This window comes from Nycticebus coucang, chromosome 5 (genome assembly GCF_027406575.1).
Source record: "Nycticebus coucang isolate mNycCou1 chromosome 5, mNycCou1.pri, whole genome shotgun sequence".
In the NCBI taxonomy this organism is placed as follows: domain Eukaryota; kingdom Metazoa; phylum Chordata; class Mammalia; order Primates; family Lorisidae; genus Nycticebus; species Nycticebus coucang.
In genome coordinates this window covers 55,236,066-55,300,904 of record NC_069784.1, presented here as the reverse complement: position 1 = coordinate 55,300,904, position 64,839 = coordinate 55,236,066, and the positions used below count along the sequence as shown (strand labels likewise).

At 48.1% G+C, this 64,839-nt stretch overlaps 3 protein-coding genes and 1 pseudogene across 4 annotated transcripts; 2 read left to right on the top strand and 2 right to left on the bottom strand.

Annotated features, from left to right (window-relative positions):
• Positions 1-21,050: 21,050 nt before the first annotated feature.
• On the bottom strand, positions 21,051-22,089 carry LOC128586273 (rRNA-processing protein FCF1 homolog). Its single transcript, XM_053591969.1, has one exon. The coding sequence runs from the start codon at positions 22,072-22,074 to the stop codon at positions 21,511-21,513; it is 564 nt and encodes a 187-aa protein (XP_053447944.1). The 5' UTR covers positions 22,075-22,089; the 3' UTR covers positions 21,051-21,510.
• Positions 22,090-32,655: 10,566 nt separating this feature from the next.
• On the top strand, positions 32,656-41,539 carry SELENBP1 (selenium binding protein 1). Its single transcript, XM_053591965.1, has 12 exons — positions 32,656-32,769; positions 35,843-35,899; positions 36,047-36,159; positions 36,407-36,592; positions 37,208-37,328; positions 38,970-39,152; positions 39,400-39,578; positions 39,980-40,058; positions 40,145-40,266; positions 40,508-40,600; positions 40,751-40,869; positions 41,145-41,539. Exons 1-12 carry the CDS (start codon positions 32,766-32,768, stop codon positions 41,305-41,307), a joined length of 1,419 nt encoding a protein of 472 aa, XP_053447940.1. The 5' UTR covers positions 32,656-32,765; the 3' UTR covers positions 41,308-41,539.
• A 3,454-nt stretch (positions 41,540-44,993) lies between these two features.
• LOC128586274 (SUZ domain-containing protein 1-like) lies at positions 44,994-48,922 on the bottom strand (annotated as a pseudogene). The gene has a single exon (XR_008380212.1). The product of XR_008380212.1 is annotated as an SUZ domain-containing protein 1-like (transcript).
• A 7,565-nt stretch (positions 48,923-56,487) lies between these two features.
• RFX5 (regulatory factor X5) lies at positions 56,488-62,900 on the top strand. Its single transcript, XM_053591964.1, has 11 exons — positions 56,488-56,782; positions 57,385-57,491; positions 57,649-57,777; positions 58,005-58,038; positions 58,466-58,548; positions 58,797-58,916; positions 59,111-59,230; positions 59,341-59,422; positions 59,691-59,892; positions 60,133-60,233; positions 60,391-62,900. The coding sequence occupies exons 3-11, from the start codon at positions 57,662-57,664 to the stop codon at positions 61,369-61,371; spliced, it is 1,839 nt and encodes a 612-aa protein (XP_053447939.1). The 5' UTR covers positions 56,488-56,782; positions 57,385-57,491; positions 57,649-57,661; the 3' UTR covers positions 61,372-62,900.
• Positions 62,901-64,839: the final 1,939 nt, after the last annotated feature.

Sequence of the window (64,839 nt, the reverse complement as noted above, 5' to 3'; positions counted from 1 at the left end):
GTTTAACAAGAATTGGAGAGCAGGAAGTAATTGAGGGAGTTTTAGTATCCAAAACTTTAGGATTTACTTGCTCTGGTGGAATGGGCGACAGGTCTTTGATGTCTTGGGAAAGGACGAGGCAGAGTGAGGCAGAAGGAGATGGGTCAGCATCTATTAATTTAAGATCAAAAGTGAGGGTGGTACCTAATTTGGAAAGTATGTCACGTTCCAGAGGGGAACTGAACAGGAAGACAGCACCAAAAAGAAATGTATAAATGAGAAATTGCCAATCATGCAGTGTAAAAAGGGAGTTTGATGTGGACGGTGGGAAAAACCATCTACCTCTACAATAGAGGTGGATGACAGGGAGGTGGGACTGCTGAACTCTTTAAGAACTGAGAAGCTACAGGGTTACCTTTGGCTCTGCAGAGGTGATCTTCGTCAGGCGAGAGAAGCCAGGGTCTGGTCAGTCTTCAGAACAGGCAAGCCCCAACAAGTCTGCTGTAGGTATCGCAGGTTGGCTGGCCCCATGTCCTCTCTGGGCCAAGGGGCAGTCAGCCTTCCAATGGCCCTTTCTTTTGCAGAGAGGGCATGACCCTGGTGGAGGTCTAGGACTGGGGCAACGTTGCACCCAGTGGCCTTGTTCACCGCATTTGTAGCATGGTTCAGGTGGTTGAGTCATGAAGTGGCCTTTGGCCCCTGATGACTTAGGCAGGTGAGGAATGATGGCCTCAGTGACACTGTTTGTAATGTTTTGAGCTAGCATTTGATAATTTCGGGTTTGAGATTTTGTTATTTTCCCTTCGGAAAACATCATCTCGCCCCATGTAAACCTTAAAGGCTGTGTCTAAGATCACGGCCTGGGGTGTCAGGGGTCCGTGCTCCAAGTGCTTTAGCTTAAGTATGATGTCGGGGTAACTCTGGTTAAGGAAATAAGTCATGAGAATGTTTTTCCCATCTATTATTTCAGAATCTAAGTTAGTATACTTAATAAAAGCCTCGGTAAGGCGTTGGAGGAAAGCTGAAGAGTTCTCAGACTATCTTGTATGACTTCCCATAATTTATCATAATTGATAGCCTTTTTGGCAGAAGCTCTAAGTCTGCAAAGAATGCAGGTAATAAAAATTTCTCTACTGGGTGGCGCCTGTGGCTCAGTGAGTAGGGCACCGGCCCCATATGCCGAGGGTGGCAGGTTCAAACCCAGCCCTGACCAAACTGCAACAAAAAAATAGCTGGGCGTTGTGGCGGGCGCCTGTAGTCCCAGCTACTTGGGAGGCTGAAGCAAGAGAATCGCGTAAGCCCAAGAGTTAGAGGTTGCTGTGAGCCGTGTGACGCCACGGCACTCTACCCGAGGGCGGTACAGTGAGACTCTGTCTCTACAAAAAAAAAAAAAAAATTTCTCTACTTTTTCTCCCAGCATTATCATTATAATTCCAATTTGGCTGGGAGTTAGGGACTGCCTTGTCACCTGTAGGATGCTTATTGTTTGACATATGAAATTGATCTGCTGCCTCTTTCGGCCTCTACCACACTCATTTGCACTCGTCAGAGGTTAGGGTGTTGGCTAAAATAACGAAAACATCATGCCAGGTAAGTTGATAGGACATAGTAATAAATTGAAACTCTTGAATAAAATGAGAAGGATTAGAAGTAAGGAACTTAGTCTAAACTTAAGGTGTGTGGGGTTAGTCATGGGGAAAGGAACATAAACAGAGACTACGCCATTGACTCCAGCTACCTCAGGGAGCAAGGCCAGGAAGTGCAGGGAGCTGAAGGTCTCTCTAATTCTGGAGACCAATGGGAGCAGGAGCGGGTGAGGGGACCGGAGGGAAGTGAAGGATGAGTAAGTAGATGTAGAAGAATTAGTTTGCAATTTGTCTGCATTGTTACACGGTGGCACTGTAGGACCATCATATGGAGCAGCTGGAGGAAGAAAGGGGTAAAGAGGTCCAGAAGTGTTTCTCGGAGCAGCCGGACTGAGAGACGACATGGAAGAACTCGGAGGGCTAGTTGGAGGGGAGGAGTTAGGAGACGAACTCAGATTGGTTGATGGGGAAGTAGGAGGGACAGAGGGTGGAGGCAACTGTGTGGTTGAGGGAGGAGCCGAATGTGGTGGGGCCTGAACAGGAACTACTCCAGTTTCCAACCGTGGCCACTTGCCTGCACAGTGGAGGTTCATCTGCTGGGTCGAATAGGTCTGGTTCAGGGCGATAGAGAGTAGAAGAGCCCTTTGCTACAAGAATTTTGGAATCACCTGAACATAAATTAGGCTTAGTTCTAAGATATGAGAAGTCCTGAATATAGGGGACCTCACTCCATTTGCCAAGGTGCTCACAATAGTTATACAAGTCTCGAATTAAAGAAAAATCAAATGAACCATAGCTTGGCCAGATACTCTGGTTGTCTAGCTTTGTCTAGTGCCAAACCTGGGTAGAGAGTTTAATTAATTTTTTTTGGGGGGGGGTTTAAATCTAATCCTAATTCTACCAGGTGACACAATAAGCACCCCAAGGGGGAGTTAGGTGGGACAGAATGGCCTGCACCCATGGTGATTCATCACAGGAATAAACCATGAGCAGAATCACACGAGGACCAGGACAAAGGGCAGACCATCTCTGCTGCTTTGTTGCTGGCCACGGGGACGAGAACACAGTCTAGCACAGTTGTCACTGTACCCCAGATCAGTGTCAGACCCTTGGGGCCAAAGAAAGCTTGAGATCTGGCACCAGGAATTTTTGTGCAAGGCGTGGAAGCCCTAGGCTAGGCCATGCAAGGTCAATGGGAATAGGGAACTCAAGCCTGGAGAAATGAGTGAATCACCAGGAACATAAGCAACCCAGCCCACAATTAGGGAAAACTCACTCCCGTAGGGGTACTCACCAAGTCTGGATGAGGCCGGTGTTGCGGGCTGGTTAGAGCATCTTGGCGGATGGACACAAGCTGATGTGGTGGTGAGCACCTGGCTGGGGAGAAGAGGACAGGGAGCCCCCAGGAGCTAAAACCCTGTGGGAGGAGTGGAAGCTACCCTTGGGAGCATTCCCTAATTAGATCTCACTTCTGACACCAGATGAAAGGGTGGCACTCAACCAGCAGAGATCTCACAGACCAAGGAAAGGTCTTTATTGGCAAGGGAGGGATGCTGCAGAGCAGCACCAAAGAGGAGAGAAAAGAAGAGGGAATCAAAAGAAGAGCGCACCCTTATATAAGTTTGGTTAGGGGAAGTCTTAGAATGGTGACGGGATGGTAGAATAGCAAATAAGGAGTTACTGCTCTGATGGGAAGAGCCATCAGGGGGAGGCCATAAGTTTGAATTGGGATAGGGAGATGAAGTAAGTTTTTCAGCTGGGAGATGTTTAGTAGGCAATTCCCTGTTATTTAGAGGGTAACTCCCTGTGCTTAGAAAGGAGCTGTAACTTTAAGAGTGAGACAGCTAATCTTGGTCTGTAGAAGGCAGGAAGGGGCTTTCTGGGGGAGGGGCTTTCTCTGTGGCAATTACCTAACAATAGTAAGACCCTATTTTTATAAATAAATAAATATATACATATATACATAAAAGATATAGAACTGGCTCGGCCTGTAGCTCAAGCAGCTAAGGCACCAGACATGTACACTGGAGCTGGCTGGTTAGAATCTAGCCTGGGCCTGCCAAACAACAATGACAACTACAACCAAAAAATAGCTGGGTGCTGTCACGGGCACCTGTAGTCCCAGCTACTTGGGAGGCTGAGGCAAGAGAATCACTTAAGCCCAGGAGTTAGAGGTTCTGTGAGCAAGGGCCCCTCAAGGTTGCCCTTTTATAACCACACCTACTCCGTTACCTCCTGCACATGCCCTTAAATCCTGACAACCACTATCTGTTCTTCATTTCTATAATTTTATCATTTCAAGAATGTTCTACAGATGGACTCCTACATAATATAACCCTTTGTGATTGGTTTTCTTCACTCAGCATGATTCTCTATTCATCCAAGTTGTTGGATGTCCTAATAACTCGTCTTTTTGCTTGAGTAATATACCATAGGGTGGATTACCATAGTTATTTAAATCATTCACACACTGAAGAACATCTGCGATTTTTCCTTTGGAGTGTTTAGCTGCTATGAATGAAGCTGGTATAAACATACCTGCACAGGGTTTTGTGTGTACCAGTCTTAGTTTCCCAACTGACCCTGAGGCTGTAGCTAGTATTTATGACTTACCTCTTTTACTTCTTATTCCTTTGCCTTAATAATAGCTAAAATTATGGGCAGCACCTGTGGCTCAGTGCGTAGGGCACCACCCCCATATACCGAGGGTGGCAGGTTCAAACCCAGCCCTGGCCAAACTGCAACCAAAAAATGGCCGGGCGTTGTGGCGGGCGCCTGTAGTCCCAGCTGCTGGGAAGGCTGAGGCAGGAGAATCGCGTGGGCCCAAGAGTTAAGAGGTTGCTGTGAGCCGTGTGACGCCACGGCACTCTACCCGAGGGCGGTACAGTGAGACTCTGTCTCTACAAAAAAAAAAAAAAAAAATAGCCGGGCATTGTTGCGGGCGCCTGTAGTCCCAGCTACTCAGGAGGCTGAGGCAGGAGAGTCGCTGAAGCCCAAGAACTAGAGGTTGCTGTGAGCTGTGACGCCACGGCACTCTCCTGAGGGCGATAAAGTGAGACTCTGTCTCTGCAAAAAAATAAATAAATTATAATAATAATAGCTAAAACTATAGTGTTTACAAATATTACGTGCCAGACTCTGTTCTAAGTTCTTTTCAAGTATTAGTCACTTAATTATTGAAATTGCTATATGAGATAGAAATTATTTTTTGTATTTTAGGATATCATAGGTGCACACACAATTTAGTTGCATAGTTTGCTTTTGTATATTTTAGGTCAAAGTTGTCTTCACCCAGAAAGGGTGCATTGTTCCAGCGAGGTGTGAATTTACCCATCCCTTCTTGCCCTTTCCACCTATTTGAATTCCATTGAATTTTATTTCCATAGGTGTACATAAGTTTTTGTTTGTTTGTTTGTTTTTGTAGAGACAGAGTCTCACTTTATCACCTCAGTAGAGTGCCGTGGCATCACACAGCTCACAGCAACCTCCAACTCCTGGGCTTAGGCAATTCTCTTGTCTCAGCCTCCCGAGTAGCTGGGACCACAGGCACCCGCCACAATGCCCGGCTATTTTCTTGTTGCAGTTTGGCCGGTCCCGTGTTTGAACCTGCCCCCTCGGTATATGGGACGCCCTACTCTCTGAGCCGCAGGTGCTGCCCTGTACGTAAATTGTGATCAACTATTTCCAATTTATTTTATTTTATTCTATTGAGACAGATTCTCAAGCTGTTACCCTGGATAGAGTGCTGTGGCATCATAGTTCACAGCAACCTCCAACTCTTGGGCTCAAGGGATCCTCTTGCCTCAGTTTTTCTATTTTTAGTAGAGACAGAGATCTTGCTTTTTGCTCAGGCTGGTCTCAAACCCGTGAGCTTAAGCTATCCACTTGCCTCAGCCTCCCAGAGTGCTAGGATTACATGCATGAGCCACTGTGCCTGGCACTAGTTCCAATTTAATGTTAAGTATGTGTGGTGTTTGTTTTTCCATTCTTGCCTTACTTCACTTAGGTGAATGGTCTCCAGTTCCTTCCAGATTATTACAAAAGATATTAAGTCACAGGTTTTTTGTGTGTGTTTGTTTGTTTTTTATTGTTGGGGATTCATTGAAGATATAAGAAGCTGGGTTACACTGATTGCATTTGTTAGATAAAGACCCCCTTGCCCCCAAAAGGTGTGTCACACACCAAGACCCAACCCCACCTCCTTCCCTCTCTCTGCTCTTCCTGTCCCCCACCCCTCCTGAACACTCCCCTTCCCTCGCCCCCCACTGGGTACTAGGTCACTAATTGTCCTCATATCAAAATTGAGTACATAGGATTCATGCTTCTCCATTCTTGTGATGCTTTACTAAAAATAATGTGATCCACTTCCATCCAGGTTAATACAAAGGCTGTAAAGTCTCCATCTTTTTTAATGGCTGAATAATCTTCCATGGTGTGCATATACCACAGCTTGTTAATCCATTCCTGGGTTAATGCATTCCATTTAGGCTGTTTCCACATTTTGGTGATTGTAAACTGAGCTGTGATAAACAGTCTAGTGCAAGTGTCCTTATGGTAGAAGGATTTTTTTCCTTCTGGGTAGATGCCCAGTAATGGGATTGCAGGATCAAATGGGAGGTCTAGCTTGAGTTCTTTGAGGATTCTCCATACTTCCTTCCAAAAAGGTTGTGTTAGTTTGCAGTCCCACCAGCAGTGTAAAAGTGTTCCTTTCTCTCCACATCCACGCCAGCATCTTCAGTTTTTTGTTTGTTTGTTTGTTTTTTGCAGTTTTTGGCCAGGACTGGGTTTGAACCTACCACCTCCAGTATATGGGGCCGGCACCCTACTCCTTTGACCCACAGGCGCTGCACCGCATCTGCAGTTTTGAGATTTTGTGAGGTGGGCCATTCTTGCTGAGGTTAGATGATATCTCAAGGTGTTTTTCTTTTTTCTTTTTGCCAGTTTTTGGCCGGGGCTGGGTTTGAACCTACCACCTCCGGCATATGGGGCAGCGCCCTACTCCTTTGAGCCACAGGCACCACTCATGGCTTGTGTTTTTAAATCCAATCAGCCAGTCTATGCCTCTTCAGTGGGGAATTCAAGCCATTAACATTTATTGATATAATTGATAAGTGTGGTAGTGTTCTATTCATCTTATTTTGTGAAAGTCCATTGCTTAATTTTATCTTCTGCATCACTGTGGAAGCTAGGTTCTGTCCTTTAATTTCTGGGTGCTTACTTTGCTGGTGATCCATTGTGATGGTCAGTGTGCAGAACAGGTTGAAGTATTTCCTGTAGAGCTGGTCTTGTTGTGGCAAATTTCCTCAATGTTTGCATATCAGTAAAAGATTTGATTTCTCTGTCAGTTTTTTTTTTTTTTTTTTTTTTTTAGAGACAGAGTTTCACTTTATGGCCCTTGGTAGAGTGCCATGGCATCATACAGCTCACAGCAACCTCCAACTCCTGGGCCCAAGCGATTCTCCTGCCTCAGCCTCCCGAGTAGCTGGGACTACAGGCGCCTGCCACAACGCCCGGCTATTTTTTGGTTGCAGTTCAGCCGGGGCCAGGTTTGAACCCGCCACCCTCGGTATATGGGGCCGGCGCCTTACCGACTGAGCCACAGGCGCCGCCCTTCTCTGTCAGTTTTAAAGCTTAGCTTCACAGGATATCTGGGCTAAAAATTGTTCTTTTTTAAGTAGATTAAAGGTAGATGACCATTGTCTTCTGGCTTGAAAAGTTTTTTTAGAGAAGTCTGTAGTCACCCTGATGGATTTGCCCCTGTAGGTCAATTGGCGCTTACTCCTGGCAGCTTGCAATATCTTTTCTTTTGTTGACTTTGGACAGGTTCATCACAATGTGTCTTGGAGAAGCTCAGTTAGAGTTGAGGCGACCTGGGGTCCGATATCCCTCTGAAAGGAGTGTGTCAGAATCTAGTTATATTTGGGAATTTTTCATTTATAATATTCTCTAGTGTGGCTTCCATTCCCCTGGGGCATTCTTCTTCCCCTTCTGGGATACATATAACTCGTATGTTTGAACGTTTCATAAAGTCTGATAATTCTGTCAGTGGACGTTCTGCTTTCTCTTCTTTTCTGCCTCTTTAACTATCTGAGTTATCTCAAGAACTTTATCCTCTACCTCTGGGATTCTTTCTTCTGCATGGTCTAATCTGTTGTTGATACTTTCTATTGCATCTTTTTTTTTTTTTTTTTTTGTGGTTTTGGCCGGGGCTGGGTTTGAACCCACCACCTCCAGCATATGGGACCGGCGCCCTACTCTTTGAGCCACAGGCGCCACCCCTTTCTATTGCATCTTTAAGATCCCTAGTTGACTGCCTTGATTCCTTTAGCTCTGCTATATCCTTTCTATATTCTTCATATCATTAATCTCTTATTTGATTCTGTTTTTGGATTTCCTTTTGGTTATTCTCCACTTTCTCAGCAATTTCCTTCATAGTTTTCATCATCTGTATTTTAAATTCCCTTTCTGTCATTTTTTTTTTGCAGTTTTTGGTCGGGGCTGGGTTTGAACCTGCCACCTCCAGTATTTGGGGCCAGCGCCCTACTCCTTTGAGCCACAAGGAGCCATCCCCTTTCTGTCATTTCTAACATTTCTGTATAGGTGGAATCCTCTGCAGTAGCTACCTCATGGTCCCTTGTGTGGGGGTTGCTCTGGACTGGTTTTCATGTTGCCAGGATTTTTCGAGTGTTTCCTTTATCTGTTATTGCCCTAATTTTCCTTGCACTTCCTCTTGCTCTTTATGTTACTGTGCCTCTGGCCTAAGGTTTCAATGAGTCCTTTTGGTACAGGACTAAAAGGAGGAGAAGATTGAAGAGCAAGAAGGGAAAAAAGATTTAAAAAAAAGAAAGAAAGAAAAAGAAAAAAGAGAAAGGAAGGCGGCACCTGTGGCTCAGTGGGTAGGGCACTGACCCCATATACCAAGGGTGACGGGTTTGAACCCAGCCCCAGTCAGCTAAAACAGCAGTGGCAACTGTAACAAAAATAGCTGGGTGTTGTGGCGGGCACCTGTAGTCCCAGGTACTCAGGAGGCTAAGGCAGGAGAATCGCCCTAGCCCAAGAGCTGGAGGTTGCTGTGAGCTGTGATGCCACAGCACCCTACTGAGGACAACAAAAAAAAAGAGAGAGAGAGAAAGGAGAAAGGGTGAGTAAAAGGGAATATTGACAAAAAGAAGAGAGGCACAGAAAGAGGGAGAAAGGAGTAATAAAGGTGTACAGTAGGGTACTTTGACCCAACCTTAAAATCCTCCAACCTCCAGGGGTGCTGGGTTGGGTGGTTCCCTTGAGGTCAGCACCTCTTTGCCAGCCTGTTCAGACACAGTACCCCACCTTCACCAAATAGAGAGGAAAGACAAAAATAATATAAATCAAACCAAACCAAACAAACAGAAAACCCTACAGGATAAAGTTGGGGGAAAAAACAAATAACAGGGGCAGAAACACTAACAAAAATGAAGTTATTATTATTAAAGAAGGCAATAATGGAAAATTATATTTAAAGTAGAAAAATGAAGAAAGAAAGAAAATAAAAATAGAAAAATCTAGGGGGAAAATGTTGAAATTAAAAAAAAAAAACCCAAACCAAAAACAAAAGCAGTATATATATCTTGCTGAATATTGTCTGGGCAGCAGGTGATCTTCTGGGGTCTGAGATGTTAATCACAATGCTGATACAGCTGTATGAGATGGAGACTGGAGGCCTCTGCTGACTTCTTTGCCCTCAAACTCTGAAGGGTTGAGATCCTGGATCTCTCTTCAGCCCCTTAAAAGATACTTTAAATCATTAACCTTGGCTAAGTAGAAGCTTTCCCAGAAAAAGCACTTGCCACTGGGATCTCTCCTGAAGTGGCTGCCCACTTATCCAGTGCACCAAAACAAACCACACTCTTATGCCCTTGAGGGCCAAGGCTCCAAGGCAGCCCTCCCACTGCCAGACACTGAAATCTCTGCTCTTCCCCTGTGTCTCAGTCCTGGCCTTTGGCGCTGCTCAGAATCACTAGATCACTTGCCCAAGGTCTCCCAGCCCGAGCCTCACTCTGCAACCCTGAGGGTAGAGCCTGCAGGGGCAGTTCTCCCACAGTGGCTGCACTCGTGGTCCACAGAGGAACAATGTTAGCTCCATTCCAGCCCAGTGGCTCAGTCCCGTGCCCTGGACACCACTTAAAGTCACCTGCACTCGTGCCCAAGTTCTCCCAAGGTAATTCAACCCAGTGCCCCAGTCCAAACAAACAAAACAACCCATAGGGAAAGCTTTTCCTGTCTGCAATCTCACTGCTGTTGTAGTTACAGCTATGGCAACCTCAGACCAATCGTACCACTTGCCAGTTCGCCACTGCTTTTGTCTTCCTCCTGCAGTCCAGAAGTCTCTCACTGTCTCCCTGTGTCCCCAGTGGGATGTTTCTGGGCAGAACCCACAAGCTAGAGATGCCTGGAGTCTTCTCTCCCCAATCTCACTCCTCCTGGTTGCAAAGAAGCTGTTACCTGCCACCAGCTTGCTCCACCCTTCTAGTCACAGTTTTTTTGTGGCTGAGTACTACTCCATAGTATGCATATACCACATTTTGTTAATCCATTCACGTAGTGAGGGGAACTTGGGTTGTTTCCACATTTCTGTGATTGTATGAGATGTAAATTATTATCATCCCCATTTTACAGATGTGCAGACTGAAGTAGAAAGAGGCACACAGCCAGCATGTGTTAGCAATCAGATTTAAAACCAGGTAGTCTGGTGTCTGAGCTCAGCCTCTTAAATAATATGTTGTACGGCCAGGATGAAAGATGGTCAAGGGTCTTTCCTTATGAAATAGCCTAAATCGGGCGGTGCCTTGTGGCTCAGTTGGTAAGGCGCTGGCCCCATATACCGAGGGTGGCGGGTTCAAACCCGGCACCGGCCAAACTGCAACCAAAAAATAGCCGGGCGTTGTGGCGGTTGCCTGTAGTCCCAGCTACTCGGGAGGCTGAGGCAAGAGAATCGCTTAAGCCCAGGAGTTGGAGGTTGCTGTGAGCTGTGTGAGGCCACGGCACTTTACCGAGGGCCATAAAGTGAGACTCTGTCTCTACAAAAAAAAAAAAAAGAAATAGCCTAAATCTTTACTCCTGGAGCACCTGAACTCTTAGTTATCTCACTTCAGCAGCTCTAATCTTCCATTAACTTTAACCATAGGTCATGGTGGTACGAAATAATCCAGGGATTTCTCTTCCCTAACCCGGTTGTTTAACAGCAACCCTACTTTCTGCAAAATCATCAAGTGGGCTCGGCGCCTGTAGCACAGCCGTTACAGTGTGAGCCACATACACCGAGGTGGCAGGTTCAAACCCAGCCTGGACCAGCTAAACAATGACAACTGCAAAAAAAAAAAAAAAAAGCAAGGCATTGTGGCAGGTGCCTGTAGTCCCAGCTACTTGGGAGGCTGAGGCAAGAGAATCACTTAAGTCCAGGAGTTTGAGGTTGCTGTGAGCTGTGACATCACAGCACTCTACCAAGGTGACACAATGAGACTCTGTCTCAAAAAAAAAAAAAAGAAAGAATCGTCAAGATGTCAGGATCAGTTGCTACAGCTAACATCTTATCCCCCTTTTCTGCCTGTTCACTTGTATTCTAAAGAGCCCACAATAGCCAGGCACCTGCCTCAGGTCGCCTCCTTTTTTGGGAAAGTGATCTCCTTGGGATACCAAATACCTAAACCATGAGAGCCCATAGTGAATGCACGGCAAGCAAAAACGTGAGTGCGTCATCAGGTGTGACAAGGGAGGCCCCGCTCCCACGTCTACCTCTCTGTCCCTGGGCTCTCATGTATTCTGGCTGAAAGAAGAATGATACCATAGGATGGCTGCTGGTTCAGAGCATAAACTGCCTTTTGGGACCAGCTCAGGTTTTGTCAAAACTGAGTCTTTTAAAAGGCCAGATGCTTCTGAAGGAGGAAGTGTATGGTAAGACCCTTGGTTCTATGGGCCTTCATGGAGTAGTTAAGAGCATGGACTCCAGGCTGGATGCAGTGGCTCAGGCCTGTGATCCCAGCACTCTGAAAGGGCGAGGAGGGTGGATTGCTTGAGCTCAGGTGTCCCAGACCAGACTGAGCAAGAGTGAGAATTAGTCTCTACTAAAAATAGAAAAATTAGGCAGGCATGGTGACACATGCCTGAAGTCCCAACACTTGGGAGGCTGAAGCAAGAGGATTGCTTGAACCCAGGGGTTTGGAGTTGCTGTGAGCTCTGATGCCACTGCACTCTATTTAGGGCACAGAGTAAGACTCTGTCTCAAAAAAAGAAAGAATGGGCTCTGGTCAAACTGTCTGAGTTTAAATAGAGGACTCAGTAATCCTAGCACTCTGGGAAGCCGAGGAGGGTGGATTGCCTGAGCTCACAGGTTCAAGATCAGCCTGAGCCAGAGTGAGACCCCACCTCTAAAAATCGCTAGGTGTTGTGGTGGGTGCCTGTAGTCCCAGCTACTCAGGAGCTGAGGCAGGAGAATTGCTTGAACCCAGGAATCCGAGGTTGGGTTGCTGTGAGCTATGATGCCACAGCACTCTACCAAGGGTGACAAAGTGAGCCTCTGTCTTTAAAAAAAAAAAAAAAAGGCTTGGCACCTGTGGCTCAAGCGGCTAAGGTGCCAGCCATATACACCTGAGCTGGTGGTTTCAAATCCAGCCTGGGCCCACCAAAAAACAATGACGGTTGCAACGAAAAAATAGCCAGGCATTGTGGCGGGTGCCTGTAGTCCCAGCTACTTGGGAGGTGGAGGCAGGAGAATCGCTTGAGTCTAGGAGTTGGAGGTTGCTGTGAGCCATGATGCCACAGCACTCTACCCAGGGTGACAGCTTGAGGCTCTGGCTCAAAAAAAAAAAAAAAAAAGATAAATAAATAGAGGACCCACCACTGATTTCCCACTTTGCCTTTCGGAAATTTATGAAACATTTCTGTGACTCAGTTTCCTTATCTGAAAAATGGTAATAATGATATGACAGTGTGAGGTTGCCGTGAACAGAAGCTGAGTCAGCACCGGCAGCACGTCACAGGCTGGGTGTTGGTGCCAGTCTTGCCCTGCACAGTGAGACCCTCAGAAGCTACCACAGTGTGTGAGCCACCCACGATGCCCACAGCCACCACGATGCTGGTGGTGGCAGAAGTCTGAAAGCAGAGAAAGTAAACCCAAACCTAAAACGATGAAATTGCCTTCTAAAGAGAATGCATGCCTGCGCCCTCTGTGTTGGAAGAGAGTTGATGTAAGCACCTCTTCACCAGGGCCTGGGCTGGTTCAGGAGCCTCCATGTACCAGGCGGACCTCCAGCAATTGCTCCAGCTGGGTCGGACTTGGAAAGGGGAGGTCCATGCTGTGAAGTGCTGTGAAGGCCACGCACAGCCTCTGCTCCTACCACTGCGGCTTTTTTCTTCACGGAATGTCTGGGGAGGAAACGGAATGGCATCCAAAGCACAGCTTACCTCGCCCCACGATCAGAAGCGGCCACAGGGTGGTCCTCAGGGTGAGAGGCCATACTAGACACAGACATTCTTGTATTCTGGCTTCTTCCTATGAGGCACTTTCACAGGCCTTCTCCCCAACCCCCTTTCCTCAGTCCTCAGATTTTGTTCTCTCCGAGTCTGTCCGCAGAGCCAAGGCATAGGCCATGCGCAGGAATCAGTGTGGATTCCGGGACTGTGTCTCCACCCAGGCAGCACAGCTAATGCAATGACACGTCCTGCTCAAAACGTTGCACACTGAAGGATCTTCCTTCCCCACTAATGTCGAAGGCCATCTTTCAGAAAGGCTTTATTATTATTATTATTATTATTATTTTGGCCCAGGCTGGTTTGAACCCGCCACCTCCCACATATGGGGCTGGCACCCTACTCCTTTGAGCTCTAGGAGCCACCCTCCTAATTTTTTTTTTTTTTTTTGAGACAGTCTCAAGCTGTTGCCCTGGGTAGAGTGCTGTAGCATCACAGCTCACAGCAACCTCCAACTCTTGGTCTTAAGTGATTCTCTTGCCTCAGCCTCCCGAGTAGCTGGGACTACAGGCGCCCGCCACAACGCCGGGCTATTTTGTTGTTGTTGTTGCAGTTCTCATTGTTGTTTTTTAGCTGGCCTGGTCCAGGTTCGAACCCACCAGCCTCGAAGTATGTGGCTAGCACCCTACTCACTGAGCTACGATGCCTCCAGTTATCTGCAATGTAATAATAAGACCTCTCAATTTCCAGAGTTGAAAGTACGTATCTTAGGGCGGCGCCTGTGGCTCAGTCGTAAGGCACCGGCCCCATATACCGAGGGTGACGGGTTCAAACCCAGCCCCGGCCAAACTGCAACAAAAAAATAGCTGGGCGTTGTGGCGGGCGCCTGTAGTCCCAGCTACTCGGGAGGCTGAGGCAAGAGAATCGCTTAAGCCCAGGAGTTGGAGGTTGCTGTGAGCTGTGTGAGGCCATGGCACTCTACCGAGGGCCATAAAGTGAAACTCTGTCTCTACCAAAAAAAAAAAAAAAAAAAGAAAGTACATATCTTAATTATAAAATTCTATGTTTTAAAACTTTTATCTTGGGCTTGGCGCCTGTGGGTCAAGTGGCTAAGGCGCCAGCCATATACACCTGAGCTGGTGGGTTCGAATCCAGCCCGGGCCACCAAACAACAAGGCTGGCTGCAACCAAAAACTAGCCAGGCGTTGTGGCGAGCGCCTGTAGTCCCAGTTACTTGGGAGGCAGAGGCAGAAGACTCACTTGAGCCCAGGAGTTGGAGGTTGCTGTGAGCTGTGATGCCATAGCACTCTACCCAGGGTGACAGCTTGAGGCTCTGTCTCAAAAAAAGAAAAAAACAAAAACAAAAAGTTTTATCTTGGCTCAGTGCCTGTAGCTCAGTGAGTAGGGTGCTGGCCACATACACTGAAGCTAGCGGGTTCAAGCCCTGCCCCTACCTGCTAAACAACAATGATAACTGCCTCCAAAAAATAGCCAGGCATGTGGTGGGCACCTGTAGTCCCAACTACTGGGGAGGCTGAAGCAAGAGAATTGCTTAAGCCCAGGAGTTTGAAGTTGCTGTGAGCTGTGACACCATAGCACTCTACCAAGGGCGACATAGTGAGACTCTGTCTCAAAAAAATTTTTTTTAATTTAAAAAAGAAAACTTTTATTTTAGGTTATGTTTTATATGTTTATCTACGTTTTAAAAAACATTATGCTTTATAACCTTTTTTCTTTTTTTTTTTGTATAGACAGAGTTTCACTTTATGGCCCTGGGTACAGTGCCATGGCATCACACAGTTCACAGCAACCTTCAACTCCTGAGCTTAAGCAATTCTCTTGCCTCAGCCTCCCGAGCAGCTGGGACTACAGGCGCCCGCCACAATGCTCGGCTATTTTTTTGTTGCAGTTCGGCCGGGGCTGGGTTTTAACCCGCCACCCTCGGTATATGGGGCCGGCGCCTTACCAACTGAGCCACAGGTGCCGCCCTATAACCTTTTTTCATTATGGTAAAAACACATAACATTAGGGCAGCACCTATGGCTCATTGAGTGGGGCCTCAACCCCATATACCGAGGGTGGTGGGTTTAAACCTGGCCCGGCCAAACTGCAACAAAAAATAGCCAGGCGTTGTGGCAGGCGCCTGTAGTCCCAGCTACGCGGGAGGCTGAGGCAAGAGAATCGCCTAAGCCCAAGAGCTGGAGGTTGCTGTGAGCTGTGATGCGACAGCACTCTACTGAGGGTGACAAAGTGAGACTCTGTCTCTACAAAAAAAACACATTACATTAAATTTACCATCTTAACCATTTTTAAGTATATGGCTCAATAGTGTTAAGTGTCTTCATGTTGTGAAATAGATCTCTAGAAATTCCTCAGAAGAGCCTTATTGCTGTGTTAACAAGAATAGTGTATGCTGCATTCTGGGTAAAATCTTTTCTAAGATTTTTACATATATATTGTCATTTAATTTTCAAAACAACCTTTGAGGATAGATATAGATTTTTTTTCAAGCATGAAACAAAGTTCATTGAGGAAGAGAAAGATAGGTTTACAGAGCAAGATATAAGTTTATAGAACAAGATAGGTTTGCCAGAAAGCGATGAGCCTCCCTTGTAACACACAACAAGTCAAAGGCCGACAGTAGATATTTTTCTCTTCCTTTTAGAGATGAGGAAATTGAGGTACAGAGAGATTACATAAATTGCCCAGATTCATACAGCTCCTGGTGGAACATGTGGTAACTGGTGGAACCGGAATTTAAACACTTACTTTCTGGTTCTAAAATTCTTACTGTTAATCTCTTAACAATAGGCCATTCTAGTTGGCAATGGTATGTAGGGGAGAGCCAGCCACCTGCAATCCAGGCTAGAATGTTTTTTCTTCTCGATCTTTCTTTTTCTTTTTCTTTTGTATTATTTTTTTTCTTTTTTTGAGACAGAGTCTCACTATGTCACCCTCAGTAGAGTGCTCTGGCATCACAGCTCACAGTGACCTCAAACTCTTGGACTAACGTGATTCCCTTGCCTCAGCCTTCCAAATAGCTGGGACTACAGGTGCCCCCCACAACACCGGCTAGTTTTTGGTTGCAGTTGTCATTATTGTTTAGCAGGCCCGGGCTGGGCTCAAACCTGCCAGCCTCAGTGTATGTGGCCAGAGCCCTACTCACTGAGCTACGAGCACTGAGCCTTTCTTTTTCTTTAAATTTCAGATTAATACGAGGGTATAACGATTAGATTACATTGCTTGTGTTTGTTATGTAAAGTCCAAGTTGTAGTCGTGCCCTTCACACAGGAGGTGTGCCGTCTACCCTTACATTGTGCCTGATAGGTGAGAGCACACGAATTCTCCTCCCTCCTCCCCCCTTCCTCTTTTGCCCTCCATCCAACTTGAATTCAATTTTTCTCTTAGGTGGGTATTTATCTGTCTACTAGCTTCCTATTAATATTGAGTACATTGGCTACTTGCCTTTCCATTCTTGTGTTACTTAGGAGAAGGTTCTCCAAGTCCATCCAGGTGAACACAAAAGCTGTAAAGCAGTGGTTCTCAACCTTCCTAATGCCCGATATATTTTCATTGTTACAAAGGGGTTGTGACCTACAGGTTGAGAACTGCTCTGTAAAGTCTCCATCATTTTTATTAACCATTCATAGGTTGATAGACCCTTGGGCTGTCTTCTCAATATCTTTCTTGTCAAGCCAGGGGATTTTGCAGCTTCGTTCACCTTCTGCAGCTTTGCTCAAAGGGATATTCTCAGGCTTATCCCACTTGTATGTGAAGATGAGGATCTCTGGGCTTGGTCCTAGGGTTGGCTAAATAGATCAGATAATCCCCGGTTCATGAGGAGGCTTGAGTCACAGGGCCACCTGGTATCCCATGGTCTCATGTTTGATTTCTGTTGAGATGCTGAAGTTCCCCAAAGGCAATTATGAAGAGAACTGTTACTTGCTGAAGTGGGCTGGACCTTAATCCTTTCTGGGCCATCCTGGGGTCTCTCCTTCTGGGTCTTGCCTGCCACAGCCTCATGGATCACCTATATTTTGCCAAGCACCATTGGATCTACTAAATCATAAGACCCCAGTGGCAGCTATAGTTGCAGCCAGAGAGCATTTCCTTGTCCTTGACCACTGAAAGCACACTGCCCTCAAGTTCCACGTACCACCCTGGCACCACCAGCCGCACTGACCCTGGGAGCTTCTGCAGCTTTGCTATCCACACACCTGCATGCCAACAGCACCAAAGCCTATTCCCCACCTGTGCACCAGCATTGCCAAAGCCTACTCCCCACGGTCCCTACTTCTTTGTGTCAAATCCTGGGTAGGCACACCTGGCTGGGTCCAAGACCAAGTCACCTACTTGCTCCTAGCTGCAAGGAGGCCTGTGAAGGCCTGGGAGGCAAGAGCTATACGTGCTCACCTCCCACCACACAATGCAACGCAAAAACAATATCTCAAGGGGCTACTGTGAAGGTTAAGTTACTTAATACCTTATAGGGTAAAGATTACAGGCACAGAGCCTGAAGCTGGCTGCCTGCATTCAAATCCTGGGCTCTGCTACTAACTAGCTGTGTGACTTCGAGGAAGTCACTTTCCCTTCTATCTTATAACTTCCTTATCTGTAAATTGGACATAATGAGAGTACTTACTTTATAAGGTTGTTGTAAATTCACAGGTTGTTGTAAACTTTATAGTAAGGCCAACATATGAAAAGCTTAGAGAATGGGCAGTGCCTGTGGCTCAAGGAGTAGGGCGCTGGTCCCATATGCCGGAGGTGGCGGGTTCAAACCCAGCCCCGGCCAAAAAAAACACACACACAAAAAAAAAAAGCTTAGAGAAGTTCCCAGAAGGCATATATATGAGGTGCATGCAATTCATTTCTCTTTCTTGGGCCCTAAGTGCTTAGAACAGGATCAAGGATATATTAGGTATTTAATAAATTACAGCTGTTGCTTTTACTTTTATTATTGCAGGCTAAGTATCCCAAAATATTTGGGACCAGAAGTGTTTAGATTTTGGATTATTTTGGATTTTGGAATATTTACATATACATAATGAGTTTATCTTGAGGCTGGGACCCAAGTCTAAACACAAAACTTATTTATGCATTTATGTTTTGTATACACCTTATTCATACAGGCTGACGGTAATGTTTATTTATTTATTTATTCATTTATTTTTTGAGACAGAGCCTCAAGCTATCATTCTGAGTAGAGTGCTATGGCATCACAGCTCACAGCAACCTCCAACTCCTGGGCTCAAGCGATCCTCCTGCCTCCCAAGTAGCTAGAACTACAGGCGCCTGCCACAATGCCTGGCTATTTTTTTTGTGGGGGGTTGCAGCTGTCATTGTTGTTTGGCGGGGCCAGGCTGGATTCGAACCCGCCAGCTCAGGTGTATATGTCTGGCACCTTAGCTGCTTGAGCTACAGGTGCCAAGCCGAGGCTGATGGTAATTTTATAGAACATTTTATTTATGGGCAGCGTTTGTGGCTCAGTGAGTAGGGTGCTGGCCCCATATACCAAGGGTGGCAGGTTCGAACTTGGCTCCAGCCAAACTGCAACAAAAAAATAGCCAGGTGTTGTGGTGGGCGCCTGTAGTCCCAACTACTTGGGAGGCTGAGGCAAGAGAATTGCCTAAGCCTAAGAGCTGGAGGTTGCTGTGAGCTGTGACACCATAGCACTCTACTAAGGGTGACAAAGGAGACTCTGTCTCTAAAAAAAAAAACAATCTTTTATTTATTTATTTATTTTTCATTTTTTTGTAGAGACAGAGTCTCACTTTACCACCCTCGGTAGAGTGCCATGATGTTACAGGATTCACAGCAACCTCCAGCTCTTGGGCTTCCGCGATTCTCCTGCCTCAGCCTCCCGAGCAGCTGGGACTACAGGCGCCCGCCACAACGCCCGGCTATTTTTTGGTTGCAGTTCAGCCGGGGCTGGGTTTGAACCCGTCACCCTTGGTATATGGGGCCAGCGCTCTACTCACTGAGCCACAGGTGCCACCCTATTTATTTATTTATTTATTTATTTTGTAGAGACAGAGTCTCACTGCGCTGCCCTTGGGTAGAGTGCCGTGGCGTCACACGGCTCACAGCAACCTCTAACTCTTGGGCTTACGCGATTCTCTTGCCTCAGCCTCCCGAGCAGCTGGGACTATAGGCGACCGCCACAACGCCCGGCTATTTTTTTTGTTTGTTGCAGTTTGGCCGGGGCCGGGTTTGAACCCGCCACCCTCGGCATATGGGGCCAGCGCCCTACTCACTGAGCCACAGGCACCGCCCCCTATTTATTTATTTTTAATATCAGCTTTATTTTAGCAGGCTCGGGCCAGGCTTGAACCTGTCAGCCTCTGGGTATGTGGCCAGCACCCTACCCACTGAGCTACAGGTGCTGCCCATTTTTATAGAATATTTTGAAATAATTTTGTGGCTGTTGGTGCTCATAGCTCAGTGGGTAGGGTGTTGACCACATACACTGAGGCTGGTGGGTTTGAACCTGGCCTGGGCATGCTAAATAGCGATAACACTGTAACAAAAAAAACAATAGCCAGGCATTGTGGCGGGTACTTGTAGTCCCAGCTACTTGGGAGGCTGAGGCAAGAGAATCGCTTAAGTCCAAGAGGTTGAGGTTGCTGTGAGCTGTGATGTCACAGCACTCTACCGAGGGTGACACGATGAGACCTAAATAAATAAAGAAATAATTTTGTGGCTGAAACAAAGTTTTGATTGCATTTGACTGTGACCCATCACATATGGTCAGGTTTGGAATTTTCCATTTGTGGTTATGTGTCTACACTCAAAAAGTTTCAGATTTTGGGGGTGGCGCCTGTGGCTCAGTGAGTAGGGCGCAAGCCCCATATACTGAGCGTGGCAGGTTCAAACCCAGCCCCAACCAAACTGCAACAACAAAAAAAAATAGTCGGGCACTGTGGCGGGCGCTTGTGGTCCCAGCTACTCAGGAGGCTGAGGCTGAGAATCGCCTAAGCCCAAGAGCTGGAGGTTGCTGTGAGCTGTGACGCCACAGCCCTCTACAGAGGGTGATAAAGTGAGACTCTGTCTCCAAAAAAAAAAAAAAAAAGAAAGAAAGAAAAAGTTTCAGATTTTGGAATACTTCGGATTTTGATTTTTGGAGTAGGGATGCTCAACTGGTACCTATTTTCTTGCCTACTTGTTCAGGTATTTATTTTCCTCTCTTTCTTTCTTTTTTTTTTTTTTTTTCCTTTTTCTGAGGCAGTGTCTCACTCTCTTGCCCAGGCCACAGTGCTGTGGCATGATACCTCACAGCACCCTCAAACTCTTCGGCTTAAGTGATCCTCCTGCTCAGACTCCCAAGTAGCTGGGACACAGTAACCCACCACAACGACCAGGTAGTTTTTTCTTTTCTTTTCTTTTTTTTTGCTGTTGTTGTTGTTTGTTTGAGACAGAGCAGCATCTAGTTGTCACCCTTGGTAGAGTGTCTTGGCATCACAGCTCACAGCAACCTCCAGCTCCTGGGCTTAAGCGATTCTCCTGCCTCAGCCTCCCAAGTAGCTGGGACTCCAGGCGCCCGCCACAACGCCCAGCTATTTTTTTGTTGCAGTTTGTCTGGGACTGGGTTTGAACCCATGACCCTTGGTATATGGGGCTATTTTTTTTTTTCTTTTTTTTGTAGAGACAGAGTCTCACTGTACCACCCTCGGGTAGAGTGCCGTGGCATCACACGGCTCACAGCAACCTCTAACTCTTGGGCTTACGTGATTCTGTTGCCTCAGCCTCCCAAGCAGCTGGGACTACAGGCGCCCGCCACAACGCCTGGCTATTTTTTGTTGCAGTTTGGCCGGGCCTGGGTTTGAACCCGCCACCCTCAGCATATGGGGCCGGCGCCCTACTCACTGAGCCACAGGCGCCGCCCTATGGGGCTATTTTTGAGTTGCAGTTGTCATTGTTATTGGCGGGCCAGGCTGGATAACCTGCCAGCTCTGGTGTATGTGGCCGGCGTTTTAGCCGCTTGAGCTACAGGCACCGAGCCAGTTTTTTCTATTTTTTTTTTTTTTTTTACAAAAAGACTCAACAATTTTATTTTTATTGTAAACCAACAATTCATAATTGTATAAACTTATGGAGTACACAGTGATGTTATAATCTATGAATACAATGGGGAATAAATAAATCAAAGTAGTCAATATATCCACCATCTCAAATACTTAACATTTTTGTGGTAAGAACATTTCAAATTTACTCTTAGCAATTTTGAAATGTATATTACTCTAATAGTAACTATAATTACTGCATTCTGCAACAGGACTCAAAAAAGAATAAAGCATTCTTCATAAGATTTTGCATCTTTGACCATCAATGAGATAAAATATCATTTTCAAAATAGCATCCAAACGTGAGTGTATTTACCCATATCATCCAGGGCATAATCAAGCAGGTGAACAGAGTAATAATTCATGGTATTTCATGTTTAACAAATTGTTAACAGAGAAAGTTGGTTGAAGAAAGGCATAGGAACATTGTCTTATAAGAATTAGAACCGAGGGGCTCCATAATCATCTGGCATCCGTTCAATATTGTATCTGTGGTTAGAAATATACATGATGGGAACTCCAGGGATTTTTCGGATTCTTCGTTTAAGGTCTCGGTCAACTGTGGCCACGATGTAACACTTGTGCTGAGTTACTCTCTGTACTAAGCAGTCATCTGCATAGGTTCCTTTGTGTGTGCATGGTAATCGTTCAAATCTTGGATCCTTGGCAATCTCAATTTCAGCCATTACACAGTCAGTTATACAAGGAATGCACTTGGCATACAGACAGTCCATCATTGACTGCACTAAGTCCAGTTTGGCTTTAATGGAAAAGTTGATAAAGTTGGTATCAACCAAGATGTGGTAAGGTGGGCCCAGCTGTGTATTATATTGGAAGAATAAGCAAGAAGGGTGCTGGGGGACTTCTCTTTCCTTTAATGTGCTGGGATCTTTCTTTTCTTTCTTTTTAGGTTTCAATCTGTCCTTTTCTTTAAGCCTCTGATCCCTGAGACTAAGCATTCGCTTCATGATCGCATACTTCCTTGTTTTCTTTTGCTTCCCCATGCTCACGCCACGCTCTTGTTTTCTAGTTTTTTCTATTTTTAATGGAGACAGGGTCTCACTCTTGCTCAGGCTGGTCTTGAACTCCTGAGATCAAGCTATCCTCCTGCCTTAGTCTCCCAGAGCGCTGGGATTACAGGCATGAGACACCTCGCCTGGCCTATTCAGGAATTCCTACAGGAAAGCATCCTAGAGGTGGAATTCCCAGGTAAAAGTATGCAGTGTAATTTTTCTTAGGTATTGACGAATTGCCTTTGTTAATAGGGCACCAACTGACACTCTCATTAGGTTAAATGAATATGCTCTGGGCGGCGCCTGTGGCTCAGTCGGTAAGGCGCCGGCCCCATATACCGAGGGTGGCGGGTTCAAACCCGGCCCCGGCCAAACTGCAACCGAGGGCCATAAAGTGAGACTCTGTCTCTACAAAAAAAATAAAAATAAATAAAAAAATAAAAATGAATATGTTCTTTTCCTCATCTACTCACCAGTGCTGGATTTTAACCTTTATAATTTTTGCCCATTAATATTATAGTATTCTTTCATCATTTCAATTTTTTTTTTATTGTTGAGGATTCATCGAGGCATCATTTCAATTTTTTATTTCTATTTTTTCTGAGACAGAGCCTCAAGCTGTCGCCCTGGGTAGAGTGTCATGGCATCATAGCTCACAGCAACCTCCAACTCTTGGGCTTAAGCAAGTTTCTTGCCTCAGCCTCCCAAGTAGCTGGGACTACAGGCACCCACCACAATGCCTGGCTATTTTTTGGTTGTAGTTGTCATTGTTTGGCAGGCCCGGGCTGGTTTCGAACCTGCCAGCTCCAGTGTATTGACTGGAGCCCTAGCTAATGAGTTACAGGCACCAAGCCGTCATTTCAATTTCTTATTTATTTATTTATTTATTTTCACTTTTTGGCCCAGGCTGGGTTTGAACCCGCCACCTCTGGCATATGGGGTTGACACCCTACTCCTTTGAGTTACAGGCACCACCCATTTCAATTTTTTTTTTTTTTGTAGAGACAGAGTCTCACTTTACCGCCTTCGGTAGAGTGCCATGATGTCGCAGGACTCACAGCAACCTCTAGCTCTTGGGCTTCCGCGATTCTCCTGCCTCAGCCTCCCGAGTAGCTGGGACTACAGGCGCCCGCCACAACGCCCGGCTATTTTTTTGTTGCAGTTTGGCCGGGGCCGGGTTTGAACCCCCCACCCTCAGTATATGGGGCCGGCGCCCTACCCACTGAGCCACAGGCGCCGCCCTTCTAAGCAGTCTTTTGAAAGGAATTCTGGGACTCTGTGTCCCACAAAGTGGTTTTAGCATCTCCACACTCAGATGTGAACCTGGGGAGATCAGAGAGGCAAGCAGCCCATTGGATATGGCAGGGTCGTGAGGCTCCTTCCCAGTCCCCCTCTTTATTCCATGTAGAACTGAGGACGAGATTCCCAAGGTCTGTAGACACCTACCTTTCTGGGACACTAGGAGTAGGATGCCCTACCTTCTTCCTAGCCAGAATCTAGGTGCTGAGGTAAGAAAGTCAAGGCCCTGGGCTCCTCAAAGAAAAGGATTTGTTTCTGCCTGTCTTGAGCCTTAATGACTGTGACTAAGGTGTATGACTACAAGAACCAAAGGTCCTTCCCAACCCTAAATAGAATGCCTTTTATTTTCCTTTGGATATTTTATTTAAAGTATTATAACATGTCCAAAATGGAAGGTTTATTAGGGGGTTTGATGGCTTAATTTTGCCATTGACTAAGACAAGCCTTGTCTTCTCAAGGCTCAAATGAGAGGACGCCAGCCAAGTCGGCCCCCGTAGGTGTGGGATTATTGCATAAAAGCTATTTTATTGCTCCCATCTCAGCTCTTGTGGAGCCAGGGTTGGCATAGAAGGAAAGCTGGAGAGAGGGGGTTGGTGATGGCAAATGTTACCTGTGTCCCTATAACCAAAATTGCTACCTCTTCTAGACTGAATAATTGGTTTTCAAACCCATTTCACTTTTTCTTCTTGTATGTTAGATGTGTAACAAGACACATAGTTTCTGTCTAGTCAGACTCTTATTCCCTCCCACCCTTTTTGTGACACAGGATCTTTCCCTGTCACCTGGACTAGAGTACAGTGGCATCATCATAGCTCATTGCAAATTCTAACTCCTGGACTCCAGTGATCCTCCTACCTTAGCCTCTCCACTGCCTGGGACGATAGGTGCCCACCACCACATATGGCTAATTTTTCTCTTCTTCTTTTTTTTTTTTTGGAGACAGTCTTACTACATCACCCTCAGTAGAGTGCCCTGGAGTCATAACTCACAGCAACCTCAAACTCTTGGGCTCAAGTGATTCTCCTGCCTCAGCCTCCCAAGTAGCTGGGACTACAGATGCCCACCACAGAGCCCAGCTATTTTTTTGGTTGCAGTTACTGTTGTTTAGCAGGCCTGGACCAGGCTCGAAATCCATCAGGTTTGGTGTTTGTGGCTGGTGCTCTACTCACTGAGCTAGGGGTGCCCAGTCAAATTTTTCTATTTTTAATAAAGACAAGATCTTACTATTGCTTAGACTAGTCTTGAACTCTTGGCCTCAAGGGATCCTTCTGTCTCAGCCTTCAGAGTGACAGGATTACAGATGTGAGCCACCGCACCTGGCTTTTTTTTTCCATTTTTTTTAAAGAGACACAGGATGTTTCCTGTGTTGCCCGGGCTGGACTCAATCTCCTAGGCTCAAGATATCCTCCTTCCTCAGCCTCCTGAGTAGCTGGGACTACAGGTGTGAGCCACACTTCCAGTGATCCATCTTCTCGTAATAGAAAATCAGTCTTTAGGGTACCTCCTTCTCTCACCTGTAGATTAAAAATATTTGGGTGGTGCCTATGACTCAGTGAGTAGGGAGCTGGCCCCATATACCAAGGGTGGTGGGTTCAAACACGGCCCCGGCCAAACAGCAACAAAAACCCCGGCAGGGTTGTGGTGGGCACCTGTGGTCCCAGCTACTGGGGAGGCTGAGGCAAGAGAATCACCTAAGCCCAAGAACTGGAGGTTGCTGTGAGCTGTGATGCAACGGCACTCTACCGAGGGCAACAAAGTGAGACTCTGTCTCTAAAAAAAAAAAAAATGATACTTAACAGATTTATCAAAAGATACAACAGAAAGGTATAGACCCTCTTTAGACCTTAATTCAAATAAACTGTAAAAGAAAAATTTATGAGATAATCAAGGAGGTTTGAACAGTAGTTCAATATTTGACACTAGTAAAAACATTAATTTATAATAATGATATTGGGGCTTCAAAGGAATTTTTATCTTGAAGAGATGTATACTAAAACATTAATGGGGGTGGCGCCTGTGGCTCAGTGAGTAGGGCGCTGGCCCCATATACCGAGGGTGGCGGTTTCAAACCCGGCCCCAGCCAAACTGCAACAAAAAAATAGCTGGGCGTGTTGTGGGGGGCACCTGTAATCCCAGCTACTCAGGAGGCTGAGGCAAGAGAATTGCCTAAGCCCAAAAGCTGGAGGTTGCTGTGAGCTGTGATGCCATGGCACTTTACCGAGGGTGACAAAGTGAGACTCTGTCTCTAAAAAAAAAAAAATTAATGTGATGTTTCAAAAAATTCTGGGTGTGCCCTGGAAGTGAGAACAATTTAACCTAAATATTGTATCCTCATATTAATTTGAATAAAGTTTAAAAAAATAAAAATCTGGGGTGGAGTAAGACTAAAAGGTATAGTTGAAACAAAATGAATTATGAGCTGGGTCTTTGTTTTTGTTTTTGAGACTGAGTCTCACTGTGTTGCCCTGGCTAGACATACTATGGTGTTGTCACAGCTCACAGCATCCTCAAACTCTTGGACTCAAGCAATCTCCCTGTCTCAGCCTCCCAAGTAGCTGGGACTACAGGCACCTGCCATGATACTCAGCTAGTTTTTCTATTTTTAGTAGAGATTGGTCTCATTCTTGCTTAGGCTGGTCTTGAACTCCTGAGCGCAGGCAGTCCATCCACCCTGGTCTCCCAGAGTGCTGGGATTACAGGAGTGAGTCACTGCACCCAGCCTATGAACTGAGTTTTGTTGAAGGTGGGTGACATGCCTGGGGGATCATCATATCATTCTTTCTACTTTTATATATTTTCAAATTTTCACTAATGGAGAAGGGGTTGTCTCTCTCACTTTCTCTGTACTCTTTTCTTCTCTTTCCTTAAGGGAGGCAAAATAGTCAAGAAGATTGTGGCTGCTTTTTAAATACCTCTTTCCTCCACTTCAGTGTCTCCCTGGCCAGCATTCAGCCCTTAGCTACTGCTCAGCCCTGCCCACTGTGGGCACAATTCTGACCAAAGTGAGTGGTGCTGTTCACATTCTGTGTTTGGGGGCAGTGCCTGTGGCTCAAAGGAGTAGGGCGCCAGCCCCATATGCCGGAGGTGGTAGGTTCAAACCCAGCCCCGGCCAAAAACAGCAAAAAAAAAAAAAAGCACATTCTGTGTTTGAGTTACTTCACTTAAGATAACAGCTCCCAGTTCCCTCCATATTGCTACAGTAGACATAATCACATTCTTTTTTTGGCTGGGTAGCATTCCATGGTATTATATTCTCACTTCTAAGTGGGACTAAATGATGTGTAGCTGTGGTCATGGAGAATGGAATAACATATGCCGGCCATTCTGAAGACTGAGAGGGTGGGAAGGTGAAGGATGAAAAATTACTTAATGAGGGTTTGGCGCCTGTAGCTCAGTGATTAGGGCACCAGCCACATACACCGAGGCTGGCGGGTTCGAACCCAGCCCGGGCCTGCGAAAACAAAAATGACAACTACAACCAAAAAATAGCCGAGCATTTTGGCAGATGTCTGTAGTCCCAGCTACTCAGGAGGCTGAGGCAAAAGAATTGCTTAAGCCCAAGAATTTGAGGTTGCTGTGAGCTGTGACACCAGAGCACTCTACTGAGGGCAACATAGTGGGACTCTATCTCAAAAAAAAAAAAAAAAAAACAAATACAAAAGTATATAACGCAAAATAAAATTGGAAAATTATCTCCCTCTTTGCATTGCCTCTCTCCAGAGGAAACCATGGTTAGTAGCTGGTTCACACCTCCCAGTCACTGCAGCACACGACGTCTCCATCCTTCCTCCACCTCCCTCATCAAGACCTTGCTGCTCAGTCGCGGAGACAGCTACTGCTTCATGCCTTGTCCCAGGACAAAGAAGGAGTCTCTTTGTCCTAGGACTTCCAAGAAACAAAACCCCACAGCTTTCCACATGCCTTCTGTTTCCCCTGCCTTCCTACTCCCTTTTCCCCACAAACCAAACCAAAACCTAACAGCCTGGAGTGACTGGAAGAGCTGCAAGCTCTGGAGCCCACAGGATCCAGGTGGATCCTCTGGCCCTTTCTGAGCATGATTTCTTCATAGGTAAGATGGGGGTGTATCACCTGCAAGGTTAAATGGGATGTTGCAAGTATGGTCCATAAATGGGTCATGACTCTCCTTTTTCCCTAATATCACTCCCTCTTACTGAACTTTAATTGCTTCCCTTTCATTTTGGCTTGGAAAACCAAGTTTCTTTTAATTTGATATTAAATTATTCTTAGAGATTCCAAGTTTGACATCTCCCCTCCCTTCTCTTTGCTAGATTAGCCTGTCTTTCCTCATTTCCCCATCACCCATCAGTGGTCTCAGGACCTGTTTGAAGAGGCCCAAAGTAACCTGGCTAAGCGTAGGGGAAAGGGAGCAGCAGAGCCTTTCCTCCCTGCTCCTGTGACCTGTGGCCCGGAATCCACTTCCTGTTTGTGGAGTCTGGGGCGAAAGTTCGAGGGAGGGAACAGCAGTTACATAATCATCTGACTTTCCAAATGTCAGCCCAGTAATCTATCCCCTGCATGTATCATGCTTTTCTGGGTTTGAAATAACAGACACGAGCAGCCACCTCACCCACCCCAGCCTTCCCTCGCAGCCTCCTGGGTGAGGGAGCCCAGCATGGTGGGCATGCCCTGCTCCAAGGTTAGCAGGCCCAGAGCTGGGTCCAACCACCTGCCCAGGACTCAGATAAGGGGCAGGAAGCTCTGATCTCCCCAGCCAGCATCCATTGCCGTGAAGCACTGCTTGGCCTCTAGCTGAAGAAGGGCAGGTCAGACAGAGGAGGGAGCCCTCATGCTCCTGAGAGGCAAAGCCAAGAGGGCTTAGAGATAATGATACTGATGGCCAGCAGTTCTCCACTACCTCTCACAGAAGCCCAAGTTCTGTCTGCCCAAAAGCAGCAAAGACACCATGTGGTACTTCTTTTTTTTTTTTTTTTGTAGAGACAGAGTCTCACCTTATTGCCCTCGGTAGAGTGCCGTGGCCTCACACAGCTCACAGCAACCTCCAAATCCTTGGGCTTAGGCGATTCTCTTGATTCAGCCTCTCAAGTAGCTGGGACTACACCATGTGGTACTTCTCTGTTTTCAGCCTGACCCCTTATCCTGGACCACCTCCATCTGCAGCCCAGACTGGGACATCTTTCCCCAGCAACCTTGCTAGCTGTTCAGCGAGAAAGTTACATGCAGAGGTTGGGGGTGCCATGGAGGAACCACAGAGACCAGTCAGGTTGGAGTACAGGGAAATGAGACAATTGTAGTTGACAATGACAGATTCTAGAACAAACAAAATAACAGGTTTTTTTGGAGTTAATGACTCAAGAAACTTTTTTTTTTTAAACAAGGTCTTAACTCTGTTGCCCAGGGTGGAGTGCAGCATCACCAGAGCTCACTGCAGCCTCAGTCTCCTGGATTCAAGTGGTCTTCCTGCTGACAGGCCCAGCCACAACACCCAAAAAATGTTTCTATTTTTTGTAGAGATGGGTCTTGCTCTTGCTCAGGCTGGTCTCAAACTCCTAGACTCAAGCAATCTTGCCTTGACAAACCACAGTGCTAGAATGACAGGGTGTGAGCCACTGCACTGGCTAAAGAACTTTTTTTTTTTTTGAGACAGAGTCTCACTTTGTTGCTCTCCGTAGAGTGCAGTGGCATCACAAGCTTACAGCAACATCAAACTCTTGGGCTCAAGGGATCCCCTTGCCTCAGCCTCCTGAGTAGCTGGGACTACAGGTGCCTGTCACAATGTCCAGCTATTTTTAGAGATGAGGTCTCTCTCTGGCTCAGGCTGGTCTCAAACCTGTGATCTCAGGCAATCCACCTGCCTTGGCCTCCCAGAGTGCTGGGATTACAGGCATGAGCCATTGAGCCTGGCCTAGGGCCATGAACTTTTGATAAAAGAGGAGAGTTTCTTTTTCTTTTGGTTCTTGGATGGTGGGCTTACTCGAGCCAAAAAAAAGCAGGAAAGCAGAAAGGAGATAAGAGATGGAGACCTCAGGAGAAGGAGGGCCAGGAAGGTGGAGGCAGGGAACAAGGAAGAAGGCTGTGGAGGCTCACTTTGATGCCTGGTGTGCTTATGGTGCAAAGGTGAGGATGGCAGACATAGGACAGAGCCAGGAGGGCTGAGTGATGCTGAGGATAAAAGAAGACCCCTGCCCTGGTGGCCACAGAAGGTCCTCCTTGATGAGCACGTGATCCCTCATGGACAGGAACTGGGAGGACAGACACCCACTTCACCAAAGCCCAGTACTGTTCCCCTTTCTTTCACTCGGGTCTGGATACCTGGTAACTTTTTCTACTGGCCATCTCAGGTCCCAAGTCCATCCTTTTTCCTGTCCAATAAAAACTTTATCCAGGGCGGCGCCTGTGGCTCAAGTGGTAGGGCGCCGGTCCCATATGCTGGAGGTGGTGGGTTCAAACCCAGCCCCAGCCAAAAAACAAAAAAAAACAAAACTTTATCCAAGGAGATGAAAATGGCTTCTGCGGACACAGTCAGGAGGTTCCTAGAAAAGTGTGTGGGGGGGGGTGTGTGGAGGGTGGGTTCTCTAGGCAAAAAGACAAATTTGAGGGCGGCGCCTGTGGCTCAAAGAGTAGGGCGCCGGTCCCATATGCCGGAGGTGGCGGGTTCAAACCCAGCCCCGGCCCAAAACCACAAAAAAAAAAAAAGGCAAATTTGAGGGGGACCCTTGAAACCAAAGAGGGGGACCCTTGTTTTCAAGATGGGGACAAATTTGGGTGCTCTCTCACTTGCCCAGCCCTTTAAATACTAGCTTCTCAGGATGAAGGCCATTCCAGGGAGAGTTAGCAGGGATCACACCCCAACCCTGCCTGGAATAACTTGCTTTAAGTTCTTCAGTAAGCACTTGGCATCTACCCGGGGCCATGGCATACCCCTGGGGGAGATTGCCTCAATTTTTCTATTTTTCGTGGAGTCGGGGTTTCACTTTTGCTTAGGCTGGTTTTGAACTTAGGAGCTCAAGCAATCCACCCACTTCGGCCTCCCAGAGTGCTAGGATTATAGGCGTGAGCCACCACACCTGGCCCTTGAACTTCTTTCAAAAGTAATCGCCTGTGGCTCAGTCGGTAAGGGACCGGCCCCATATGCCGAGGGTGGCGGGTTCAAACCCGGCCTCGGCTGAACTGCAACCAAAAAATAGCTGGGCGTTGTGGCAGGCGCCTGTAGTCCCAGCTACTCGGGAGGCTGAGGCAAGAGAATCGCTTAAGCCCAGGACTTGAAGGTTGCTGTGAGCTGTGTGATGCCATGGCACTCTACTGAGGGCCATAAAGTGAGACTCTGTCTCTACAAAAAAAAAAAAAAAAGTAATTTAATTACGCTTGGTGCCCATAGCTCAGTGGTTAGGGCACCGTCCACAAGCACTGGGGCTGGTGGATTCAAACCCAGCCCCAGACGGCTTAACAAACAAAAAAATAGCCGGGCGTTGTGGTGGGCACCTATAGTCCTAGCTACAAGGGAGGCTGAGGCAAGAGAATCACTTGAGCCGAAGAGTCTGAGATTGCTGTGAGCTGTGACGCCATGGCACTCTACCGAGGACGACATAATGAGACTCTGCCTCAAAAATAATAATAATAATAATAATTTAATGAATCCTCTTTAAAAATTTTCATGCGACACCTAAGATCCTCTCACAGCACACAAATAAAAAATCATTGTTCTAGCAGGCTCAGAAGCCCTGAGTAATCTTCAAAGCCTCTGGCTGGAGGACTCCCTCCTAGGTAGATGGAGACTCTGAGAGCTTTATGGCTGTCACAGGCTAGCACCAGGCCCTGCCATCCTAGGGGCTATGGAAGTATGAAGTGGAGATGAGGCTGAGGCACCCCGCCTGCACCTCACGAGTCCAGGGCAATGGGAATTAGAGGATCTGACTTCCCACTTCCTTCCACTTCAGCGCTCCAGGGGAATAAACAACTGTGGGAAAGTGGACCCTGGACACATTGTTTATCCCAGGCTCTGTCAGGCCAGCTATGGCAGGAAGACACAGGTGAGGAGTCCTTAATGAGGAGGACCGTGCCTTTTTGACCATGGATGTCCGTAATAAGACAGTCTTAGGGGAAAGCTGTGGAGATAGGAACAGATGAGCCCTGGGTGCCCTTAAGGGCCAAGAGACAGGTCCAGATACACAGCTGAGCATCCGAAGGCACAGAACATGGGCACACATGCTCACACAGACATCCTACACAGGCATAGGCCCACCTGGACGCCCCCACACGGATGCCCCCACACGGACACCCCCACACAGGCACAGGCCCACCTGGACGCCCCCACACGGACACCCCCACACAGGCACAGGCCCACCTGGATGCTCCCACACGGACACCCCACACACAGGCACAGGCCCACCTGGACGCCCCCACACGGACACCCCCACATAGGCACAGGCCCACCTGGATGCCCCCACACGGACACCCCCACACAGGCACAGGCCCACCTGGACGCTCCCACACGGAAACCCCCACACAGACACAGGCCCACCTGGACACCCCCACACAGGCACAGGCCCACCTGGACACCCCAACACGAACACCCCCACACAGGCACAGGCCCACCTGGACGCCCCCACACGGACACCCCCCACACAGGCCCAGGCCCACCTGGACACCCCCACACGACACAGGCCCACCTGGACGCTCCCACACGGACACCCCCACATAGGCACAGGCCCACCTGGACGCCCCCACACGGACACCCCCACACAGACACAGGCCCACCTGGACACCCCCACACAGGCACAGGCCCACCTGGACGCCCCAACACGAACACCCCCACACAGGCACAGGCCCACCTGGACGCCCCAACACGAACACCCCCACACAGGCACAGGCCCACCTGGATACCCCCACACAGACACAGGCCCACCTGGACGCCCCCACACAGACACCCCCACACATGCACACAGCCACCAGAACACCCCCACACATACTCACAGGCATTAGTGCCCTGGCAGGCATGCGCAAACACAGTTCCAGACACAGGCGTGCACACACAGGCACAGATGCACACTCATGGAGGCACACACATAGGTACACAGGAACACCCACATACCCAAATAATCTCAAACATACTCAGGCACCCACTGAAGAGCAGAGGCCTGCACACACACACACCCCATAACTCAAACACTGGCCGCCCAGGCCACTTGAGAGCTTCCTGGCCGGTTGCCCTGAGCCATTCACCCTGGGCTGCAGCCCAGCCCTCCCTTCGCCCCTTCCCTGCCCCAGGCCTGATTGGCTATGTAAACCCCTCCCTTTGCCCCTTCCCTGCACAGCGTTGGAACTCCAGCACAGCCTCTCATCGTCTCTGCCTGCTCTTCCTGCTCTTTGAAAACTCTCCGGACCAAAGCGTACCAGCAGGCAGCATGGGTAAGGAGGGGGCTTGCCAGCACCACCTACCCCTGACTTGGAGGGTCTTCCCTCCAGGAAAGAACATAAAACCTGGAGGGTCAGCTAGAGAAGGAGTGGTGGACTCTGGGTATTGTCCCCATCCTGCACTCTACCCCCTGCATTTCCTAGCTTAGCCAAAGTGACTGAGGAAGGAGGGTAGCGGGACTTCTGGGAAGGGTGGCCTTGTGCTCCCACCCAGCTCCATTCAGCAGGGGCTGGGGCCAGGGAGACCTTCTGCAGTGAGAAAATTAGGTGGAGGGGTTCTCAGAAGATGCCTCTATGTCCCTGGCCCGGCAGGTAGGAAAGAGATAACCCTGATTTCTCACGCCAAGGAGCAGGGAAGCCAAGCCTCAGGACCCAGTTACTCTCTAGCTAGTCCATATAACTGTTCTCTTTGGGAGGGAAATCAGGGACCTCCATTCTATCACCGGGGACCTGTTTCAGTGCCCTCGCCCCTCAAGCCCCTCTTCCTCCTACCCTTCTACTCACGAGCTCCTGGAGCTCGCTGCCAAGAGGAGTTTGAGCAGGCTGGGAAGGAGCCAGAGGAATGTTGAGGTTCCTGCCCCCTTGGGGCTGGCTTTTCCCTGGGCAGGCAGAATGCCCACCAGCCAGCCTGGCTTGGAAACCCTACTGAAGATGAGCACAGTGGTGTGCACTTATAGTCCTAGCCACTTGGAAGGCCGAGGAGGGAGAATCAATTGACCCCAGAAGTTTGTGACCAGCCTGGGCAACATAGCAAGACTCCCACATTCATCTCAAATCCAAAGAAGCTCAGGGACCTTGCTTGAGATGCTTAAGCCAGAGGGTATTTCTCAGAAAGAGGAATGATGCTCCCTGGGACCTGAGTGGCGTGGAGATGGAGTGTCTGACCCTAAGGAATGCTAGAGGTCCAGGGAGCTGGGGTGGGCAGATGCTGTGGAGCTCCTTCATGCTTTCGTTTCCCTCTCTCGGTCTCTTTTTGGCTGTGTAGTTAGCATTTATATCTCCATCTTGGTGTCTTGGAGATGTTTTGTTTTGTTTTGTTTTGTGAGACGAATCTCACTCTATCACCCTCGATAGAGTGCCGTAGTATCATAGCTCACAGCAACCTCAAACTCTTAGGCTCGAGTGATCCTCCTGCTTCAGCCTCCCGAGTAGCTGAGACTACAGGCGTCAGCCACAATGCTGGCTAGTTTTTCTATTTTCAGTAGAGAGGGGGGTGTCACTCTTGCTCAGCTGGTCTTGAATTCCTGTGCTTAGGCGATCTACCTACCTTGGCCTCCTAGAGTGCTGGGATTAAAGTGTGAACCACCGTGCCCAGCCACCACCCCCAGGCTATGTCTTGGAGTTTTTTAATCTCCTTTCCCCTTCTGTGTCCAGCAACCTCCTTCCTCACCCCCTGACATACTGTGTGGAGCCCTGACACAGCGAGGTTGTGTGCCAGAACAGGTCTGTTTAGTTCCTTTTCATTGGACTCTTGCCCTGCCTTCTCTTGGAGTGTCAAGCACAGCCTGGCATTCTTCCCTCCTTGGCCACAGTCCTGCCCATGTTTATATGACACTCACCTCTGTGAAAGCGGTTGGGAATACATTGTCTTATTTGCCCATATTTATGCAACCCTTCTCTTTCATGAAAGTACTTTCTGAATATGTCATCTTATTGAACCTTCATATCTACCTGGAGAAGTAGGTAGGATGTTATTATTACCCCCTTTTAGTAAATGCAGGAGAGAAAATGGACAAAGTGGGTGTCAAACCTAGAATTTGAAACCAGTTTTCCAGACTTTAAAATGCTGTGGTTGCCTCCCAGCTTCCTAAGTCCCTTGTATGCCATAGGTAGGGTCCCAGGCACCAGTGGAAGCTCCACTCTGGCTGCTCCTGGTTCTGGTTCTCCACTTGCAGCCCTGCCTGCTGTGAGGGCAGTGGTCAGACCAGCCACCTGGGACAAGCAGGAGGAGGTGCTCAGGCCTGTGTGCTCCACCCCAGGATTTCTTTCAGCCTGTGGCTCCCTCTGGGCTATTCTTTAGCCCTTCCCCCCAACAGGCCACAAACTTTGAAACTGGGATCCTGACGGCTGTGATGTCCTGGCCCTCCTCCACACCGCTGACTCTGGTCCTGTGGGTTAGTGTGACCTTTCTTGCCAAATTCAAGGGACAGGGAGGGCCGTCCCCCTGTCTCAGATGGGTGGGCCTCTGTGCTCTCCAGAGTTGAGCCAAACTCTTACCTTACAGATAAAGAAAGTCTGCACCGGCCACATACCCCGGGGCTGGCAGGTTTGAACCCGGCCCAACCCTGCTAAACAACGACAACTACAACAAAAAAAAATAGCTGGCATGTGGCGGGTGCCTATAGTCCCAGCTACTTGGGAAGCTGAGGCAAGAGAATCACTTAAGCCCAATAGTTTGAGGTTGCTGTGAGCTATGAACCCACAGCACTCTCTATGGTATAGTGAGACTCTGTCTCAAAAAGGAAGGAAGGAAAGACGGAAGGAAGGGAGAGAGGGAGGGAGGAAGGAAGAAAGGAAAGTTGGGCCCACCCAGAGGTAGGAACTGGCCTAAAGACATCCAGGTGGCCCTGACAGGTAGCCAGGAGTCAAGACCCAGAAGAGAGAAGTGCAGGAAGTGTCCCAGTCCCTGGTCTAGACAGTTGGGTGAGGGAGCTAGCACGCCCCACCCCACTGCCTGACAGCTGTTCCCCTGGAGCCTCTGGGGTTCACTGGGGTTCCACCAAGCCAGCACGACACTGTCTTGTTTCTGTCTTGTGAAAGTACACTGTGGTGTTCTTACTGTCCTCTTTTTACAAAGGATGCAGAAATTGAGGCTGGGGGGTTAGGTCGAGTACTTTGCCCAAGCACCGTGGCTGGTCCCTGGTCCAAGTCAGTGTCATAACCCCTGCCCCACCTGGCCTCGGGTGCACTTGTTCTCCTCCCACCCTCCCTTGGGCCCCACCAGACTGTCCCACAGGCCATGTCTCTCCACATCTTCCCTCCATACCCTCACATTCCTGTGGGGATGTAGGGAGGGACCTGCACCCTCCAGAATAGGGCCAGGCCAACTTGCCCATTGTTTCTGCAGCTACAAAATGTGGGAAGTGTGGACCCGGCTACCCTACTCCTCTGGAAGCCATGAAAGGTAATTGCTGAGGGTCTGAGAGCTGGCGCCCTCCTACTGAGTCCATGGCTGGTGGGGCTGGGGGTACCTCAGACCTGGCCTCCACCCTCTGGCACACACAGTGTTGCCCCCACCATTCTTTCCCACTGTTTGCTTTCCACCCTTTAGGACCCAGAGAGGAGATTGTCTACCTGCCTTGTATTTACCGAAACACGGGCACTGAGGCCCCAGATTACCTGGCCACTGTGGATGTTGACCCCAAGTCTCCCCAGTATTGCCAGGTGAGGCGAGACTTAGGCACCAGCTACCTTGAGACCCCTGTGGCCCCAGTCCTGGGTCTGCCTTTCCCTACCTCCATCCTCCTTGGCCCTCCCTGGATATGATGTGCTGGCTGTTGACTGCACTAGGGACAAGGTGAGTGCTGAATTCCACCCTGCTGCATTGCAAAACCAAATGAGTCTAGGGGTCACCTCTTCCAAAAGCATGGAGGTGTGGCCTGGATGAGCAGCACCCTGTCCCCTACCCTAGGTCATCCACCGGCTGCCCATGCCCAACCTGAAGGACGAGCTGCATCATTCAGGGTGGAACACGTGCAGCAGCTGCTTCGGTGACAGCACCAAGTCTCGCTCCAAGCTGGTGCTGCCGGGCCTCATCTCCTCTCGAGTCTACATTGTAGATGTGGGCTCCGAGCCCCGGGCACCAAAGCTGCATAAGGCATGTCCTCTGCCCTTCAGTCTTTGGCAGCCTACAGGCAGGAGCCAGCCCTGAACCAGCAGCCTCCAACCTTGCACAGAATCTTGTTCAGCAGCAGGGAGAGAAGTCAGACCTCAGGGGAGAGTCGCCTAGGCTTACTGGGTTGTCACCATCTAGCACCAAGGGCCAGGCACCAGAGAAGAGGGAGGAGGCTTCCTGTTTTACTCTGGGAGAGGGAGGGAGCCCTTTTCCCTCACCCAGTCATGAGCTCAGGACTGCTCTTTGGCAGGAGTCTGCAGTCCTTCCTCTGAGCACTTTGTTTAGAACCCTCTGGCCCTGCACTCACTGCTAGCATCCCCAGCCCAGGAAGAGCTTATGGTCTCATCAGGCAGTGAGTGCCAGGATAGACAGGGAAGGAGTCAGTGCTTTCTGCCTGGGGAATTATTAACAATCTCTGGCTTTCTCTTGGTGCTCTGCAGAAGTTATCAGACTGAATATTTGCCACATTCTCATAGGGAAAGTTGTGTTCATGTTTTCAAGGAAAAGAGGGCAGGTTTGGCAGATAGAAGTAGGGTAGTATGGGAGTGAAGATTCCCATCCCTGCAAGATTCTGACATCATTCCCCACCCTCCCCAGGTCATTGAGCCCAAGGACATCCATGCCAAGTGTGAGCTCGCCTATCTGCACACCAGCCACTGCCTGGCCAGCGGGGAGGTGATGATTAGCTCCCTGGGAGACCCCCAGGGCAATGGCAAAGGTGCTCACAGGCTGTGTGTGCCCCATAGACACTTGCACAGCTATGAAATGTGGGAGGAGCAAATCACAAACTGGGGGCAGAACGGAATGACCCCCCAAGAAAACAAATGAGCTGGATCCTGCCCAATGTTTAAAAGTTAGCAAGTAACTTCAGTTGTATTGATTATTTCTATGGAGATGAGCCTTGACTGTTTAATTCAGTTAAAAGTTATAGTCAGGGGCGGCGCCTGTGGCTCAGTTGGTGGGGTGCCGGCCCCATATACTGAGGGTGGCGGGTTCAAACCCGGCCCCGGCTGAACTGCAACCAAAAAATGGCTGGGCGTTGTGGCGGGCGCCTGTAGTCCCAGCTGCTTGGGAGGCTGAGGCAAGAGAATCGCTTAAGCCCAGGAGCTGGAGGTTGCTATGAGCTGTGTGATGCCATGGCACTCTACCAAGGGCCATAAAGTGAGACTCTGTCTCTACAAAAAAAAAAAGTTATTGTCAGAACAGCCTGCTATGGGGAATGTGAGCACAGATTAAATGATCAGAGCCAACATTTATGAAATGTCCATTGTGTGCTAGTACAATCCATGTTTTGCACATAAGAAAGTTGGGGCACAGATTGGTTAAGTAACTTACTCAAGGTCACACAGCTAATAAGTCACAGAGCTGGAATTAGAACCCAGCAATCTGGCCCCAGAATCTCCGTCCTATCCACCACTTGGTGCGGCCTTTCTCAGAGCCTCATGTGTCTCATCAGAACCCGCCCACCAAGGGCTTGCTACCATTTAAGGTCAGCTAGCTCATTGTCGCACTAGACTGCATTAGATTGCCTTATCCAGGAGATGGGAAGAGGGTGATATCCTAGATTTAGGAATAGCCAGGAGTAGATATCTGGTTGTATTTGTAAGGATGTAGTAAGTTGCCATACTAAGCAAGGCAGCAACATATTGGGCATTGTGTTGAGTTACAAATAAATACACGTTGACTGTTTCATTAAAAAGAAAAAAAACACCAGCCTGAGCAAGAGTGAGACCTGGTGTCTAAAAATAGCCGGGCATTGTGGCAGGCGCCTGTAGTCCCAGCTACTTGGGAGGCTGAGGCAAGAGAATCGCTTAAGCCAAAGAGTTTGAGGTTGTTGTGAGCTTGTGATTCCATGACACTCTACAGAGGGTGACATAGTGAGACTCTGTCTCAAAAACAAACAAATAAACAATAACTAAAAACAAAACGTGGTGAGGGGCGGCACCTATGGCTCAAAGGAGTAGGTAGGGTGCTGGCCCCATATGCCGGAGGTGTTGGGTTCAAACCCAGCCCTGGCCAAAAAAAAAAAAAGACATGGTGAGCAGAATGGGGCTTAGACTGTGGGAAATCTCCAAAAGTGAGAGGTGGGGTAAGGGTGCTGAGAACCAGATCTCTTGGCTCAAGGTAAGAAAAATGTCCCCTGTGGTCTGGGAGAGGGATGAGGTTGGTGGGTACTAGAGTAAAAGCCCCGCCTCCCACCTGGCCCCCTGGGTGGGACCCTTTGGACACTTGAGCTGGCAAACCCAGTGTGGGGAGGGGCAGGCAATAGCCAAGAGGCTTATGGATGTTCCTGGGGTGGGGCTGGGTGGGGATGTGTCTCTGGTGCCTCTACCTGTCCCCTACTTCCTTTTCTGCTCAGGGGGTTTTGTGCTGCTGGATGGGGAGACATTTGAAGTGAAGGGGACATGGGAGCGGCCTGGGGGTGCTGCTCCGCTGGGCTACGACTACTGGTACCAGCCTCGACACAATGTCATGGTCAGCACCGAGTGGGCAGCCCCCAGTGTCTTACGAGATGGCTTCAACCCCGCTGATGTGGAGGCGGGTGAGAATCCCCCACGCACAGGCAGGAACCTTGGGCCCATACCCTCTGCTTGCTGCTCTAAAACCCACTCCAAACCAGCCCCTCACTTTCCCATGTGGCCCAGACTGTCAGTGTGATGGCCAGGATGTGCTGCACACCCAGACTTGCCCCAGCGTCTCTGACCCGTTTCTCAACCTCCTATCCCAGCTGCTGCCCCTGTCCTCCTGCCCTGATCCTGAGCCCATCCTCCGGCTTCACCCCATCCCAGGGCTGTATGGGAGCCACTTACATGTGTGGGACTGGCAGCGCCATGAGATCGTGCAGACCTTGCCTCTGAAGGATGGGCTCATTCCCCTGGAGGTCCGCTTCCTGCACAACCCCGATGCTGCCCAGGGGTTTGTGGGCTGTGCCCTCAGCTCCACTGTCCAGCGCTTCTACAAGAATGAGGTGACATGTGTCCTCTGTGCCTCTGCTCCCACCAGTCGTGTCAGCAGCCTGTCTCTGCTTCCATAACAGTGTTCCCAGGCTCCACCAGGCCAGGCTTCTCCAGCAACAAAAAGCAAGGACACACACTCTGCCTCTCCTTTCAGTGCCAGGCCAGTTTCCACTTGCACCCTAACTGGTCAATGTCTATTTGTTCATTGAAAAACTAAAGAGCTGCTTTCCCTGTTGGCCACTGCACTGTGTGGGGTGCAGCGGGGGAGCAGACACCATCCCTGCCTTAAGGGGCTTGCACAGAGTTAGACCCTAGTGGCAAGAAGACCCTATTTGACCTCCAGCTCCCAACTCTGAGAATTTCACCTCTCTGTCTCCTGTCTTTGCCCTCCACCCACCTCCCCCCAATTTAGGGAGGTACTTGGTCAGTGGAGAAGGTGATCCAGGTGCCCCCCAAAAAAGTGAAGGGCTGGATGTTGCCTGAGATGCCCGGTGAGTACCTAGGGACTCAGGGGTTGATTCCCGGCCTGAGAAACAAGTCCTTAAAGGCTCTGAACTCACACGTCCCACTCCTCAAGGCCTGATCACTGACATCCTGCTGTCCCTGGATGACCGCTTCCTCTACTTCAGCAACTGGCTGCATGGGGACCTGCGGCAGTATGATGTGTTGGACCCACAGAGCCCTCGCCTCACTGGACAGGTGGGCACAGAACTAGGGGAGGAAGGAAAGAGAAGAGTCTGGGAGTGGAATGGAGGGTATGAATGAGGTGGGGGATGATAGAGGAGGTTCAGGAAAAACAAAAATAAGGGCAGAGGATGGTGCAGGCCCAGGATCATGGGCCCATGGGTAGGCACAGGGAAGGTGTCAGAATGGAGGGAAGGACCCCAGGAAACTGCTCTGATTTCCACACTGTCTCTATCCTCTGCACCTCCCCACCCAGATCTTCCTTGGGGGCAGCATTGTCAAGGGAGGCCCTGTGCAAGTGCTGGAGGACCAGGAACTAAAGTCCCAGCCAGAACCCCTGGTGGTCAAGGTAAGGGCCTTGCCTCTACTCCTAGGACCCCTCAGACCCTTGCTTAAGGACTAAGCGGGCAGCATCTGCACATACTCTGGGGGTTGGGATTGTTCCTGGGCTCCTAGGATCTGTGTGTCACCCTGGGGTCTGACCCCTGGTTTTCTCAAGGGGAAACAGGTGGCTGGAGGCCCTCAGATGATCCAGCTCAGCCTAGACGGGAAGCGTCTCTATGTCACCACTTCACTATACAGCGCCTGGGACAAACAGTTCTACCCTAATCTCATCAGGTGAGAGGTGGCTGTGTGGGCTCACTTTCCCAGGCCTGCTATCCCAGAGGGGTCACCCTCAGGGGCCCCATCTGCACCTCACCTGACAGACAGCCCCTTCATATCCTGTTCCTTCCATGGGAACCCACCTCGTACTCTAATAAATCTTGAGAGACCTTTCCCTTAGCCCAGTGGTTCTCAACCTTCCTAAAGCTGAGAACCATTAATACAGTCCACAGGGGTCGCAACCCACAGCTTGAGATCCGCTGCCTTAGCCCCTTATCCTTTCCCACCAGGGAAGGCTCTGTGATGCTGCAAATCGATGTAGACACAGTAAAGGGAGGGCTGAAGCTGAACCCCAACTTCTTGGTGGACTTTGGGAAGGAGCCCCTCGGCCCAGCGTTGGCCCATGAGCTCCGTTACCCTGGAGGCGACTGCAGCTCTGACATCTGGATCTGAAGTCCACTCAAGAACCAGACTCCACAGTCAGAGTCCTCACTTCCACAGGGACCCGGCTTCACACTACTCTTTCTTGGCCCTTGACCCTTGGCAGCTTGTCCCACCATGGCCACTGAGTCTATGGAAATATACTGAGCAGCATCTTCATGTGCTCACCACAGCTGCTTCTTGCTCCTTAAGCTGTTTTTACATGAGCTCTTGGAAGCACCAAGGAATAAACAGGTGAAACCACTCTTCAGACTGCCTTGTCTCTGGGGGCGTGGGGCCCATAGTTCTGCTCTTGTGTGTGAAAGGTTGAAGAGGACACTGGGGATGTCGTGACAACCAGTTCACCCGAGTGATTCCAACATGATCCTCATGATGCCAGAATCTCACTGGCATAAACAGACAAAACCTGAAGATTCTAGGGTAATTGTCATAAGGAGACATGGAAGGGAGACTGTAAAGCAGTGTTTTTAAACTTTTTTTTAATCCATGTTTTCTTTCTTTCTTTTTTTTTTCTTTTTTAATTGAGACAGGGTCTCGCTATGTTGCCTAGGCTAGTCTCCAACTCCTAGGCTCAAGAGATCCTCCTGCTGATCAGGTATGGTGGCTCACACTTATAATTCCAGCACTTGAGAGGCTGAGGCAGGTGGATCACCTGAGCTCAGGAGTTCAAGAGCAGCTTAAGCAAGAGTGAGACCCCCGTCTCTAAAAATAACCAGGCATGGATGGTGCCTGTGGCTCAAAGGAGTAGGGCACCGGCCCCATATGCTGGAGGTGGCAGGTTCAAACCCAGCCCTGGACAAAAACTGTAAAAAAAAAAAAAAATAGCTGGGCGTTGTGGCAAGTGCCTGTAGTCCCAGCTACTCAGCAGACTGAGGCCAGAAGATCATTTGAGCCCAAGAGTTTAAGGTTGCTCTGAGCTATGACACAACATCACTCTACTGAGGGTAACAAAGTGAGACTCTGTCTCCAAAAAAAAAAAAATTAATTTTGTTGTGTATATTTAAGATATACATTATATTACTATAGTGAAGCAAATGAACACATACATCATCTCATATAGTTACTCATCTTTTTTTTTTGTGGCAAGAGCAGCTAAAATCTATGGGAAAACTTCGAACATACAGGAAGAGAAGGAAGAATATAATAACCCCCACATACACATACACATCCTTCTGTTTTAACAATTATCAATATCCAATCTTGTTTTATCTGTAGCTCCCTTACTCTCCAGCAAGCCCCAATGCCATTATTACACCTACAAAATAAAATTTTTTTTCTTAATATTCCCACACATTCAGTCAGTATTTAAATTTCTCCAATTTTCCTAAAAATATATATTTTCCCATTGACATGTTCAAGTCAGGATCAACAAAGGCTACAAATTGCATTACATTTCTTAATTCTTTTTGTTGTTGTTGCTGTTGTTGAGACAGAGTCTGACTACGTTGCCCTTGGTAGAGTGCCGTGGCTTGGTCACAGCTCACAGCAACCTCAAACTCTTGGGCTCAAGCGATTCTCTTGCCTCAGCCTCCCAAGTAGCTGGGACTACAGACACCCTATGCCCGGCTATTTTTTTGTTGTAGTTGTCATTGTTGTTTAGCAGGCCGGGCTGGGTTCGAACCCACCAGCCCCGGTGTATGTGGCCGGCGCCCTAACCACTGAGCTACAGTTGCTGAGCCCACCCTGCTTTTTTTTTTTTTTTTTTTTTTTTGCAGTTTTGGCCGGGGCTGGACTCAAACCTGCCACCCTTGGCATATGGGACCAGCGCCCTACTCCCTGAGCCACAGGTGCCACCCAAATACATTTTTTTTTTTTTTCAGTTTGGCCAGGGCCAGGTTCGAACCTGCCACGCTCGGAATATGGGGCCTCGGCATATGGGGCCCACTGAGCCACAAGTGCTGCCCTACGCCACCCTGCTATTTTTAGAGACATGGTCTCGCTCTTGCTGAGGCTGGTGTTTAAACTGTGGGCTCAGGCAATCCACCTGCTTCAGCTTCCCACAGTGCTAGGATTATAGGCGTGAGCCACCACGCCCAGCTTTATAGTATTTTTAAACTTGTTCTTTGGTTCCTTATATTTCTTTTTTCTTTCTTTTTTTTTTGAGACAAAGTCTCACTTGGTGGCCCAGGCGAGAGTGCCATGGCAACATCATACCTCCCAGAAACCTCAAACTCTTGGGCTCAAGTGATCCTCTTGTCTCACCCTCCCCCGTAGTTGGGACTACAGGCATCAGCCACAACGCCCAGCTAGTTTTTCTATTTTGAGTAGAGATGGGTCTCCCTCTTGCTCAGGCTGGTCTCAAACTCATGAGCTCAAGAATCTGCCTGCTTCAACCTCCCAAAGTGCTAAGATTACAGGCATGAGCCACTGTGCCTGACCCCTTATATTTCCTTTAAATTGATGTGAGATCTAGAGATTTGATAAGATTCATTTTGATTTTTTTTTTTTTTTTTTGAGATAAGGTCTCACTTTGTCACCTGGGCTGGAGTGCTGAGGTGTCATAAATCAGAGCAACCTCAAACTCTTGGGCTCAAGAGATTCCCTGCCTCAGCCTCTGAAGTAGCTGAGATTCAGGACAATTTTTCTTATTTTCTTTTCCTTTTCCTTTTTTTTTTTTTTTTTGAGACAGAGTCTCACCTTATCACCCTTGGCAGAGTGCTGTGGCATCACAGCTCAGAGCAACCTCCAGCTCCTGGGCTTAAGCGATTCTCCTGCCTCAGCCTCCCAAGCAGCTAGGATCACAGGTGCCTGCCAGAACAGCCTGCTATTTTTTTGTTGTGTTGTTAAAGTTTGGCCGGGGCAGAGTTCCCACCCGACACCCTCAGTATATGGTGCCAGCGCCCTACCCACTGAGCCACAGGCACCCCTCCCCTCCCCTCCCCTCCCCTCCCCTCCCTTCCCCTCCTCTCCCCTTGCCTGCCCTTCCCTTCCCTTCCCCTTCCCCTCCCCTCCTCTTTCCTTTTCTTTTCTTTTCTTTCTTTCTTTCTTTCGAGTTTTACTTTGTGACCTTGGGTAGACTGCTGTCGTGTCACAGCTCACAACAATCTCAAATTCCTGGGCTCAAGCTATTCACTTGCCTCAGCCTCCTGAGTAGCTGGGACTATAGGCACCCGCCTCAACACTCAGCTTTTTTTTTTTTTTTGTAGAACAGAGTCTCACTGTACCGCCCTGGGGTAGAGTGCCATGATGTCACACAGCTCACAGCAACCTCTAACTCTTGGGCTTACGCGATTCTCTTGCCTCAGCCTCCCAAGCAGCTGGGACTATGGGCACCTGCCACAATGCCCGGCTATTTTTTTGTTGCACTTTGGCCGGGGCTGGGTTTGAACCCGCCACCTTCAGCACATGGGGCCGGTGCCCTACTCACTGAGCCACAGGCGCGGCCAACACTCGGCTATTTTTTAGAGATGGGGTCTCCCACTTCCTCAGGCTGGTCTTGAACCCATAACTCAGGCAATCCACTCACTTCGGTGCCCCAGAGTGCTAGGATTACAGGCGTGAGCCACCACACCAGGCCCTAATGTTTAATGTTTGTTTGTTTATTTATTTATTTATTTATTTTGAGACAGAGCCTCAAGCTGTCACCCTGGGTAGAGTGCCATGGCATTATAGCTCATAGCAACCCCCAACTCCTGGGCTCAAGTGATTCTCTTGCCTCTGCCTCCCAAGTAGCTGTGGCTATTTTTTTTTTTCTTTTCCCAATTTTATTCAAAATGGTCTGCTCCCAAGGTACTGATTTCACACAGGAAATGTACCAAGTAAAGTTACTGAGCTGGGGCCATCAACAGAGATGGAGCACCACAGACAGTTAAGAGTTCAAGCCTTGCTGGAGTGGGAGGATCTAGCTACCTTCTGACCACTTAAGGAAGAAGGCTCAGAGTCCTGAAGCCAGACTCGCCCCTGATCTTCCTGTGCTGACAGCAAAATACTGAACAATCTCACATCCTTTACTTCTAAATCCAGGAGTGCAGTGATAATCCCTGTTTTCTTCTAGAATTAGCAAGCCTGGCTGGTAGGGAACCACCCTGAGGGGTATGGGAAGGGGAAGTCTGTACACTTTCCCTATGTCCCAAAATACTAGAGGTGGGGTTGGCACCCTCCCCAGGCTCTCTGAGCCTACAGAGCCAGCCCCGTCTCCAGGCAAGGCCAAGATGTCCTGGGACTTAGCTGGGGGAGGGAGGTATAGGCATGGGGTGCTCATCTGTCCTGGGGGCTACAGAGCCCTGCCCCTTTTCTGGGCGGCAGTAGGAATATAGAAGCTAAATTCATCAAAATCCTATTGGTTAATGTTTCTAGTGAATGTCCTAAAAACACTTTTAAGTAGACTACCAAACTACCTTTTCTCAATTAAAAATTCATTAAACTGCTAAAACCCCTCCCATGCGCTTTTTCTTGCAAATCAGATATTTGTATAAACAAACAAAAATAGGAAAAAAAGAAAAAAAGAAAGGATATTTTCAAATGGAACTTACTTTTTAAGTGATGAAGACATGCACTTGGGGGTGGGTAGGCAGGAGTTCTCATTTGTGTTTTGAAATCCCAAATTAATGAGCATGATAAACTGTTATTGCTGGCACTAGCTTTACCCCAAGTGGCCAAGTGGCACTGCCTGACTCTCTACTCTGAGTCCTTGGTGGGTCTCCCCAACCCTCCCCTAACCCCCACCCTTTCCCTTTCCATTGACTTGGGACAGCCCTTGTCGACATGCCAATCACAGTGGGAAGAGGGAGGAAGGGGGGAGGTCACAGTGCATGGGGTTCAAGGGGGATCACAGTGGGCGGAGCAAGGGGGAATCACAGTGCAAGTAAGTCAGGTCGTTCCCTCTGCTCAAGTCCAGCTGTCTGCCACGGCAGTGCAACCCGTGGCGGACGACCCAGGAGGCGGTGATGGTGGCAGCGGCAGCATCCTTTCTTGCCTGCATTTATCTGCGCTGTTTGAAGCCTTGTGACCCATCAGGACCCAAAGGCTGTCTGATCACATTATTGGGCTGCCTGCTGTCTTCAGGTTGGGAGATCCTGGTTGGCCTGTCAAGGATGGGTTTCTCCTGCTCCTCCTCGGGGCTGGCACTGCCCAGGATCCGCTTCTGGGCCTCGGCGTACTCCTCCTCCCGCTGCGCTAGGGACTTGACTGGAAGGGCTGGCCTGCTGGTGGAGTTGGGGCTGCTGACCACACCGTTGCTGGTGGGCCTCTTGAGGATGAGGATGTGTGGAGGGGGCCCCCTGGGAAGGCTATCGTTCTGAATCACAACGGGCACTTTGGGAGGAGATTTGGATTTCCCCGCTGTCTGCCGCCTCCTCCCAGCTCTCAGCGACCTCCTCATCTTCCATCTTACTCGCCACTTTCCCTCCTCCCCAACCCCCTCCCCGCGCCTGCCAGCTGTGGCTATTTTTTTGGTTGCAGCCCTCATTGTTGTTTGGCAGGCCTGGGCTGGATTTGAACCCGTGTATGTGGCTGGTGCCTTAGCCACTTGAGCCACAGGCGCGGAGCCTTTTTTTTTTTTTTTTAAGAGACAGGGTCTTGCTGTTGCTCAGGTTGTTCATTCTGATTTTGTGACAAAATCAAGACCAGCCTGAGGAAGTGGGAGACCCCATCTCATAGGTGGCATTGTGTATTTCCTGTTGGATCACACTAGGAAGCACAGAATGTATGGCCGTCTCTCCTTTTGTGTTGAAAAGATTGATTAGTGGGTTAAATTTCTGTCAGTCTAATCTATCTATTGCCAAGTTCTCTTAGTCTAATTTATAGATTTTTTTTAACAGAGGGGTAATTTATTTATTTAGCATTATTATTATTTGTGTGTGTGTGTGTGGTTTTTGGCTGGGGCTGGGTTTGAACCCGCCACCTCCGGCATATGGGACCCGCGCCCTACCTCTTTGAGCCACAGGCATCGCCCCTCTTTGTCTCATTTAATGATTTTTGCAGCCACTGATCATAGTTTAAATTCATTTGTTGATTCATTATAGGTTACAAATTGGTACTATTCCAATTTTATCATTCTTTCTGAATTTACTGCCTGGAATTCTATACGGTTTTATTCAACTATTTTATTATCCTGAGGCAAATTCCTAAGGAAAAGCAAGATAAATACTTGACTCTCTTCTTTTATTTTCCAGTATTCAGAATAATGAGATGGTATCCTAGCATCTTCCAAACATGACTGGTGAGGGTTTTATGTGTGTGTTATCACAAACGTTCAGACTTCAATATGTTTGGTGTATTTTAATCCATTTCAATTACTGCTCCTTTTGTTACTCAAATTGTTCCATCTTTGGCCAAAGGATGCTCCTTCAACTTGACACTATATTACTTTTTATTTTGAGGTAATTGTATATTCATATACAGTTACAAGAAATAATACAGACAAATCTCATGTGCCCTCCACCCAGTTCCCCCTAGTGGTGCATCTTGCTTAACCACAGCACAACAGCACCAGGAGATTGACATTGATAAGGTCCACCAATTCTATAATCCTGTCATTTCTAGAATGTTATGTAAATGAAATCATAGTATATGTAATCCTTTGAGACTGGCTTTTTCTTTTCTTTTTTTTTTTTTGAGACAGAGTCTTACTTTGTCATCCTCAGTAGAGTGCTGTGACGTCATAGCTCACAGCAACCGCAAACTCTTGGGCTCAAGCGATTCTCTTGCCTCAGCCTCCCCAGTAGCTGGAACTACAGGCGACCACCACAACACTCAGCTATTTTTTTAGAGATGAGGGCTCACTCTGGCTCAGGCTGGTCTCGAACCTGTGAGTTCAGACAATCCAGCCTCCTCGGCCTCCCAAGTGCTAGGATTATAGGCGTGAGCCACCACGCCCGGCCTCTGAGACTGGCTTTTTTCATTCGGCATAATTCCCTTGAGATCCATCCAAATTGTGCGTACCAATGACTATTGCCCATTCCTTTTTTTGCTGAGCAGTATTCTATGGTGTGGACATATCCACCGTTTGTTTAATCACTCACCCACTGAAGGACATTTGGGCTGCTTCCAATTTTTGGCTATTTCCAGGAAAGCTTCTATGAACAACTATGTGCAGATTTTTATGTGATGATACATTTTCAGTTGTCCAGGATAGAAGACCAAGATTGTAACTGTATAAAGAACTACCAAACTGGGCGGCTCCTGTGGCTCAGTCGGTAGGGCGCCAGCCCCATATACCGAGGGTGGCGGGTTCAAACCCGGCCCCGGCCAAACTGCAACCAAAAAATAGCCGGGCGTGTGGCAGGTGCCTGTAGTCCAGCTGCTCGGGAGGCTGAGGCAGGAGAATCGCTTAAGCCCAGGAGTTGGAGGTTGCTGTGAGCTGTGTGAGTCCACGGCACTCTACCGAGGGCCATAAAGTGAGACTCTGTCTCTACAAAAAAAATAAAAATAAAATTAAAATAAAAAAAAAAGAACTACCAAACTATTTTCCACAGTGACTGTTCCATTTTACATTCACCAGCAATCTAGGAATAATCCTGTTTCTATGCATTCTCGCCATCTCATGTTGTCACTGTTTCTTATTTTAGTCATTTTGATAGGTGTGTAGTGATATCACATTATGGTTTTAACATGCATTTCCCTTCTGGCTAATAACGTTGCCCATCTTTTCATGTGTTTATTTACCTTTATATAAACTCTTTGATAAAATGCCTGTTTGTGTCCTTTGCCCTTTTTCTTTTTTCTTCTTTCTTTCTTTTTTTTTTTTTTTGAGACAGAGTCTTACTATGTCACCCTCGGTAGAGTGCTGTGGCATCACAGCTCACAGCAACCTCCAACTCTTGGGCTTAAGTGATTCTCTTGCCTCAGCTTCCTGAGCAGGTGGGACTACAAACACCCACCACAATGCCCAGCTATTTATTTTTTGGTTGCAGTTGTCATTGTTATTCAGCAGGCCCAGGCAGGGCTCTAACCCTTTAGCTTTGGTATATGTGGCTGGTGCCCTTACTTACTGAGCTATAGACTCTGAGCCCAAAATTAATTTTTTAAGAAATAATTTTTTTTTTTTTGAGACAAAGTCTCACTTTGTCACCCTTGGTAGATAGAGTGCCCTGGCGTCATAGTTCACAGCAACCTCAACTCTTGGGCTTAAAAGATTCTCTTGAGTTCAAGATAAGCCTGAGCAAAATTGAGACCCTGTCTCTACTAGAAAAACCAGCTGGGTGTTGTGGCAAGCACCCTAGTCCCAGCTACTTAGGAAGCTGAGGCAAGGGGATCATTTGAGCCCAAGAGTTTGAGTTGCTGTGAGCTAGGATGTCACAGCACTCTACCCCGGGCATAGAGTGAGACTCTATCTCAAAGAATTAAAAAAAAAAGAATGGAAAAGCGGCGCCTGTGGCCCAGTCGGTAAGGCGCCGGCCCCACATACCGAGGGTGGCGGGTTCAAACCCGGCCCCGGCTGAACTGCAACCAAAAAATAGCTGGGCATGGTGGCGGGCTCCTGTCGTCCCAGCTACTCGGGAGGCTGAGAATCGCTTAAGCCCAGGAGTTGGAAGTTGCTGTGAGCTGTGTGATGCCACGGCACTCTACCCGAAGGGCATCAAGTGACACTCTGTCTCTACAAAAAAAAAAAGAAGAAGAAGAAGAAAAACATCATTTTAACACAAGAACATTTGTACTAGATTATTTATCACAGCTCAATTTACAATTACCAAAATGTAGAAACAACCCAAGTGTCCATCAACACATGAATGGATTAACAAGCTATGGTATATGTATGTCATGGAATACTATTCAGCCATAAAAAGATGGAGACCTTACATCTTTTATATTAACCTGGATAGAGTTGGAGAACATTCTCTTTAGTAAAGTATCACAAGAATGGAAAAGCAAGTATCCAATGTACTCAATACTAATATGAAGCCAGTAGATGAACTAATAATACACACCACACAAGAGAAAAACTCAATTCAATTCAAGCTGGAGGGAGGCAGGAGGAGATTGGTGATCTCCCACCTAATGGACACAATGTAAGGGTATATGGCACACCTCTTGGGTGCAGGACCAAACTACAATAGGGACCTTACCTGTACCCTCTGTACCCTCATATTAATCTGAAATAAAAATAAAATTAAAAAATTAATTAATTCAAAAACAGTTACCTGTGGGCCAGATTATACTCCCACGGCAGTGGATGAGAGCTCCCATTGATCTGTAACCATGCCAAGCCTCCATATTGCCAGTCTTTTTTTTTTTTTTGAACAAAATCTGTTCACAGTTACAAATTGAACTCCTTGTTCTACTGTTTCCCCCTTCTCACTACTGCACTTGACTAGTCTAAAAAAAAAATAATAATAATTAAAATAAGGGCGGCGCATGTGGCTCAGTCGGTAAGGCGCCGGCCCCATATGCCGAGGGTGGCGGGTTCAAACCCGGCCCCGGCCAAACTGCATAAACCAAAAAATAGCCGGGCGTTGTGGCGGACGCCTGTAGTCCCAGCTACTTGGGAGGCTGAGGCAAGAGAATTGCTTAAGCCCAGGAGTTGGAGGTTGCTGTGAGCTGTGTGAGGCCACGGCACTCTACTGAGGGCCATAAAGTGAGACTCTGTCTCCACAAAAAAAACAAAAATAATTAAAATAAATTTTTTTAAAGAGTGGTGCCTGTGGCTCAGTGGGTAGGGCGCCGGCCCCAAATACTGAGGGCGGCGGTTTCAAGCCCAGCCCCGGCCAAACTGCAACAAAAAAAATAGCCGGGCGTTGTGGCGGGTGCCTGTAGTCCCAGCTTCTCAGGAGGTTGAGGCAAGAGAATTGCCTAAGCCCAGGAGTTGGAGATTGCTGTGAGCTGTGTGACGCCACGGTACTCTACTGAGGGTGACAAAGTGAGACTCTGTCTCTAAAAATAAAAAAATTAGAAAAAAAGAAGGTGGGAATCCCACCTCATGAAGAAAGAAAGAAAAAAAAGAAAAGAGTCTCACTATGTCGCCCTCAGTAGAGTGCCATGGCATCCCAAAGAATCCATACATATTAGTTTGGAATTCCACCAACAGCTCACAGCAACCTCAAACTCTTGAGCTTAAGTGATTCTCTTGCCTCAGCCTCCCAAGTAGCTGGGACTACAGGTACCCACCACAAGGTCTGGCTGTTTTTTTGTTGCAGTTGTCATTATTGTTTACCTGGCCCAGTCTGGGTTCGAACACACCAGCTTCTGTGTATGTGGCTGGCACCCTCGCCACTGAGCTATAAGCGCTGAGCCAAATCTTTTTTTTTTTTTTTTTGTTGAGACAGGGTCCCACCCTATGCCCCTGAGCAGAGTGCAGTGGGCGTGGTAGCTCACCACAACCTCAGACTCGGGCTGCGGGCACCCTGCTGCCTGAGCCTCCGGAAGCCGCTGGGATTACAGGCGATCGCCGCGGCGCCCGGCTGGGTTTTTCCATTTTTTTCACGAGTCGGGGTCTCACTGTCGCTCAGGCGAGTCGCGAACTCCTGAGCTCAAGCGATTCTCCCTCCTCAGCCTCCCACAGTGCTGGGATTACAGGCTTGAGCCAACGCGCCCGGCTTTTTTTTTTTTTTTTTTTTAACAGAGTCTTGCTCTGTCACCCCAGCTGGAGTATAGTGGCACTGTTATAGCTCTGGTCTCACACAATCATCCTGCCTCCACCTCCTGAGTAGCTGGGACTGCAGGTGGCCCCACAAAGCCCGGTTGTATAAATAGGGTCTCACTTGCTCAGGCTGATCTCCTGACCTCAGGGATCCTCCTGCCTACACTTCCCAGAGTGGTAGGATAGAAGTATGAGCCACTGGGCCTGGCCCTTTATTTTTTTTTTTACCTTTTTAATTATTGTTATTATTATTTTGAGACAGCATCTCACTCTGTCATGCTGGGTAGAGTACCAAAGTACCACAGTGTCAGAGCTCACAGTGACCTGAAACACCTAGGCTCAAGCGATCCTCTTGCTTCAGGCTCTGGAGTAACTGGGACTACAGGCACCTGCCACAGTGCTCAGCTAGTTTTTCTATCTCCCAGGGTGCTAAGATTATAGGCATGAGCCGCCACCCCTTTTAATTTTTTATTTGTAGGAGATATTTATAAATTCCAGATAATAATTCTTTATCAGTTGTCTTGAAAATATCTTCTCCCAATTTGTAGCTTTGTCTTTGCATTCCTTTTCTATTCGTTTTTAAGGTAAACTAAAGTTTTTAGTATTAATGTTTCTGAATTGATCAATATTTTCCCCAATAATTTTTTTTTTTTTTTTTTGTAGTTTTGGCCAGGGCTGGGTTTGAACCCCCCCACCTCCAGCATATGGGATCAGTGCCCTACTCCTTTGAGCCACAGGCGCCACCCTATTTTCCTTAATAATTAGCATTTTTGTGTTTAGTTAAGAATTTTACTCCCAATGTTAGTGGGCAATGTATAATAGTGCCTAAGAGCAAATTCTTTTTTTTTTTTTGAGACAGAGTCTCACTATGTTGCCCTCTGTAGAGGGCTATAGCATCACAGCTCACAGCAACCTCAAACACTTGGGCTTAAGCAATTCTCTTGCCTCAGCCTCCCAAGTAGCTGGGACTACAGGCACCTGCCACAACACCCAGCTATTTTTTTTGTTGCAGTTGTCATTGTTGTTTAGCAGGCCCAGGCTGGGTTCAAATCCACCAGCATGGGTATATGTGGCCAGCACCCTAACCACTGTGCTACAGACACTGACTTAAGAGCAAATTCTGAACGCAAACAGCCTAGGTTCAGATCCTGGTTCTATCTCCTGCTAATTGTGTAACCTTGAGCAAATTATTAACTTTTGAATTCTTCAGTCTTCTCATCTGCAAAATGTGGATAATCATAGCATTTATCTGATAGAGTTGTATGAGATAAATAGGTAACATATGTGAGATTCTTAGAAGAAGCCTGCAGCATATATTACGCACTATGTAAATATCTGCTGTTGCTTATCAGACAATTGTCAGTATTTCTCAATAACATACCTTCTCTTAAGGTAGGGCCAGGGCCATACCTTATTCAGCTTTATATCCCCAGCTCTTAGCACATTGCCTAATAGTTCCCTGTTTTCCCCCATCTCTAGCCCTTCACCCCATTCAAATTCACCTTCTACAGTGTTGTCACAATTACCTATCTCTCCTACATAGCTATGATGCTTTTTCTCCCCTTACCAAAAGTTCCCATTATTTCCTGCTACCTGCACTTTTTAAAGCCAGCATACCTGGGTACAGAGGCTTACACCTGTAATTCCTAGCACTCTGAGAGCCCAAGGTGGGTAGATTGCTTGAGCTTAGGAGTTGGAGGCCAGCCTGAGCAAGAGTGAGACCCTGTCTCTACTAAAAATAGAAAAATTGGCTTGGTGCCTGTAGCTCAGCAGCTAGGGTGCCGGCCACATACACCAGAGCTGGTGGGTTTGAACCCAGCCCAGGCCCGCCAAACAACAATGACAACTACAACCAAAAAATAGCCAGGTGTTGTGGTGGGCGTCTGTAGTCCCAGCTACTTGGGAGGCCAGGGCAAGAGAATTGCTTAAGCCCAAGAGCTTGAGGTTGTTGTGAGCTGTGATGTCACGGCTCTGTAATCAGAGTGACATAGTGAGACTCTTGTTTAAAAAAATAAATAAATAGGGCCGCGCCTGTGGCTCAGTGAGTAGGGTGCCGGCCCCATATACCGAGGGTGGCGGTTCAAATCCTGCCCCGGCCAAACTGCAACAAAAAAATAGCTGGGGACGGTGCCTGTGGCTCAGTCGGTAAGGCGCCGGCCCCATATACCAAGGGTGGCGGGTTCAAACCCGGCCCCGGCCAAACTGCAACCAAAAAATAGCCAGGCGTTGTGGCGGGCACCTGTAGCAAACCCGGCTTGGGAGGCTGAGGCAGGAGAATCGCTTAAGCCCAGGAGTTGGAGGTTGCTGTGAGCTGTGTGAGGCCACGGCACTCTACCGAGGGCCATAAAGTGAGACTCTGTCTCTACAAAAAAAAAAAAATAGCTGGGCACTGTGGTGGGCGCCTGTAGTGCCAGCTACTCGGGAGGCTGAGGCAAGAGAATCGCCCAAGCCCAAAAGCTGGAGGTAGCTGTGAACTGTGATGCCACGGCACTCTACCGAGGGCAACATAGTGAGACTCTGTCTCAAAACAAATAAAAAATAAATAAATAAACAAAAACAGAAAAATTGATCTGGTGTGGAGGTGAATGCCTGTAGTCCCAGCTCCTTGGGAGCCTCAGGAAAGAGCTTGCCTCGCCTAGGAGTTTAAGGTTGCTATAACCTGTGACCATACAGCACTGTAGCCTGGGCAACAGAGGAAAACTCCGTCTCAAAAAACAAACAAACAAACAAAGCCAGTATAATCACCCAAAACTCTATTTCCCATCAAAGTTCTCTAGAATTTCCTTTATACCAAATGATGGCATTTGGGTATCTATCCACCAATCTATACCCATGAGCATCTCCAACTATGTACCCATGCAGTCCAGGGCAGTACTCAAGAGAATGGGCTCTGAAGGCAGACGGCCTACCTTAGGCCGTGATTCCAGCACTTTCTACAGATGTGACTATAGATTAGTCCCTTCACCTCTCCAAATCTGTTTCCTCATCTGTAAAATGGAGACAGTCATTGTACCTATCCCAGAGAGTTGCTGTGAGCATTACATTAAGTGTTTAACATTTGATATTGAGAGAGGATACCCCAGAAGGTTGAGGTCTAGGAGAACAGGTCTTCTCAAGGAGACCACAAGGATACACCTGCAGGGTCCTCTCCATGGTGACTCAGCTCTTGGGAATTTGTAAACTTAACTTCCTGGAACTTTGAAATTTCCAAGTTCTGAGCGGTGCCTGTGGCTCAGTGAGTAGGGCGCCGGCCCCATATGCCGAGGGTGGCAGGTTCAAATCCAGCCCCAGCCAAACTGCAACAAAAAAATAGCCGGGCATTGTGGCGGGCACCTGTAGTCCCAGCTGCTTGGGAGGCTGAGGCAAGAGAATTGCGAAAGCCCAGGACTTAGAGGTTGCTGTGAGCTGTGTGACGCCACAGCACTCTACCTGAGGGCTGTACGGTGAGACTCTCTCTCTACAAAAAAAAAAAAAAAAGAAATTTCCAAGTTCTGTGAAATCCTATAGTTCTGTAGGGGCTGGAATAGCATCTCCTGGTTGAATCAAACTGGCCAATGAGAAGGGTAGCTGTGGGGTGCAACTTTTAGACTGTGGAGAAAAAGGGAAAGACCAAGCCAGTCCAAGAGCACGTTCTCTGCCGTAAGCCCCCAGCTAGTGAATAAAGCCCTTCCTCTTATAAATGTGGTATTTGGGTGCTCTTTCTCTCCCTTGGGCCTCATCTTCCTGCAACAATATGATGTCTGACACACAATAAATGCGGAGTAAATTTTAGCTATTAGGAAACCTCTTTGCCAATATAGTTACATTCCCTAAATTCCACCATCCACTGGTTCCCCCCGTGCTCACAGAAGCCAGTAGGGAATGGAGGAGAAAAATGGAAAATGGGCGCCATAAGGCGGCCCTGCCGTCTTCTTCACAAAAGCGCTTGATGTTGAACCTGGAGGACATACTGAAAGACAGGACAGCAAATACAGTTTCGCACATGTGTTGTGCAAAACAAAACGCAACCATTAAAGAATCTGTCAACTTATAGTCCATTTCCACTTTTCTAAAACTGGATGCAAAACTCGTCCTGTATGTGCATTTTTCCGTGGCAGAAGGTCTATATTACTTTGATCTGATTCATGACCTAAAAATCAGATGATTCAGAACCCATGCCCTGTTCAGTTATGTTCTCTGAGGGTAAAAATTTCCCGTGGGCATCCAGCACCCCGTGTGGGAGTTGGTCAAAATTCCAGTGTCCTCTGAGTGGAGAACCAGGGTGGGTGAAAATGCATCCCCAACCCTTCTGAAGAAAAGTACACACAGGAAACCAAGGAACACTAAGAGGGGGGAAATGCATGTTTAGCTTAAAGTGGTGCGATTGTTAGGTTTTGAGGCCTCCAGTAAGGATAAACGAAAGCCCCGTGACTGCAGGTTTGTCCCCTGTGTGTTTGCACATTGTATTGCCTGTGGTTGGAGCTTCCAGCGAACTTCCGTCACTACAAAATGTAATTTTCTGGTTATTTTATCATGCATTGATTCTTTTCTTCCGGCAGCTCTGAAGACAAAACAGAAACACAAAGGACAGGGCAAAGGAAAAGAAAGCTTCAAAGGGGCCGAGCGCCTGGTTTTTCGTCCTGCGGTCCCTTTAAGAGAAGAATCTCTTGGGACCTGCAGTCCTAACCGACCCCTGTTTTAACTGAAACCTAACCCGGACTTCCCCCTCTTGACTCAAATAAGAACAATTTTGGATTTTCCCTCCCCTATTGACCAATCAGATTCTGTTACCGGGCAGACTTTAGCTGCTGCCAGAGCAAGCCTGGCGCTTTCTGTCTCCGGGTGGCAGCAACGACCAATCACAGAGCAGGCCGCCGGTGTATCTAGGCAGATCACGGCTGTTGCAACCATTCAGAAAAAGGAAAATAAAGCAACGCACGAGCCGACTGGGCCAGGACCGTGGGGCTGGGTTGGAGTGAAGGTGGCTGAGAGGTAGTTTCTCTTTCTCCCTTACCTTTATTGTTGTTTGTGTTGGAAGGCGACTGTTCAGAGGTTGGGAGGGGGCAATACGAGTTGGGAGGAAAGCAGAAAAAGATTCTGGGTGTATTTTCAACAGCTTCTTCATCCATGTGCACGTGCCCCGAATCTGGGACCCCATTCCGCCTACCGGGTGTCCTACGCCCAGCCCATAAGTTCTGCTACCCTGAGCCCCCCCACTTTGCAGCAACCAGGGATTGAATGGAGGGGGCAGGGAAGGAGGTGGGGGGCGCGCGTGGGGATGGGATGCTGTGGGAGATGACGTAGGGGCCGGCGACGTGGGGAGGGGGAGCGGCGGGGGAAGTCGTGGCGAGATTAAGTAATGAGAACTTGGGCCCGGGGTTTTTTCCAGTCTGGCAGGGCACACAATATGTGCGTATCCTTTCTGACCTCCCTGGCACATCCAGTGGTGAGGCGTATATTAGAGAATTAGAGAACTTTGTTTTGTGGCTTGTTATTGTTGTTTTTGAAGGGGGGTAGGGCAGTATGGGGTCAGAGGCAGAAAAGAACATTTCTTTCTAACGTGGATTCCCAAACCCCTATCTCTTCCTTTACAGTTTGCAGATTTAGGAGACTAAATCTCCTAAAGGTGAGGCAGATAGAATGGAGATGGCAAAGATCTCTTTGGGCGAAGTAATGGAATAATTTCTAATTTTTGGAGAAGGCAAGTGATGAGAAAAAGACCACTGGGGAAATTCAGAGGCTTTATTTCTGTTTCTCTGCCTTCTTGGGTATAGAGATGAAGAGTGCCCTGGGGTCTCCGGGGGAAGGAGAGGCCAGTGTGAGTTAAATCTTCCTACCCTGCCCCTTCTCAACTCTAGCCCTCATGCTGAGATGGCAGAAGATGAGCCTGATGCTAAGAGCCCCAGGACTGGGGGAAGGGCATCCTCAGGTGGTGCAGAGGCTGGGGAACCTACCACCCTACTTCAAAAGCTCCGAGGTACCATTTCGTAAGTACTCATCACTGTCTCTAAAACCCCTGTTCCAGACCTGGGCATAGATCCCTGTGGCACTTCGCTTCCTCAAGTGCATCTGAGCAGGAGGGGATTCTTGGTCATGGTAGCCATTCTTGAACGCCTGCTAAGCATTTCGGTCCTTTTGTCTCCCTAGCTAGCAGTCAGCCAAAGGGATGGGGAAAATCTTTTGTATGATCTCTGGCTTTCTCCTCTTCCCACAGCAAGGCCGTGCAGAACAAAGTAGAGGGAATCCTGGTAAGTATGTTGGGGAAGAAGGCAAAAGAGAGTTGGAATTGGTGGGGATGAGGATGGTGGGGATGGTATGGGTAAACAAAAGGTCTGTGTAAGAAGGGCAGTGTTGTCTGCCTTGTCAGAAGATAATTTGCAGCTTGCTCCCAGTTTGTGCATCTCACTTCTTCTCCCTGTGGCTTCCTGTATAGAAGCCCAGTAGAAATAAAATCAGAGCTGATCTCTCTTCCCTCCAAAAGTCAGAGCTAATTCTTTCTGTTCCCCTTCTGGCTCCTCAGAGCACAGTGAACACCTAGCCTCAAGTAATTTCTAAGGTCCCTTTCAGTCTGATGACTGCTAAGCCAGCTAGATTTTGTGGTAAGGATCAGAGAGTCCTACGGTGGATGCTTCTTGGCCTTATTCTTTCTCCTGTCTCTGCTCCCCATGACCTCAGCAAGATGTACAGAAGTTCTCAGACAACGACAAGCTGTATCTCTATCTTCAGCTCCCCTCAGGGCCCAGCACTGGAGACAAGAGGTAGGTTTAGTGTTGCAGATTTAGATGTCAGAGGTTCACATTCTTAGAGAAAGGCTTGCTGGGGAGGGGCAGGTGAACAGGAAGACTGAGGACTGCTGACCAAGAAGAATGGTCCTTGCCCTGGTGTGCTGATACCAGGGAAGGGTAGATTCTGGATGAAGTAATTTGGCCCAGCACTACTGAAGTGATAGTCTAGAAAGAATCAGGACAGCTGTTAGTAATTCTTGTTCCTTTTACTTTTCCTGCAGCTCGGAGCCAAGTACGCTCAGCAATGAGGAGTACATGTATGCCTACAGGTGGATCCGAAACCACCTGGAAGAACACACAGACACCTGTCTGCCAAAGCAAAGTGTTTATGATGCCTATCGGTGGGTAGAGGAGTAAATGGGTGGGTGAATGGGTTGGCAGGCATAGGACTACCCTCTCATGGCTGGAGAGATCCTTGCCTTGATAGAGTCTGCCTTAGTAAAGGGTTCCTCACACCTGATCTGCAGAAGCCCTCTAAAAACCTAGCCAACCTCCTTCTCTGAGCTACCTTCCTATTCTGCCCCTGCTTACTCAGAAAGTATTGCGAGAGTCTTGCCTGTTGCCGCCCACTTAGCACTGCCAACTTTGGCAAAATCATCAGAGAGATCTTCCCTGACATCAAAGCGAGAAGGCTAGGAGGCCGGGGTCAGTCCAAGTATCCTTGACTGGAGAGGTTGGGGCTGGAGGACCAGGGAGAGAAATAGCTTAACTTGCCTGTGGGATGTGGCGATCACCTTGTGTTGGCTGCTCCTTAACTTGCATCAGATACTGCTACAGTGGCATACGAAGGAAGACCTTGGTGTCTATGCCACCCCTGCCTGGGCTTGACCTTAAGGGTTCTGAGAGTGTAAGTAACAAATAATCCTCCACTCTTCTCTCCCAGATAAAAGTCAGAGGTCTTTGAGACATGACAGCTGATGCAGACTCCATGGCTATGCCCTTCTGTCAAGCGATGGCTGACGCAGAGGATGAAGGGAATTTGTGGGTTTGGGGGACTGGATGGATAGAGTTTACTCCCATCAGCAGTTTGGTCTGTTTTGGTTAATGGTAGCATCAGAGAGGGGGAGGAGTCCTTTATTTTGGAGTGTGATTGGATGTGTCCTTCCCCACTATAGCCAGAAATGGGCCCAGAAGTAACCCCAGCACCTCGAGATGAACTGGTGGAGGCAGCCTGTGCCCTGACCTGCGACTGGGCAGAGAGAATCCTGAAACGCTCCTTCAGTTCCATTGTTGAGGTCGCCCGCTTCCTGCTACAGCAGCACCTCATCTCTGCCCGGTCTGCACATGCCCATCTACTTAAGGCCATGGGCCTTATTGGTGAGTGGACCCGCTCAGATGTCTGAGAAGCCCTTGGCCACTTGCAACTTCAAAGCCTCTGTATGCTAGAACAAAGATACCCTGTACTTGCCTTCTGTTCATGAAGATTCTTCTAAGATATGCTCTAGACACGCCTCTTTCTCTGTCCCTTCCCATCAGTCAGAATTACCTCACTCCGCTATTCCTCAGTTTCCTCCTCATTCTGTTTGTCACTTTATTACCTGTATGTCACTTCTGCAGAAGAGGATGAACATGCCCCTTGGGAACGGTCGTCTAAATCTAAGAATGGCGTGGACAGCCTAGAGGGTGGAGCCCTTAAGAAACCAGAGAGACCGGCCCAGGTAAGAACATCAATATTCCTGACTTTGACGACCTGGGCCAAGAGTTTATACAGTGTGCCCTTCTGTTGGATCCCATGCTTTTCACTTCCCGTGCCTCTGTGTTTTGTTTTCTCCAAAATCAGTCTTCATGCCTTACTGTGTTCTTTTTACCTTTTAGCCTCCTAAGGAGCTGGAATCCCGGGCTGGGGTTGGGCCTTCAGGGCGTGGAGAGCGGAAGAAGAATATAGTTGAGAGTTCTGCCCCAGCAGCCAGTAACCCGCAGGTTAATGCTCTAGTGGCCCGACTGCCTCTGCTCCTTCCCCGGGCCCCTCGCTCACTTGCTCCACCAATCCCAGTCTCTCCACCCATCCTGGCTCCCAAGCTTTCTTCAGGTGCCCTAAAAGTAGCTACCCTGCCTCTGTCCAGTAGGGCTGGGGGACCTCAGGCAGCTGTCCCCATCATTAACATGATCTTACCATCCGTTCCTGCTCTGCCTGGGCATGGGCCTGGGCGAGCTCCACCTGGGGGGCTCACTCAGCCACAGGGCACAGAGAACAGGGAGGTAGGCATAGGTGGTGACCCAGGACCCTATCACAAGGGTGTCAAGAGGACAGCTGAAGTACCTGTGGGTGAGGCCAGTGGGCAGGACCCACCAGCTAAAGCAACAAAGCAGGATATAGAGGATACAGCAAGTGATGCCAAAAGAAAACGGGGGCGCCCTCGAAAAAAGTCAGGTGGAAGTGGGGAAATGAATTCTACCCCTGAGAAGTCAGCAGCTGCCATGGAGTCTGCCCTGTCCTCAAGGTTACGAGGGGAGGTGTGGGGCTGTAGAAGGGAAAGCAATTCAGTGGGAGGGCCAAAGAGGCCAGGACCAGTGGGAGAGGCTGAGAAGGGGCCAGTGCTTGCCCAAGATCAGGAAGATGGTGCTGTTTCCAAAGGAGGAAGGGACCCCCGTTCCCGGCATGCCAAAGATGCAGAAGATAAAATTCCTCTTCTCCCCTCAAAAGTGAGTGTTATCAAGGGCAGTAAAAGTCAAAAGGAGCCTCTGCAGTTGGTAAAGGGAGAGGTAGGCCCCACAGTGCAGGGTGATAAAGACTTAAAGGGGCATGTGCTTCAAAGTTCCCATGAGCGTAAAGACCCCAAAGCAACACCCCCCTGACAGGTCTGTGGGGAAGATTGTTTATATCCATATGTTAACTCTACCTGTCTGCCTTGCAGAGGCCCTTCTCTGCACTTGCTTCTTATTTGACTATTCTTTTTCTAAGGGAGTCCATTCTCCACTGCATACACAGCTGAGTCACCCAGTCTCACAAGTGCCTAGCTGCTGCCTCTGATCTTTTCAGCTTGATACCCTTGGCTTTAGTGTAAACCAATAAATCTGTAGTGCCCTTCTTACCTGGATCCTTGTGCTATCCTGTGAGACGATAGGGATGGGGTAAGTATGATGAATGTATAGATGAGGGGTCTTTTGGATTTAAATCATAGAAAACCTAACTCAAATTGGCTTGAGTTAAAGAGGCTTTATTGGCTCATGTACATGCAACTGGAAAGTCCAGAGGTAGGGCTGGCTCCAGGTGAAGCTTGATACAGTGGCTCAGTCCATCTCTAAATACCTGATTGATTGTTCTTTCTCATGCTCCTCCTTCCTTATGACCATCATAAGCCTGGACCACCTCATGGCTGCAACCATTCCTAGGGTTACATGTGTCCCCAATTCTGTCCAACCAGATTCTGCACCAGGAAACCCAGCATAAGTCCCAGATTCACTCTGGCTAGGGAGCCTAGGTCACATGTTCACCCCTGACCAATCACTATGGCCAGGACGATGGTCCATGCTAATTTGCTTATTCTACAATCATAAAGACTACACCTGTGTGGACTGGGGATAGGATTGGCCTCCTTGGGATCACAAATTCCCCAGATGGAAACTGGGGGGTGGGGGTGGGGAGGGTGCTAACATGCTGTGGAGGGCATGTACTTCTAGCTTCCTAGGCTGTGATTAGCTGTCCCTGCTTCCTTTTCCCCTCAGTTATGCAATTTCTGCTGCAGCTGTCACCTCTTGACCTCAGAAGGAAGGAGGGAGGTCACTCTCCTGTGGGGACTCTCTTCAGTCTAATTTAGATGACAGTCTTTTTTTTTGTTCTTCTACCTATATTTCAGAGATGGAGCTCCTTTCTTTTCCTGTGTCTTAATTTTCATTTTTTCCTCATTCTTGCTTCCTTATCCCTCGCTCTTCCTTATCCCTCCCCCACTTTCACCAACTAAGGAGAAAGATTCTCTTACTAGTCATTTCATTAAATTCATTCTGTATCCACCAGGTGTCCGTCTGTTGTCACATGTGGCAGGACTTCGCCAGCACTGTGGGGCTTAGGCTAGAAGTAGGGAGGGAGGTACTCAGGAGGTGTCAGGGAGCACCAAAGGGAAGGGAACCCAGGCCGTTGGTTTGTGTCCTTCGGAAAAGCCGTGAACAAAGCAGTATTTATCGAGGACTTAAACTTTGTCCTCTATATAGGGTAGCTTCTGTCAGGGATTCTTGGTTCTTCCCAAGAAACACAGATCTTTCAGGGAAACTTCATTCATTTGTTCCTTTATTTACACCACAGCAGATTTAAAGAAATTATAATATGTAATATTTGTTATCTATAAAGAATATATGTAATGAATAAATTATGAATATAATAAAATGAGTACCTATAACCCATCACTCAATGTACACATTAAAACATTTAAAAATATTGAATTTGTGTTTCTCCCTATCCTGTCCCCCTTCCTCGTAGAAGTAACCACTGTCCTTAATCTTGTGTTTATTATCTGCTGTATGTATATATATTTTTAACCATATATGTATGTATTCTTAAAAAATGTATTTACTTCTGCCTGATTTTAAACTTTACAAAAATGTTATCCTCTTAGCCGGGCGTTGTAGTGGGCGCCTGTAGTCCCAGCTACTCGGGAGGCTGAGGCAAGAGAATCGCTTAAGCCCAGGAGTTGGAGGTTGCTGTGAGCTGTGTGAGGCCATGGCACTCTACCGAGGGCCATAAAGTGAGACTCTGTCTCTACAAAAAAAAAAAAAAATGTTATCCTCTGCTAGCCCCCTCCAATTTGCTTTTTTTTCCGCTTACATTGTTTCTATGATTCATCTATGTTGTTAATAGCTATGATTCATTCATTTTCATATGTATAATACTCCATCAAGTGCATATTTATGTCTTCACCTATCAATGGATATTTGGGCTGTTTCCAGTTCCCTGCTATTACAGACAATGCTGCTATGAACATTCTTGCATATGTTAGTGCCTTTGTTTTTAGAAGATTTCTAAAGCTTCTAAGATGTTCCTTTGGTTTGTTCACCCTCCAAGCTGGGGATGTTCCCTCTTATTCTGTAGGAGAGTTACATCAGATTAAAATGAATTGTTCCTTGAAATTTGGTAAAACTCCCCTCGAAAGCCATCTGAGCCTGGTATTTCTTTGTGGGAATAATTTTAACTTTTGTTGTTGTTTTTTTTTTTTTTTTTTGTAGAGACAGAGTCTCACTTTATGGCCCTCGATAGAGTGCCGTGGCATCGCACAGCTCACAGCAACCTCCAGCTTCTGGGCTTAAGCGATTCTCTTGCCTCAGCCTCCCGAGTAGCTGGGACTACAAGCGCCCACCACAACGCCTGGCTATTTTTTGGTTGCAGTTTGGCCGGGGCAGGGTTTGAACCCGCCACCCTCGGTATGTGGGGCCGACGCCTTACCGACTGAGCCACAGGTGCCCCCCTTAACTTTTGTTTTTTTTTTTTTATTTTTTTTATATCTTTTTTTTTTTTTTTTTTTTTGGCCGGGGCTGGGCTTGAACCCGCCACCTCCGGCATATGGGACAGGCGCCCTACCCGTTGAGCCACAGGCGCCGCCCAACTTTTGTTTTTTTTGAGACAAGAGTCTCAAGCTATTGCCCTGGTTAGAGTGCTGTGATGTCACAGCTCACAGTGACCTCAAACTCTTGGGCTTAAGTGATTCTCTTGCCTCAGCCTCCCAAGTAACTGGGACTACAGGCACCCACCACAACACCCGGCTATTTTTTGCTGTTGTTTCAGTTGTCATTGTTTTAGCTGGCCTGGGCTGGGTTCAAACCTGCCAGCCTTGGTGTATGTGGCCAGTGCACTACCCACTGAGCATGGGTGCCGCCCAATTTTAACTTTTGGTTGTATTTACTTAATAATATAGATGATTTGGGCTTTCTATTTCTTTTTTAGAGATAGGGTCTTGCTCTATCACCCAGACTAGAATGCAGTGGCATGATGATTGCTCACTGTGGCCTCAAACTACTGGGCTAAAGCCATCCTCCTGCCATAGCATCCAGCGTAGCTGGGACTACTGGGAGATGCTACTATGCCCAGCACATTTTTCTATTTTTAATAGACATAGGGTCTTGCTCTTGCTTAGGCTGGTCTGGAACTCCTGGCTTCAAGCAATCCTCCTGCCTCAGCCTCCCAGAATGCTAGCATTAGTGGTGTGAGCCACCACTCCAGCCCTCTATTTATTCTTACAGTGTTTTTCTAGGATTTTGTGCATTTTGTGTCTTTTATTATATGAAGTTTGTACGTTTCTTTCTTTTTTTTTTCTTTGAGACAGAGTCTTACTATGT

Coding starts and splice junctions, on each gene's coding strand:
- LOC128586273 (XM_053591969.1), bottom strand. CDS start 22,074: ATGGGGAAGCAAAAGAAAACAAGGAAGTATGCGATCATGAAGCGAATG.
- SELENBP1 (XM_053591965.1), top strand. Junction 35,900..36,046: donor TCCTCTGGAAGCCATGAAAG/GTAATTGCTGAG, acceptor TCCACCCTTTAG/GACCCAGAGAGGAGATTGTC. Junction 40,870..41,144: donor TTCTACCCTAATCTCATCAG/GTGAGAGGTGGC, acceptor CTTTCCCACCAG/GGAAGGCTCTGTGATGCTGC.
- RFX5 (XM_053591964.1), top strand. CDS start 57,662: ATGGCAGAAGATGAGCCTGATGCTAAGAGCCCCAGGACTGGGGGAAGG. Junction 58,039..58,465: donor ACAAAGTAGAGGGAATCCTG/GTAAGTATGTTG, acceptor CCATGACCTCAG/CAAGATGTACAGAAGTTCTC. Junction 58,917..59,110: donor AGTGTTTATGATGCCTATCG/GTGGGTAGAGGA, acceptor CTGCTTACTCAG/AAAGTATTGCGAGAGTCTTG.